This window comes from Marmota flaviventris, chromosome 11 (genome assembly GCF_047511675.1).
Source record: "Marmota flaviventris isolate mMarFla1 chromosome 11, mMarFla1.hap1, whole genome shotgun sequence".
Classification (NCBI taxonomy): domain Eukaryota; kingdom Metazoa; phylum Chordata; class Mammalia; order Rodentia; family Sciuridae; genus Marmota; species Marmota flaviventris.
Genome location: NC_092508.1, coordinates 2180319 through 2250709, shown reverse-complemented (window position 1 = coordinate 2250709; position 70391 = coordinate 2180319). Strand labels below are relative to the sequence as shown.

At 55.7% G+C, this 70391-nt stretch overlaps 1 protein-coding gene across 1 annotated transcript; it reads left to right on the top strand.

The window, feature by feature from the left end:
- Positions 1-19039: 19039 nt before the first annotated feature.
- Twist2 (twist family bHLH transcription factor 2) lies at positions 19040-61214 on the top strand. Its single transcript, XM_027951764.3, has 2 exons — positions 19040-19639; positions 60692-61214. The coding sequence occupies exon 1, from the start codon at positions 19122-19124 to the stop codon at positions 19602-19604; it is 483 nt and encodes a 160-aa protein (XP_027807565.1). The 5' UTR covers positions 19040-19121; the 3' UTR covers positions 19605-19639; positions 60692-61214.
- Positions 61215-70391: the final 9177 nt, after the last annotated feature.

The following is a 70391-nucleotide window of genomic DNA, read 5'->3' as shown; positions in this document are numbered from 1 at the left end:
GCCCCGAGCCTCGTGCTCTGTCCCCGACGAGGCCAAGGCCACTGACATGGCGACAGAATTGAGCTCCTGCTCAGCCCCTGCCTGGACCAGCACGGTCTCCAGCAAGATGCTGACTTCCCCCCCAAAAAAGGTGGAGCAGAGCGAGCACGTGCCTCTGGCACCAGCCCCACCAGGAATCCGATGATGCGAGCCGCGAGGAAGTCAGGAGCACGCGCACAGGGTGGGGCGAGCAAGACCGCGCTCCAGCACTGGATCTTTCTTGGCATCGAAGCAAGAAGACTCAGACTCCAGCCAGAGCTCGTTGGCAGATGAAGCCAAACAGCGGAGAAGGACGATCTGACCACGGTGGGGGTTCCACTGACAAAATATGTCCGTTATCTGCCAGGAACAGGGGACAAGGCCTGAGGCAGGACCAGGGCCGCCCAGAGCAGGTGCTTGTTCAGAGGGACCTAGTCCAGGACCCTGAGGATGGATTTTTATAGCTTTTTTTTTTTTTTGCTTATTTATTTGTTCCCTTTATTATTCTGTTTTCTTAAAAATTTGGAAATTTTTTTTTCTCTTCCAAATGTTCTGAAAATTTTGATTCCAGCATCGTGTGTGATCACTTTATTCTCTAAGGGCCACTTTCTCTGTTCCTTTTCTGTATCCTCTTGTTCTTGTTGCAAAGATGAGGCTATCAGGTCACTCTGAAGGGACAGGTAATTTGCTGGAATAGTCTTGTTTCTTAAATCCTCTCCATTCCTCCTCAAGAGCAGCTCAAGAGTCGCTGCTGAACGTGGGGCTGTGCCTTCCTCCTTCTCCACCATGCCTGATCTTCCAGACAGCACGTCCACATTTAAGATCTGGGGCTTCATCATTTTGTATTCCTTATGTAGCTGGACCTAGTTTCAAAAACGGTCTATACCTTAGTTAATTGACAGATTTCCAGGGGAGAGCCCCCTTTGTCTACAGGGGACTCATCCTAAGACGTTTCTCAAGTGCCCGGAAACCCAGAAAGGACCAGGTCTGTGTGCATGATGAGTGGTGAGGTCCATGAACCAGGCTGTAAGAGGTGACAACAATAAAATGATCAATTACTGGAATACTCTATAACTAACGTGTTTTATTATAGAACATATGAAGCTAGATCAGAATGGCGGGGGAAGGAAGTGTGGAATTCCATGGAACAAAGAGAGATCAGTGGGCTGAGGAAGGGGAGAGGGGGCAGGAGGGACCGGGAAAGGGAGGCCGGTGGAAGGAGACTGAGCCACCAACCTCCGGAGAAGCAGTGCGGGGTCGCCCCGGCTCACCTGATTCCACCCGCCTGCCACCCTGCTCTCTCGCTGACTTTGAAGAGAATGTTTTTTTGAACATCTTTATTTGCCCAAAATGGAAAGAGTGACCTCACTGGGGCAGAGCCGTGATTTCACCCTCCCTTCAGTGGGAAGGATAAACTGGCTCCTTGGTAACAAAGCCCGTTAAACACACGTTCGCTCATGGTGATGGACGTTGGCAGCGCCTCTGTCATTCAACTCCACATAAACACGTCCGGGGAGCGCCTGGCAGCTTCCCACCAAGGACCTGCGTCTGACCCCTCCAGGGCCGGGGTCTAATGAGCCTCTCCACGAGGTGTGTGCCTCAGCCCCCATCACAGTCCAAAGGTGTCCATGTAGAACACACGACATGTGAGGAGTGGGCGACGCCCCTGCAGGGAGAGTCCAGTCTGGTGGAGAGGACGCCTCGTGTCCGGTCATCAACAGCAGTGATGGTCTTTGTCAGGACAGCAGCTGCACTCACCAGGGCTTCCTGCCTCAGGTTCTGGTGCAGGCACACTCCAAGGACACCCCAAGGACCCCTCCGTGAAGGTCAGTTATCACGCATCAGACTTCCCTGCTGGTCAGTGTCTATGCAAGGGGCCTGTCCTGATTTGGCCAGTGACAAAAAAGACACCACAAATCATCTGAGCCTGGAGAAGGGGCAGCAGCTTCCACGTGGGTGGACTCCCCACGCCCCCCAGACTCACCTTATCACCTGGACACTTTAGCTCCCAGGGAGGGCAGCCCAGCAACACAGCTAACCTCTGCGGCCGAGTCTGCTTCCCTGAGTGTCCCTCCAGGCCCATCTGCCAGGTGCCCGGGGCCTCAGAGCAACAGGGACAGCTCAACCCCATGCATTCAGTTTCCTGAAACGGCAGCTCGCGGCTGGTGGTGGGTGGGGACACCAGGTTGTGGGGACTCCAAGACCACCTCTCTGGAACCCGACTGCGGTTCTCTCCTTTGCTGTCCTCAGCTCTGCAGGAGCTGGCTCGTCCCTCCTGTGCCTTGCTTTCATATCAGACAGAAACTCTGGCTGTCAAACCAGAACAATTCAAAGTGACTTTAGATGAACGTAAACCAGTTAGCTGAAGTGTCATGATTTTAGGAAAATGGTGGAATGAGGACATCATTACTCTAGGTACATATATGACTGCACAGATGGTGTGACGACATCGTGTACAACCAGAGAAACAAAAAATGTGCTCCATTTGTGTACAATGAATCAAAATGCACTCTGCTGTCATGCATAACTAATTAGAACAAATAAAAATGAATAAATCAAAAAACCCAATAAACTAGTTGGATTTCTCTGCCAGGAGAAATGTCACAGCTTCCTTTACCCCAGGTCCTAAAAGCCACTAATGTTCTCCTACATTGTTGTACCCGTGGCCCTGGGGGCTGGGAAGTTGGGAACTGGGCCACAAGGAATGTGTTAACAACGTTGAAAGAATCCCGAGTGGGACAGCGCAGCCCAGGGCACCACGCACAGGCCCCCTGCCTCCTGCTGGGGTGGGTTTTGTGGGTGGAAGGACAATTCTTGACCCCAGAGGCTCCCACACATCCATCAGGCCTGTTGTCACATCTGGTCAGAAACCTCACGCGGGCCCAGGCTGGGTGAGGCTCACAAGGAAAACTAAGCAAGTCCGACAATTAAGCAGAATAAGCAATTAAGCAAATCCAGCTGCTGCAGACGCAGGATCGCAGACCAGACCCCAACAGGCCCAGGGAAGAGGAGCGTCTTGCCCTCAGCCTCATGCCCGGCCAGAAGGAGCTGGGTCAGCTTCCTGTTGGTGCTGTGACCTCGCTGCAGGCTGGGCTGTGTAGGACAGCACGGAGGTCAGCAGTCCCAGGTGGGTCTAGGAGCCAAAGCTGGAGTGTCCACAGGGCAGTGTCTTCTGAGCTGGTCTCAGGAGCTGGGGTCCGAGCATCCACAGGTCTGGTACCTTGTGGAGCACCCATTTCCTTGCCTTCTCCAGTGTCCCCAGGTCTTCTGTGTCCCCCAGATCAGAGCCATGTCACATCACCCAGGCTCCATCTCTCCGTCCCTGAGCCTCCGGCTTCTCACTTGTAGAGAATCTGTAGTGACTTTGGGCCCAGCCAGGATGACACCCCTGCAATCTCAAGACCTTTAATTTGCTCACATCTGCAAAGTCACCTGGGCCACATAGAGCCACCCATGTTCTGGGACCAGGACGTGGAAATCTCGAGAGCCATGTTCTGCCTCCACAGGAGCACTGTCCTAGACCCTGTGTTTCTCACTGCACAGGCCGAGACAGGCACTACTCTGCCCCCAGTGTCCTCTAGGGTGGATGATGCATGATGGGGAGCCCCTGAGGGGACTAGATTGTACATGGGAAGGGTCACACATGGAAAACCCTAGCAGTCTCACCTTTAAGAAAGTGCACAGCCTCTGCCCGACTTGGAAGATGGGCATTATGACTGACGGAGACTCATGAGCTGCAAGTGCAAGTCCTAATTCCTAGTTGCTTTATTTGGCAAAATGGTCTCTGCAGAGACAATTAAACTGAAGATCTCGAAATGAGGTGCGTGAGAGGACACGGCCCTGCATCTGGTAGAAAGTCCCCCTGAGAGAGACAGAGACACACACACGCAAGAAGGGTGGCCTAAGGTGGCTGAGGTCAGAGGGAGGGGCCGCTCACCCAGGAGGCCCGCACCCTCCAGGAGCCAGGAGAGCCAGGAGAGGACCCGCCCGGATGCTCTGTGGTGTGTGGCCTCCTGAGGCCTTGCTGCCAACCCCTGCCCCACAGAGCGAGAGCAGCAGCCTAGTAACTGCACACACAGGGGCTGCGTGGGAAGCAGAATCCTGGTGATTCTAGACGCAAGGGCTGTCGCACTCACCCACCAACCGCTTTCCCGGGGCTTCTACCAAGCTCGCGCAAGAAAGATCGGAAACAGAAAAAGACCCAAGGGACGCTGGAGGGCACAGACACGAACCCCACAGCTTCTAGACCCTTCTCCCCGGTGCAGCAAACAGAATGCTGGGAGGGCCAGGCCCAGGGCCCAGGGGAAAGGCTCTCCTCTTGGGGCTGTCCTCCCACAGAAGGGGCTGGAACCCAGCGTAGCGCCCTGCACTGAGGCAAAGCAGACGCCCACTGCCCACCACTGGGGGATGGTCAAGAAACTCCACCACCTCGACTTCACCTGCCCACGGAGCAGAATGTGGCTTCAAGGAAGAAATGCTGAGAAGCCCCATCCTGAAGGCGCAGAGGCCCCCAAAACTGAGGCTGAAGTGAGAACTGAGAGACCTTCCTGGCCTTACCCCAGGGCATGCATCAAATAGCAGCCAATGTTAGGCCCCCTGGTGAGGGTCCAGGATATGGAGAAGCCCCTCACTCTGGTGGAGGTGCCAGGAACTCGAGGGCCGAGTGTGGCAGAGCAAGGAGAGACCTCTGTGCATTCCAGCCCAAAGCAAACCCAGGGAGCGACACTCACCCAGGGAGGAGACGGGAGTCCACGGGTACCAAGGTGATTCTAGCAGCAAAACTTCCCACCCACCCACAGCCCATCAGAAGACACAGGCCCATTTCCTCCACAACCACTGTTTATAATCAGTCCCCCTGGTCATCTTCTGTACAAAGGCCCACACTCAATAAATGTACCACGAGACACACAGGCTGTATCAACAGATGACCACCGTCAAGAGAGAGGGCAATCAGCCAAGCCAGGCCCAGAGATGATCTGGGTCTCGGAACTCTCAGCCAGGGATTTAACCTAACTATGATCAACCGAAGATAGAGGACAAAACGAACAAGACATGTAAAACAGAGAAATTGTAGCAGAGAAATAAACAGTATGCAAAAAGAATAAAATAGAAATGCTAGAAGTATTTTTAAAAAATCCGAGATGAAGAATTCCTTCAACAAACTTATCAGACATTTTGATACAGCAGAGGAAAAAATGTCACTGAACTTGAAGTTAGGTCGATTAAAACAACCCAAGAAAAGACAAAAAGGAAAAGAGACTAGGGGAAAAAAGAAAAACAGAACAGTTTCCAAGAGCATGTCAAACACTGTACTGCGTGTGACTGTGGTCCCAAGAGAAGAGAGAGGGTGAGGCCCTGGGCAGAGGGTCACCCACAACACAGCAGCTGAGAGCAGACCCAGACCACCAGCAAGCAGCCCACCCCGGGGACCACAGGCTGAGACCAAACGAAAGACACTGAACACACCCTACCTGGCCAAATATTAGAAACCAAAGAGAACAACGAGACTCCGAAGGAAACAGAAGAAACGTGTTCATTGCACACACAAAAACAAGAGTCAGAACCAACGTCTTACAGGAAACTCTGTGGGCCAGCGGGCAGTGCAGGGCATCCATGCTGTCCACCCAGAATCCCACAGCCTGCGCAAGTGCCTTTCAAAGCAGAGCAAAGGAAAGACTTTTAAAGATGAATAAAAGCTGATTGTTTTATCCTAGGTATTAGGATGAAATACCACTACTGCAAAACATATTTAAGAAAAGTGAGTATCATTTCAGGCAGAAACAGTATGATACTCATGATAACAGAAGCATCTTTGAATCCACACACATAAATGAGGAATGAAGAAAATCACAGAGAATTTTCATACAATCTCCTAGAACAAGTGAGGTCATGTGATCAGAGGGTGCAAGGTTAGTATGCAGACTCAGTTTAATGTTGTACACCTTCAACAGAGTCAGAAATAAAGAAAACTAAAAAGTACTATCTGAAATAGCATAAGCTAAAAACAGACAAAAGTGAATGCCTATATCTAAATCTATCAAGACATATTCAGGATCCATATGCTTAAAACTGTAAAATACTGATGAAAAAAACCAATGAAACCTTGTAACTGCAGATACACTAAGTGCATAGATTCAAAGACTCTCTATTTCTTAGATCTCGGCTTTCACCAAACTGATCTATAGAAGCGATGCAATCCACAGCAAAACATCACAGACTATTTTTTTTTTGTAGAAATTCAGATTCTAAAATGTAAAGAAATGAAAATGCAAAGAACCTAGAGGATCAAAACGAGACCTGTAGAAGAAGATGCAGGAGATCTTTTTGAGAGTGAGACAGTCTTCTTAGATATGATATCAAAGCACAAGTCATAAAAGAATCAGTGTTAAATTTGACTTTATCAAAATCTGTCAAGAGCCAGATTGGAACACTCCTACTCTCTTATTCAGATTGGGACCTACGAGAGAGCTACAGAAATCTCGACTGCGGGCTATTGCTGTAACGGAGGTGAATACCTTAACAGAACAGAGGGGGCAGTTCAGAAATAGCCCTAACATGGATGGTCAACTGACTTCGGGCAAATTGGCAAAGAAATCCAATTGGTAAAGAATATTCTAATCCACAGAACAAAATTCTGAAGAAAGATGAACCCCAGCTATGACTCACATTGCATGTAAACATTAGCTGGAAATTGAATTTTCAACTGAATTCAGACCTGCAGAAGAATAGGCAGGAGATCTCTCCGCAGGTGAGACAGTCTTCTTAGGTATGATATAAAAGCATAGGTCATAAAATAATAAGTGATAAATTTGACTTTATCAAAATCAAAAATTTAGTTCTTTTAAAGACACTGCTAAAATAACAAAGTGACAAGCTGCAGCTGAAAGAAAATATTTGCAAGATTTGTACTGAATAAAGAACTTGTATAAAGAATTAATAAAGAATGTTAATAATTCAATAATAAGAAGACAAAGTATCCAGTTTAAAATAGACAACTATTTGAACAGACATTTCATCAAGGAGGACATAAAATAGCTGCGTTAAAAGATGTTTCACAAGTCTATGCTTGTTTAATGCCCAAGGGAAGGCAATGTTCCAAACACGGCGGGGGCATATCGAAGGACATGGGTGTCCACGTGGGGTTGGTCCCAGTGATCGAGCAGAGGCAGTAACAGCAGTAAATAATGATAGTTTTGGAATGCAACCCATCATATAAAGTAATACTGTGTGAATAGACAGTCAAATAAAAAACTGAAGACAAAAAAACACTCTTCCTTAGAGTAGGATTCCCACTGAATGAATGTAGAAGAAACAATGGAAAGAGAAAGATCAGCGCTGGGCAAGTGCCCCAGTAATAGCTGCTCGAGGAAACCTGACTAGATAGGAAATGACGAAGAGGAACAGGCTGGAACGAGGCTGTGCCTGGTCTGCAGGTACCCACAGGTTCTTATCAATGCAGGCATGGATGATTTCCTCCGTAAAGAACCCTCAACCAAGGCATCAGAGAGGCCTCCCAGGTGACAGGACAGGTCAGCACCTGGCACCTGAGGGGACAGATTGCCTCAGAAGCATTCTCATGCAAAATGCACAACCTAAGTCTATTTATATAGCACAGTAAGTTCTTAAAACTGACTGACTGCTGTCATCAAAGGCATCAGACTAAGACCTGTTACAGACTTGAGGGAATCAAGGACATTTGCCACTTAGAATTAGATCCTGGTCCAGAAAAAAAGAAGTTAGTGGGAAACTGAGTGAAATTTCCTCGAGTCTGTAAGTCAGGTCATTGCACTGGATCGGTGTGACTTTCCATTGTACCTTGGCTTTGTAGGATTCGAGGACACTGAACGGGGTGCATGCAGGAGCTCTCTGCACGAGTTTTGCAACACATATGAATCTAAAATTATTTCAGAATAAAAATGACACTTGGGAGAAAAATGCTAGTGTGATTAGTCATTGGGGAAATGCAAATTTAAACTGCAGCAGGATGCTACGCACCTACCTACGGGAGTGGCTCGCATTGGTGACACTGTGATAGCGGAGCTGACAAAGGTGGGAATAAGCTGAAGTTTCAAAGTTTCTGTATTGTGCTCAAGGCACAGAACACACGTTCACTCTTGGAGACATTCTGCACATCCGCAGGGCTGCAGCCACAACCAGCAACTGCCCAGCTCCAGGCCACCTATCAGCCCAACGGAAGTCCCACACCCATCCAGCAGCCGCTCCCGGATCCCCACTTTATAACATGTGGGATTGTCCTAACCAGGCATAGCACGACACTAGGCACAGAAATGACAGTCACGAGTCCCTGGATCCACCAGGCATGGATGCCAGGCAGGACCACATGGGGAAGCCCCAGGAAGAACCGGGAGGCAGAGGAAAGTGTGTCGGAGTCTCGACTGTGGTTTTCCTGGGAAAGAGCAGGGAAAGCACGGCATGCAAATGAGCAGCTAGGGTTGTGACAGTCTGGATGATTCCAGCAGGCTGGGGGGAGGGTGGCCCTGCTGCAGTGTTCTGGGCTGCAGGAGCCTGATAAGCGGAGTGGGTGGGAGTCTCGGTTGGCGCATATGAGACATGCTCTCAGGCAAGCTGTGTGCTGTCTGGAGGAATTAGCTAACTCTGGGAGTGGCAGTCCCTCCCTGGGTCTGCAACAAGCCAAGATGTCAAAGCATCATATGATACAGAATAGAAAAGCCATGATTAACACACTCCCTTCTCCAGCTCCTGCAACCGCTAACCTGCTTTCTGTCACTTTGGATTGGCCTATTCTGGACATTTTTGTAAATGGAACCATACAGTCTGTGGTCTTCTGTGTCTGGCTTCTTGCATTAACCCAGGGTTTTCAGATCCCAGCCTCCTTGTAGCGGCATCTCTCCTGCCTTTCCATGGCAGCATAATACTCCGCTGGGCAGCTGTTCCACACGTGGCTTATCCGTCCAGCCCCTGGTGGGCATCTAGGGGTTCCCACATTCCTCTGTAAGGAATAATGCTGCTGTGAACATCTCTGTGCACCGTGTTACCTGGACACCTGTTTTTGATTTGGGTGTGTGCTCCACGTTTACCTTTGAGGCACTGCCCACGGGCCACCTCGTGGCTGTTCCAGTCTGCAGTCTCGCCAGCAGGTATGAGGACCCAGGTTTTCCACGTCCTTCCAGACTGGTTATGTTCTGATTTCATTTGTTTATTATTTATAGCCATCTGTGGCCAGACTTTGTACATTGCTGGGAGGAAGGACAAATGGTCCCGCCATGTTGGAAAATAGCTGGGTGGTTTCTTCTCAAGTTCAGCATATGCACACCCAGGACTGAGTAATGGCCCTCCTAAAGAGATGAGATGAAACACATCTGAGAGGAGCCCAGCAGAGATGAAATACATGTCTACCCAAAGACCCAAGTGCAATTCTACTTAAAACCACCCCAACCTGGAAACAACCCAAACACGTCCATCAACCAATGAAGGGATAACAGAGCCTGTGCATCCAGATGGCACGCTCAGCCACGGAAGCCAATCAGCCACTGCAGCCTTGGGAGCCGATCTCCAGCATGGTTCTAAGTGTGCGAAGGAGGACGGATGACTTAATTCTTTGGACCTTCTGGAAAAATCAAAACAGAAACAGAAATCCTATCATTGAGGGCCAGTGGCTGGGGAGGAGCAGGACTGGACTGCCCAGGGGCTGGCTCAGGAGGACGTGCTGGAGTGATGGAGATTTTCTTGATCGTGGATGTGATGGTCACTTTGAATGGTCAACTCGAAGCCAACAGGCTTCTGGGTGTGTCAATGAGGGTGTGCCTAGGCATGATGGCAGGTGGGGCAGGGAACTGCCGTGGAGACCCCTGGGCTGTGCCCAGTGCTGTGGAGTGTGCACTGAGGAAGGCTACGGGAATGGAGCAGAGACAAGCCAAGAGAGAGGCGAGGGCTGGAGCTACCAAGCCAGAGATGCCCGACGTGGAGCTACAGGACGTGCTTGCCCACCTGGGGGTCGGGCATGTTTCGCCGCAGCCCTTCTTTCCGGGCCCCTGTTTTTGTGGATGGAAATGTTCACTCAGTGCCTTCACCTACTGGACCGTGTCAGGCACTTGTGATCTTTACCGGAGCTCCCTGTGCGAGCTTGCCCCGAGTCTCAGAGACGACTTTGGACTTGGACTTTTAGGCGATCTTGGAACTGTTGAGACCACGGGGGCTCTGAAAGGCACAACATGCATTTTGCACTGTGAGATGGTTGTGAGCTTTTGGGGGCCAGGGCAGAATGTTATGGTTTGGATGTGAGGCGTCCCCCAAAGCACACATGTGGGACAATGCAAGAAGGTTCAGAGGAGAAACAGTTTGGTCATGAGAACCTTAACCCAATCCGTGAATTCAGCCCCTCATGGGATTAACTGACTGAAGGCAGGTGGGTGTGGCTGGAGGTGGTGGGCACTGGGGTGTGACTTTGGGGTACCTATTTGTATCTGGCCAGTGGGTCTTTCTCTGCCTTCTGATCTCCGTGTGAGCTGTTTCCCTCTGCCACACTCTCCGCCATGATGTCCTGCCTCACCTTGACCCTGAGGAATGGAGCCTGCCTTCCATGGACTGAGGAAACTGAGCCCCTAAGGAAACGTCCCCCTCTACAGTTGTACTGGTCAGGTCTTTTAGTCACAGCAGCGAAAAAGTTGACGTAAACAGTGGAGATAGTTCTGTGTTTATCAAAATGTACCGAATCTTAAAATGGGTGAATTTTATTGCAGGTAAACTCCCCCACAAAGGTGCAGGAGACCCAGTTCTCTATCCCACACTCTGGAAGGATCTGTGCCCTGTTGCTTCTCCCAGAGGATGGGCAGCTGCTCGCTGGCTGAGGCTCTCACAGTGTCTGGAGATGTCCAGGGAGTGCAGGGACCATGTTCTCAGGGGAAACTGAGTCAGCGCCCACAGAGGCAGCACACACACACAAGGCTGCTTTTTAAACTTGGTGTTATGGGTCACCTTCTCCCTCTCCTCTCTTCTTCCACCTCCCTCCTCATCAAATTGACTTTTTCCCCTCTAAATCTGAGCCCAAAGAAAAATAATCTAGTTGTCTGAAGGTCTGAAGGTAGTTGTATGGTTATTGATTATAGAGCAAAATATTATTCACGGAAACTTCCTAGAAGAAAATACAGTATTCCAGGCTCGTTACACAAACATTTTTAAAGAAGAAAGATTAGTGCAGACATTTTTCCCCTTAGGCATTCCAAGCCTCTGGACCTCCACGTATCTCCCCTGGCCAGGGTGTGTGTGGCTGTGCCCAGCTGCTCAGATTAAGTACAGATGGATTGGGAGGGAAAGGGAGAGAGAAGGGAAATTGCATGGAAATGGAAGGAGACCCTCAGAGTTATACAAAAGTACATACAAGAGGAAGTGAGGGGAAAGGGAAAAATAATACAAGGGGGACAAACGAATGTCAGTAGAGGGGGCAGAGAGAGAAGAGGGGAGGGGAGGGGAGGGGAGGGGGGATAGTAGAGGATAGGAAAGGCAGCAGAACACAACAGACACTAGTATGGCAATATGTAAATCAATGGATGTGTAACTGATGTGATTCTGCAATCTGTATATGGGGTAAAAATGGGAGCTCATAACCCACTTGAATCAAAGTGTGAAATATGATATATCAAGAACTATGTAATGTTTTGAACAGCCAACAATAAAAAATTAAAAAAAAAATAAAAATTAAAAAAAAAATAAAGTACAGATGGATTAAGCAAGTGGGAGTCAGACCCGCCTGCGGCCTTAGAGTTGGATCACAGTTTACAAGTGAAATGGCCCTGCGTGGCCCAGGGCTAGAAGCTGACTCTTACCCTCTGAAGCTGGGGTCCGTGAATGTTCCTAGGGGCCTGGGGTGGGGTGGGCTGGAGCAAGTATCTGTCAAAATAAAAAATAAATAAAGCTAGTTTCACTTTGTTCTCAGAGTTCAGACAACATCTCCCGGGGATTAGGTGTGAGGGACTTTGGAAGAGGAGGGAAGAAGAATCCTCAGTGTAGATGAGGACAGAGAACTTGGGAAGAAGCCTCGTGTGGCCCCGTGAGGCCCTGTGCACTTGTGGCCAGATGAAATCCCGTACCCTCGGCGGCCAGTAGAGGCGGGAGCTAGGTACCCCTGAGCTGCTATTAATTCTCCCCTGGGAGACACTAAGAGGGAAAGTGGAGTAATTAAAAGTTTTTAAAAATGTAAAACCTGGGGCTGGGTGTGGCTAGGCAGTAGGGGGCAGGCTCCGCCCCGTGAGAGGCCCTAGGCTCAGGCCGGGCACTGGGGGAGAATGAAGAGATGAAATGAAAAGCACAGCCCCCACGTCCCTGCACAAGCGCGCGCGCGCGCGCACACACACACACACACACACACACACACGAGTGGGCAAGCCACACACGCCTCCTCCAACCAGGACATCCAGTTGAGCCCTCTCCTGGTCCCTTGGGAGGGGCCTGCAGCCCGCGCCTGCCTGCCCTGGTGACCTCCATAAAAGAGAAATTTGCCATGTGTCCAGAAGGGCTCCCCGAGCAGATGTCTTTGATGTGTTTTTATATTCGAGATACAATCAGAGTTTTGACACACAAGTTTAATTCCAAGTTTATTGCTTTAAACATGTTAGGTCAGATCTGTGTGTTTATTTAGATACATGTGGAGGAATTTTCAAACCAAATTCTCAACTCATGGATTTAAAGTTTTCTGAAGAACATTTTGAAACATGTATAAAGTTTTTAATTTAAGATTTGCTAAAGCTCAAAAATTTCATGGGGAACAGAGACCACAACTTGTAATTATAAAATATAGGGAACAATAAATTCACATGACCTTTTCAGAAAGTTTTGGACGAGGTCACCAAGGAGCAGGTCCCTTATGAAGGTTGGGCATTTGTGGCCACCGAAGACCCCTGCACATGCTCAGAGCTCAGAGGATCACTCTGCGTGTCCTTCAGGGTCCCTGCCTTTTAAAATGCCACCAGCATGGGAGTGTGACAGGCGCTATGTCCCTACGTCCCTGCCAGGGGCCTGGGGTGCTGAGACATCTTCCTGTTGGGGAAGGCTGAGGGTCCTCACCCAACCTAACTTCACAGTGAGAAACTGAGTGTCCCTCTGGACAGGGCCCTGCCCAGGGCCACCCTGGTAATGGCAGACACAGGACCCAGCTCCTGCTGCTCATTTGTATCCCCTTTCTGCCCTATTTGCAGACCTGCTGTGACTGGTCGTGTAAATATTTTTTTCTTGGGTGGTAAAACAGCATTTAAGTGGCTTGCCTTTCTGTGCTTGCCAGAGCCACGCTAGAGGATCTGGTCTACCACCCCCACAGCAGGGCTGGCCCCTGGTATGCTCTGTGCCCTGAGTTAGTGGGACCTGTAGCACCCACGTCCATTCCTAACCAGTTAGTTAGTCTCCACTCTCCATCTGGAATGTTCCACAGAGGGAGCATTTTCCGCATAGCTACTCCTCTACTTGAGGCATGTTCAGTAAGAAAGGTTGGTGCTTAACTCTTTTCCTTCATTCGCCAGTTCTCAAAACCATGAGTCAATTTCCTAGCAACAGCAAAAAGTTACCATTAAGATTTTTATCTGATTACCATGAGAACCTGCAGATTTTACTGTTGGACGCGTTCCATCCGGGCAGTTACTCTTCGCGTAGATGCTCAGCACCCCCCCATCTCTTTGTGTCTCTCCTGGTCCTTCCGACGTGACCCCGTAGGCACTGACCTCCGCCCTGCCCTCCCCGAGGAGACAGCCGGGGTTTGTCTGGTTCAGACCTGGCCCCAGACCTTAAGCCAACCATTTCCTCCAGGCGAGAGTGGGAGCCCCACCAGCAGCGAGGTCAATGTTCAAGGTCTGCTCAGGGATCAAGACCAGGAAATCACTGTTTAATAGAAAGTGCATCCTGAGTCTAGATGGATGATCCAACACATTTAGAATTACATTTTTACTTATTTTATGTTTGTATCCATTTTCCTTGAGCCGAAAAATCTTAATTCCCAAAGACATGGACAAAATTACTTAGCTTACGACATAGTCTCAGAACAACTAAAACTATTTCACCTCTTTTGCAGCCACTTCTGCCTTGGGAGGGCACCCACGAGGGTCTAGATTAAGTGACAGTGCTTTAAAGCTATCTTGCAGTATTCCTATAAGTACATTTGAATTTGATTTTGACTTTTTAGGGATTCCTACTTTTTTCTTTAAATTTTGAACTAGTTTGTTCTAATTATGTAAAATATTCCTATGGTTCCAAAGCCAAATCCACAAAACAAAGGAGCCAGCTTCTGTTCCAAACCCCTACACCCTATTCTTTCTCCCACTGCTTAATGTCTGCTTTAATCTTTCCATTGTTAATTTTAACTGAAATCTGATAAACATTGCAAATTTAAAAATCAAATGAGTTTGTTGCAAGAGCAACTTTGATCGGATTAAAGACGTGAATGTGTGTGCCCAAGGCTATTGCTTGTCCCACATTGCAAGTGGCTGTCAGTGAGGTCAAGAAATCCATGTGGTGTGGGGGACCCTGGTATTGGCCCTGCTGACCAGGCTGTCCCCATCAGGTTCCATTACAGCATAGCACCCATGCTGGCTAGTTCAGCAGGAGGTGACTTGTTGGAGGACAGGAGGGAACCTTCTATGGAGTCGCACTGATCTCAGTCCTGCTGTGGAATGGGAGATACTGCCTTGTGCATCAGGAAAATGGTGATTCTGGACCCACTCGGGGTGGAGGAGCTTCCCTCTGCAGGAAACGGGCACCCATGCCATCTGGCCAGTAGACACACAGTGCAGGATGCCGGCCCCCAGAAGACCAAACAGCTCCGCCCTGGGGCTTGCCAAGGGCAGCTCCCCTCCCCCTTTCCACATGCCCAGGAGTGCCTCTCCCAGATCAGGGCTGCCAGGGCCCAGGGAAATCATCCTGAGCTTCCATCCACTGCAATTCAGGAAGAAAGGGGGAAAGAAGGATGGACAGGAGGCTGGGGCCTGGGCACGGGGGCGGGGTTTGCTGTTAAATACTTGTGATGGCAACATGAGTGGTATGATGACAGGACCCCAAGGTGAAGTCATGTCGTGTGTCCCGAGTGAACTCTGGGGGACATTTCAAGATGATTTATTTCAGGTGAGTCTTGCCTGCATGTGATGTGGGCCCTGGACACTAGGTTCTCGCCCTGGGTGAGTGCAGCTCCATCCTGCCGCTGCTCCTGCTGGGATTTAGGCAGGGGATTGGCTCTGGGTTTTGACTTCCAGAAAGTGTTCTGAGGCTTGTCACCAGGAATAAGTTGTGTTGTACACCAGACTTGAGGAGCATCTTCATTCTTAAGCCCTGAGTTTTAGGATTGAAGACGGTTGCCTTTTCAGCCATGGTCCCCCCACTGGTGGCTTTATGGCCCAGGGAGCACAAAGCATTGCAGAAATCGAGGTGGGAGTATAAGGCCAGGAGCTGTTTGTCCACGCAGAAACGTGTCTCCCACATTCAGCAAAGCAACACAGGGACCCCTGCTATTAATACAGACATGCTACAACTTCCGCACGATTCTCGAGATTCTCCACTCCTGGAACTTGGAGCTCCTGAAAATAGTGGGCCACATTCACTGTCACTGGATCTAAATAGAACAACTTCAGATGAAGGTGCTCCAATGCCTGTTGTGCACGTGTAGCGGGTGCTGGGTCTGTGGGGGACTACTGCTAACAGGGAAGCAGAAGAAGGTGCCTCGCTGAGGACGTGCTGCTTGGGGTCCATCATTAGCAGCCTCTAGACACATTTATCTAGAGGACTGATTCTGTCACAGGAGTGCAGGATTCTGTCATCAGCTCGAGCTTTGCAAAGTTCTAAGCTCAAGAGGAGATAACAGCCCACCAGATCATTGGGGAATGCACACTGGAGCCTTGTAAAATACCTGACTTACGTCTCTTGGCTCCATCGAGAGCCTCATGCAGCTAAACCAGACAGCGTCTGCTGGAGAGCACGGGAGCACTCACCTGGGCAGGTGTTTTGACCAAAGGTAGCAGCAGTGGTATTTGAATGGATAAACATGTGGTTTTACATAGCTCCTGAGGTTTGTAATTATTTTTCTGATTTGATAACTACATATTTTATTATCCTCATTAAACCCAAGGGCCATGTAATCCTGTCCTAGTATTGAAGACTGTCCCTCAGTGACAACTCAAACATTGTCACATTTTAGCACAGCAAAATCAATGCCAAGTGAATAGCTGTCAAGTTCACATGAAAACATGCCAGCTCCTCTCCCTGCTGCTCTAAGGACGACAGGCAACAGGGGGATCTTTCAGAATAACAGATCATTTTTTTAGAAAGTCCCATGAAATAAAGTACTTATTTGAATACATGATTTTCCACACACAATAAAGAATAAATATACCAAGAAGTACATTTCCTCCTGAGTCCTCACTGAATGGCATTCCACACAGGTCAGAGTGAGCCTGGGTGTCCTGCTATAGATATTCTCGTACAAGCACAGTTTTGGGCTCAGGTTATTAATACATCAGTTTTATTAGCCCCATCTTGATTTTTAAAAGAAAAAAATCCAAACTACATCAATAACATGAGTATCGTTTCCTGCATTCATTACTTTTTCCTTTGCATTCCAACTCTGCCAACCCAGGAACAGGACTGAGCACGACCTCCCCCCTTCCCCACTGCTGGTGGCCTCCGAGGTACTCCTGAATGTCACCGCCTCATTTACTTAGGGAAGTGGTCCTTGGTGTCCAGGTAAGGACCTTGAGGAGCTGACCAGCAGCAGACAAAAGGCATTCTAAAATCCCCCAAGGAAGGCTTTCCCCACCTGCTCACCAGCATCCCAAACGCATGTTGTAATTTGCTGAAGTATTTAAATCTAGAAAAGATGGGACACTGAAGGTGACCAAGAGTTGAGCTGAGCTTCTGGCTGTGAAAGTTGCAAGGGTCCACTGACATCTCAGAGGGAATCCTCCACATCCATGTCCCCAGGCAAAAGAGAGCCCCAACCTGTTCTGAGCTCTCTCTCTAAGGCACCCTGGCCTCTGTCCTGCGGGCAGGGAGACCCCTCAGCTGCTCAGGATTCTGGGCTGGGCTGCTTTCCGTTCCTCTAAACTCTGCCTGGTGGAGCTGGAGGAGAAAGAGAGACAGAGAGCAGCACACAGAGGCGGAAGGTGGGGGTGGGGCGGGGGCGTGCCCAGCAGACCACAAGCGCAGCTCTTCTTGAAAATGCCTTCAGTCTGGAGCGGGGAAGGTGCACCCAGCTGACTTCGCCCAGGCAGACCCTGTGGCTCCTGGGATTCCCCAGCCTGAGCCGCAAGGTGGTTGTTAAGGAGTAGCAAGTCCCTGCCCTGGGGCTCTGAGCCAGCGGGGAGAGAGGCCAGCTGTGGAAGGGGCAGGCCCTTTCCATCCTCAGGGAGGCTGTCCCCAGCATGGGACGCGGGGGACTTGGCTGCAGCTCTTTTGTTCCTCAATTTTTTATTTGAAAAAATTGTAAAGAAAGGGAGGAGGAAAGCTACTTTGCTGGTCTGGATGAGCTGTGGAGTGGAGGAAAGAGTGCCATCAGGCCGGGTGGGGCTGGGTGGGCTACTGTAGAAGGACCCTTTAGTCAGGGGATGGTGAAACCCTGGGTCTCCAAGAATCTGCAAATAGCGCTGTATGAGGGCCTGCTCTCCACAGAGCGCCGCCTTCCTTGAGGACTGTGGAGGAAGACGTCCTTACCGCTGCCCGAACCCTGGCCCTTGGAGAGGGGTGCAAAGGGCCTGCCAGAGCCCTCCACAGGTTCCCTTCTGCTGGTCTCAGCCCGCGGGCCCCACCTCGCGGCCCGCTGCCTGTCCCCAGGACCGGCCTAGGCCGAGCACTCATCAGCCCGGGTTCAACTTCAATAAAAAGGCCCCGTCTGCCCCGGATCACGCGGCTCGCCTGACAGCCCCTCTTAGGCCCGGGCCTAATTGAGCCCGGGTCACCTGGGAATAGGTTCAAAGGCCTCGACGCTGTAAACCACCTCCAGGCCCCGAGCCAGAGGGCCGGCGAACAAAGAGACCCCGAACCACTTCAAAAGCGCTGGCGCTCGGCATCCAGATGGCGCGGGGCCGGGGTCCACGGTGTCGCCCTCCGAGGCAGAGCCCCCAAGCTCCGCAGCTCTGCGCTCTCCTACTCAGAGCTGCCCCATGGCGCCGGCGTAGGGGACGCTGGGCCCTGGCGGCCCGCGCAGCTCCCAGAGCGTCCTCTGGCCGACAGGCGAAGTGAAGGGAGAGAGCGGAGGCAGGGCGGGTCAGGCAGGCCGGGCGGGCGCCCCAAGCAGCGCCCAGCACCGTGCCAAGACCCGGTGGGCCGCGGCGGCGGCACCGCGCACACAGGAGACATTCGCTGTGGCGCTCAAATGCTAAAACATTTAAGGGGAAAGCTCGGGAAGACGTCGGGGACCGGGCTCCTCAGCAATCGGGGTAAGAAACGGTCCCCAACACGTGGACTGGCCCTAGCGGATGGCGTCTCCAGGGATCCTGAAGTTCGGTCCGTGGGGGTGGGCTTCTCTGCGGACACCCGAGTGTCCGCACCGCCCCGGTGAGCTCCGCTCTTTCCAGGCCCCAGTGTGTGGACCGCGGCGAGGACTCGCTGCGCGCCTGGGGGCAGCTAAGACAACTGGAATCTGGGCTCCCCACAGGCTCCGGGTGCGTCCTCACGTCCCTGGAGCGCATCTGGGGTGGGACTTGCCCCCTGAGCCTCTCACGGAACTCTGCGACCCAGCAGGGCGGATCTCCACGGTAAGGGGCAGACAAAGCCAGGCCTGGCTGGGCCTTAGGCTCAGGGAGGCTGACGGGCGGTCGAAGGGGATGCCGGCAGCTTTCAGGGAGGAAAAACGGCAAAACTGAAAGTGCCGCGCCGGGGGGCGGGGGCGGCCGGCGAAGGCCCCAGTACTCGTCCTGCCCCCGGCCATGGTGGCCAATCAGCGCGCCGCTCTTGCTCCTGACAGCTATTTAGCAACCCAGCCGGGCTAGAGTTTCCAAAAAAGTTAGAATAACTTCCTCTCCCGGAGACCTCGGTTTTGCACAAACCGGCCCGAAATCAGAGCCTTTCCAGCAACCCCCGAGAGCGTGTGCTCAGCGGCCGCGGGCTTGGCCAGCGGCGCCCGGCGCCTCCAGCCCCACGCGCGCCGGGCGGGCGTCATGGAGGAGGGCTCCAGCTCGCCCGTGTCCCCCGTGGACAGCTTGGGCACCAGCGAGGAGGAGCTCGAGCGGCAGCCAAAGCGCTTCGGCCGGAAGCGGCGCTACAGCAAGAAGTCAAGCGAAGATGGCAGCCCGACCCCGGGCAAGCGCGGCAAGAAGGGCAGCCCGAGCGCGCAGTCCTTCGAGGAGCTCCAGAGCCAGCGCATCCTGGCCAACGTGCGCGAGCGCCAGCGCACCCAGTCGCTCAATGAGGCCTTCGCTGCACTACGCAAGATCATCCCCACGCTGCCCTCGGACAAGCTCAGCAAGATCCAGACGCTCAAGCTGGCCGCCAGGTACATAGACTTCCTCTACCAGGTCCTGCAGAGCGACGAGATGGACAATAAGATGACCAGCTGCAGCTACGTGGCCCACGAGCGCCTCAGCTACGCCTTCTCCGTGTGGCGCATGGAAGGCGCGTGGTCCATGTCCGCCTCCCACTAGCGCCGCGCCACCCACCTCCGGACCGGCGCACCAGGGTAGGTGCTGTGCGCGCGATTGGGCGCCCTCCGTTGCAGGGGCGGGCGGGTCGACCCCAGGGTGTCTGGGGCCTGAGCATCCCTCCTAGTGGAGGCCCGGCGGGCCGCGGCAGGGTGAATGGGGTGCGCTTTCTCTCCTAAAGATGGATGAGGGGCAGCCCGGCAGTTTCTAAGACCCAGAGGCACCCTGGAGGCCTTTTGCAAAGCGTGTCAGTTGGGGACCCACAGACTGGTGACTTCCAGCAAGGTCCAGGAGTACCTAGAGGAACTCTTGCATTTCCCATTCTTGGTGGTGTGTGTGGATGTCTGTGGATGACTGTAGGGGAGACTCTCCTAGGACCCGTCAGGGCAGGGAGATGGTGATCCTTTTCACCCCTCCGAGCCAGGGTGGCCAGGGGAGCTGCTGAGAGAGTCGTGTCGGACTTGTTGCTCTGCCCTTGTCGGATGGAGCGGCAGAGTGCGCTCTTCGTGCGGACACTCAGAACTCGCTGGCTGCTCCTACAGGGAGTCCTGGCCTGCGCTTTGGGTGGCCGGTCCAGTGGGTGCAGAGATGCGGGCCTGAGGCACTGGGGTTTACCCTCGGTGGACAGGAGGACGCTGTCCTGCGCTTGCGCCTCGGGTGTCAGAGGGGCGCAGAGCGGAAGACAGGCTCTATCCTGGAGCACAGGAGACCCGGCCTAGCGCGCAGAGCCGAGGGTGGAGCAGACCTGGCGGCTGAGAACGCACGCCCGGCCGCGGATATGCAGGTGGAGGGGAGCTAAGAGCTGGGAGCCTCGGGGTCCGACCTTGAAATTTGGAAAGGAGGGCAGGGGATCCGTCTGTGTGGGTCCAGCGTACTGACCCGCAGGCAGGCGCTGGGGCTCCAGGCTGGGAGATGATGGGTCTGGGGGAAAAGAGGCAGTGTGCGCCTGGCCCTGCGGGGGAGAAGACCACCGAGATTCGGGGCAAAGACTCAGGTCTGGTTTCCTATGGAAGAGCGCTCAGGGCCCCCGCATCCGCTCCTTCTCACCAGACACCTACCCAGTCCCGTCGACAGATTCCAGCCGCGGAGGCGCCGTCCTCTCGCCGAGGCTGTGAGGCAGTGGGCACCTCTTCCCAGGGCCTTCGGCGGGCGGTGGAGAGGATCAGGATCTCTTCTTGCCGGGGGCGAGGTGGGGACGGAGAACGCGTTGAAAACCTTCTCACCTAATATGTTTTAATTTTCCGTCTTTGTGATACTTTTTATAAAAGTCTCTGCTTCACCCAGAAAGAATTAAGACAGATCTAGAGCGGGTCATCCATTCTCCCAAAAGTATCCATTTCTTTTTCATGTGGTTTTGTAATATCAGCGGGGGTCCTGCTGTGGCAACAGAAGGGTCCAACTGCTGCAGGTTGGTTTTCTTTCTTTTTCCTTTTTCTATTTCTGCATCACTGAAAATTTTCTTGACAAAATAGCCCCCTAAGACAATGACAGTTTTATCGTTTTAAAGAAGAATTTTTAACAGAGAATAACTGTGGGAATCTTCTGTCTTTGTCAAAAACAGATGGAAACTGTCTCAATCGCCTATTTCTCTAGGAATGAAAGTTTGGATTGGCCAAGTACTAAATGCTACAGAAGGATAATACATTAATTCTGGTTTTTGTTGCCTAAATTATGCGCTTTCATTAGTGACTTCCATTTACCCTTTATACCATCCGCAGTTTACACCACATCTGAAATAAGAAGAGACAGATGAGGAATGTCATCCTTTAAACACACACACACACACACACACACACACACAGCTTTGTTTAAGGAGAATGTCAACAGCTTTATCCTTAAGACTACCCTCCAAAAATTACTGAAAAAAAAATGCCAGGAGATACTGTCCCAATGAAAAATTCTGCAGGAACATTTAAAATTTATTTAAAAAAATAATCTCACTCTGTAAAACGTAAGAGAGTCAATCACAGACCACAATTAAATATTAGATAAATACAAAGCACAATACCTGTGATAAATAAATGAAAACTGTTAAAGGCTTGTTTGGACAAAAAGCCCTTCATGTGTTAGATAACACACTTAGTTGGAGAGCAACCGATCTTTATGTGGGCATGTTTATTTTTTATATAATTGAATGTAATGGCTAAGGCAGATAAACCCCGCTCTTTGCATAGTTGATACTGCGTACAAGAGGAGAGAAGGGTGCAAGGAACCGTCTGAATCCTGCCTGCTTATCACCAGCAGGAGAGGCAACAGCTTCGTCCTCTCTCTTACCTTTTTTTTTTTTTTTTTTTTTAACTCATTTTCTCTTTCAGCATACTCAGTACTAATTTGTTTGACTTCTGGAAATGTTGTTCAGTGGCGTGTGATTTATTTGTAATATTTCCAAGAAGCATTTATTACATGTATCAGCAAAACGTGTCTGGATATTTCCATACTTGGTAGGTGATCTTATGTCTAGTGAGAGATTTTCACGCACAGGAAGGCTGTGTGACCAACAGCAGGAGCAACAAAAGCCAAGGATGGGGGGCTCTGCAGGTGCTCCCCTTCACCTCTCTCCTGCTGGTGTTGCCCAGTCAGCTGGACTCAGGTAATTGAAAAGTCCCCAAAGGAGTGCTGAGCGTTCTGGTGAAATGCCTGAGCCTCTGAGAGGGTCAGAGCGCCTGGCTTGGAGGCGCGTGGAGGCCACCACTACCTACCAGGCGGAATGCGCTTGTTCTCGGCTTCCTCATTACAGAAATCGTCTTCTCTTACCTTCTGCTGAGTTAGACTTGGCAGGCTTTCAGTATGGGACGCACTCAACAAACTCATTGCTTTTCCCTTCTGACAACTCTTCTCCTTTGGAGAAAGCACCCGATCCTCTTACCACCCAATACACGAGAGCCTCCCTTGCCCCTCAAACTTGGTGTTTTGGAGATGCTTGTTAACTCCTGTATTGGGGATGCCAGCTGGTCTCAAAAGAAATTTAATTCCCTGTGGAGAAGAATGGAAATGCAGATCCCAGTGGAGCTTTTGACTGGGAAGAAGTGGCGGGCACGGCCGGCCGAGCTGCTTGGGACATGAGCAGTGAGGTTGGAGGAAGGATCGGCCTCCACTGGGTGCTTCCTGGCCCCTTAAATATCAGTAGTTGTTTTTCCAGTCTGGTGTCAAGGAAGTCTTGCTACTTACACCTCTGGCCGAGTGGGAGCTGTGGGGACGGGACCTGTGGGTGGCCGTTTGAGGCCATTTGAAATAGAAACCTTTATTGAGGTTTTTCTGAAAACACCTATTTTCCTGACACATCATGAGCCTGAAAGAACTGCTCTTGTCGGCCTTGCTCGCCTGTGTCCCGAGTTGCCGGCATGGATGCCGGATTCCTTTTGCCTGGCAGAAAGATCATAAAGTAAACTCCTTCGGTGCGGAGTACTGTAACGCATAACTTGAGTTTAAATCAGGGCTTTAAAAAAAAAAACACAAATATTTTAATAAGTCAATTTTAAAGGCTGAGCTTTTATGACAGTTTTTGAGCTGAGTATTTATATCAATCTATTCTCACTGGTGTCTTTAAGAACCCTGGGCATGGAGGCTGGAATGTCTGTTTATGTTTGTGTCTTTCCTGGGAAAGGATAAATGTGCTGCAAAAAAGCAAACCAAAAGCAAAGCTCTCTGCTAGCAAAGAGTTCACAAAAGAGGCCATAAAATTCAAAGAAGAGATGGATAAGTCACTGTAGCCAAGAAATGGACAGAGCAATAAAGAAGAAACAGGATCTGAGAGACACACACATGGGTGTTTTTAAAGTAAAGCCAAGACGAAACACTGAAATCAGAAACTGCTGGAAAAGATGTTCCACGTGGTCACCTGAGTCTGCACGTGTGCTGAGAACGCATAGAACTAAGCACGCATGCACACGCACGTGCACACGCGGGACCGTGGCACCTGAGCAAGTTCTGGGGAGTGTATCAGTGGGTGGGACCTTGTGCTCTCGTGTGGCAAGATGTTGTGAAGAGGGAAGGGGTGTCTACATTAATTTATCAGTAGCCTCATGAGAATCCACAACTATCTCAAAATTAACATTTTTAGAAAAAATATTCCATAAAATTTTAAAACTGTATTTAAATGAGCAAATTTCACAAAGAACTGTTACCGTGCTTTATTTAAGAGTAATTAACTAAAAATCTACTTTAAGCAAAATTTCATGCTTTTTTCCCTGATAGCATTTGCATACATAACTATACATCTCTTCAAAATGTGGGAACTCTTGATGTATTTTCAATAAATAATCCATTAGAAGTGATTTCTTCCATTCTTAAGCAAGGAGTGGCATCCCAGAAACATGGAAGAAGAGGCGCTGATTCCAACAGGAATACGTTTGTTCCTATTCCAATAGAGAAAGTATTCCGCAAACACAGTGGGGAAATACTCACCTGGAACTGATATACATTTTATTTTAGGGTATTAAACCTGTGTTCACTTTTGTCAAGTACACACAAAATTCTAAAGCAAATGGTGTGTAAAAAAATAATTCTCCAAGTAGCGTAGAGATTGAAGTTTTTGTACTTGGAGTCGCACAAGGTGAGAGGGAGAGGGCGGGGTGTGTGGCAGGGAGAAAGAGAACAGGCCCCGACCTCAGTCCCAGGAACCTGTTCTGCATCTCTGCCCAGTAGTGAGCCTTTGAATGTGTCTTAATGGAACGTTTGCTTTGGAACGGGAACAGTGACAGTGACAATGTGAGTTTCATGCTGATGTAAACTGAGGCACAATGGATTTCTTTCCTTCAGCGATTACTGACGGTTGTCACATCAGAGGGAGACTTGGATCTGAAGCTGGAAAAGCCAGCACATAACTTTATTCCAACAGGAGGGAAATCTTTAGTGGTTAGTTGAAGAGTCCTTTGAACCCAAGCCGTGTTGACATGCTTAGGACGTCTGTGTCACTTCAGCTGCGGCTCCGCTGTTTGGAGTAGGTGAGGTTCCTGTGATTCCCAGTGGGACGGACATGGTTTTGAGAGGGCTGCGGCTGCTGCTTAGGGACCCTCCCTCTGCCGTTGACGGGACGAGCCTCTGGATACCCAGGTGCTCCTGTGGAGCTGCGGCTTCCTTCTCACACCCCAAGAGCACTGACTTTAAAAGTGGAGAGACTCCTCCTTTGGTGCAGGGTCTTCGCATCTGTTACTTAAGCTCAGGACAGGGTTGAGCCCAGGGCTTCCAGCTATCAGAGTCGCTGTTGTGAGAAGGGCTTCTGTCTGTCTGCTCACAGCTGGCCTTCAACGTGGCTGCCAGGGTCTATCTTTGGGGGAGAAATAGTCCGGTTGGTTGCATTGCCTGCATTAGATTCCTGTTTATCACAGTTTAATTGGACAGCAAGTTTGTGTTTGTGGATGTGTAGGTCTGGGGTGTCACCGACAGGAGGATTTGGACAGATCCCCTGGTTTTTATTAACCCTTTGACTGTGACCACGTGTTAAGACCCGCCCCAGCCCGGGGCTGAAGTTGGTGTGTGGTCACAGCCTGAGCCTTCCTGCAGCACCAAGCAGGGTGGCTCAGAGAGGGGAACAGGCAGGGTTTCGCCTTTTGCTGTGAGAGGGCAGAAAGGGCAGGGAGAGGGCAGGGCCCGGGGTCCTTGTGCTGCCTGCAGTGGAGAAGGCAGTGCCCAGAGTGCCCGTGGCTATGCTGTTCTCTGTCGCTACACAGACAAAAGCCCCCAGCCTTCCGTTACCTCCCTGTGACGGGTCCTGTTCTGCAGGCTCCAGAGAGCGCCTGCTTCTGAGGCAGGTGTGGGCTCCTTGCGGGGTGGCTCATAAAACAAGCAGACTCCCTGGAAGGCAACTCTACTGAGGGTTTCCAGGCCTGGCTCTGCTGTGTGCAGGGTGTTTCTTTGTGTCTCACTCTGATTTAACATGCTGTAGCGGACATGTGGGGCAGGCAGCATTTCCTTGCTGTCTCAGATCTAGCAACAAATTTTCCCTTAGTTCCTGTCCAGATGATCTGGTTTGAGGGGCATGCAGAGGAGTCAGAAGCCCAAGGCTGGTTTCATCTTTGACTCTCTGACCTGGGGGTGGAAGAGCCTGCCCCTGTCATTTACTCCCTGACTCCAAGGTGGGGCGTGAGCCAGGCCAGCTACTGCAGGTGGCAAAATCACACTTCTGAGTCCCTTCTGGTAAGCACACGTGAATTTTTTTTTTTAAATTTAATATTCAGTTTTAGTTTTTGGCAGACACAACATCTTTATTTGTATGTGGTGCTAAGGATCGAACCCAGTGCCGCACGCATGCCAGGTGCGCTACCGCTTGAGCCACATCCCCAGCCCTAGGCACATGAATTTTAAATCTCATTCCTAATGATTTTGTCTTAGTAAGTAAACAGTAAGGTCATCCTCGTTTCTTTGGGAGATGCCTGGGTGGCTGGGATGAGAGGGGGTAAGGCTGCTGTTTCTGTCTCAGGTTGGGCATCCGCGTGGCTCTGTGTCCAGCAGCGGAACCTCCTGACGTCAAGTCCTCGTGAATCGCAGGCTGCGCGTGCACTGGTTCCCTGCTGGCCCAGACCCTCAGTGTGGGCCCAGCCTCGAGCGTCCTGTCTCCTGGGTGTGATCCTCTGTGTTGTTCCAGGGCTGGTGACTGTCTTCTTCAGCCGCGCTGTCCCCCCGTCCCCAGCCCAGCCCAGTCTGTCTCATGGGTTTGCTGCTTCTTCTCTGGGACAGCATCTGTTCGAACATTAATCTCAGAGGACCACATGAGGTTTCCCACCCCCAAAGCCCACAGTCAGGTCCCCAGAGCAGCACGAGGGACAGACACCTCCCAAGGGTCCTCAGTGCTCTGCCAGCTCTCTGAGGCACAGAGGGGTGCACCCCATGCCCCCACCTGTGTCCCTGGCCACTGCTCTCCTTAGATGTCTTCACCACTGTTTTCTAGAAAATTTGTCATTTATCCTAGAGCAAAAATACAGTGAACCAACATCTGTGTCCCGAGAAGCCTGACGTGCCCTGTGTGTAGATTTGTCCCTTGTGAAATGACTGGCTTAGACTATGCCAAATCTGCAGGGACTTGGGTGACCTGCCAGAGCTGCCCAGGGCTGGAGTCTGTGGTGCTCTCGGGTGGGGCTGGGGTTGCCGCGTGGCCTCTCTGTGTGTCCACCGGGAGCCGCGAGCAGGCCGCGATGTGGGGCGAGTTGCGGCCGGGCGTCCCAGCAGTGCAGGTCCTCGGACTCTGACAGCAGAGATGGTGCTGTAGTCGGGAGGCAAGCGGAAGATGAGCGGGCACGGTTCCTCTGCCCCTCCCCATGTCCCAGAGCCCTCCTCACGTGTTTTGTGGCTTTTCAAGGTGGAAACTTTGTGCTGTTCCGGGGTTGGATGGTTTCGCCTCCTCGAGAGTCCCAGCAACCCCGCACACGTTGGCCCGCTCTTCACGAAAAGAAGAGCTTTTTCAGGAATGGCAAAGCAAAAGAGAATATTGGGACACGAACAGGAAAAGTGATACAGGAAGAATTTCACAAGAATCTGGGGCACGGGGGGGGGGGGGATTTGGGCCTCTTCCTAAGAAGCCAGGAGAGTGCAGGCTCATGTGGGGCTGGGGGCCCCTCGGCTGCTGGCTGCGGAATCCCGTCCTCTCTGCCCTCAGAGCTCCTCAGAGACCTAGAAGAGAAGAGTTTATCAGAACAAGCCTTCCCAGAAAAACCAGGCTTTGTAAAACTCCAACAGGGCCACCTCCATGCCGCGGCAGTGCTACGCGGGCAGAGGCCAGGCGCAGGCAGAGGCCAGGCGCAGGCAGAGGCCAGGCACGGGCGCTTCAGCAAGGCCCTGCCACATCCGTCTCCCATCTGCTCCCAGACTTCAATGCTGCCTGTGACGGGGCATCCAAGAGACCACTGCAGTGCCTGCCTCTGAGGACCCTGCCAGGATCGTAGGGGCCTCAGGTGCCAGAGAAGGCAAAAAGTCCCTGGAGCTGGGTGGGCAGGGAGGGCATCCAGGAGGAGGGTGCCGAGTGGCCCGGGCTGCTCAAGGGAGCTGCAGATCCCCTCCTGATGGTGGAGGAAGAGGAGGGGACCCCGTGAGCTGCCCTGGGGCTGCTGGGCACAGTCCCCTCTGGTGGCTCAGTGTCTGAGTGTGAGCCCAGCCTGACTGGGCCCTACTCAGGCTCAGTGTCCACCAAGGCCAACGAGAGGTCAGAGGTCGCTTTAAAAGCCTCCTGGATCTGAGGTGGCTTCCAGAAGATGGTGCCCAGCCATGGCTGAGGTTTGTGGAGGAAACGGAACCAGCTCTGCTCCGAGAGCAAAGCCAGCGCCGGGGTCGGGCGGCACGGCCCGCAGAACGCAGGACTCCTGAGGGGGCCAGACGTGCCCTCGGCAGCGGGCAGCACACAGTGCGGGTTCAGGGACGCCTGGGCGGGCGGCTGGGGCCTGCGGTTTTCTGAAACTTGCGAGTATTGTTCAGTGGTCATTACATAACCCCAGTGTTTCTGACCAAGGAGGAAAGGGAAAGCGCGGGGCGGAAGGGCGCTCCCTGGCCGCCCCCCTCACTCCAGCCTCTCAGTAAGGTTCTGAGAACATGTAAATGCTGCGGCTGCGTCCAATCAGCCCGACTCTTCACGATGGCTTTGGCCATTAATTTAAGTCACTGTTTCCAAATCAATCATGTGTGACCCTTCCCCAGAGTGAACATCTCTGACTTGGTATTTTTCTAATTTGAGAAATTTTAATTAGACAGAGACCAAAGGCCATCGTCTCTGTAGGGGGCCCTTGGGAACCAGGCTGTGCTGGGCCAAACCCGCAGTCTGCGTCTGGGGTCAGGCCCGGGTAAGACCGCACTGCAGCCAGACGCGCCGAGAGCCCCCCCCTGCTCTCGGCCCTGCATTCTCTGTGGGCCCAGGGAATGGCCTCTCTGGCTCTCAGCTTCCCGTCTGTTCAATGGTGGATTTCTAAGCACCGGGTGACCCCCGACACTGCTGTCCACGGACACCCAGAGCCTGAGGAGTGTGCAAACAACCACCTGTGCACGCTCACGGTAGCACTGCTCACCGCAGCCAGCGTGCAGACACGGCAGGGTCCCCGCTGAGGACCGACAGATCAGGGGTGCTCCATGCCCGAGAGAACAAGACTGGGCCACGAAGGGCAGCGCCCGTCCTGCTTCCTCATAGACAAGCCTCCAAACACTGTGCTAAGCTCGAAGCTAGTGGGAGACCAAGTCTTGTACGAGTCCACTCCTAGCAAGTGTCTGGAGTGTGACCTGCAAGGCCGGCAGCTGACTGGCGGCTGCCAGAGGTTGGGGGCGAGAAGGGCAACAGGTGCGGCATCTCTGGAGTGACCACGAGCACTCAGGAACTCGATAGCAATAATGTTTTCACAAGAATGTAAAAGCACTTACTGAATCATATTCTACCAAATGGTTCAAATGATAAATTCTATATTATGAATATTTCTGCCACCACCACCAAAGATCTTTCTAAAAAATCCACTGACCCAGGCTGCAGGCGCCTCTGGTAACCCACAGGTCCTGAGGGTGAGGCAGGCCTTCAGCTTGGCCGCCTTCCCAGAGGCATGGCCCAGGTTACCCCGGGAGTCAGTGCTCTTCAGCGACTCTCACCTCCCCTTTCTAACTCCGCCTCCCGACAGGTTCCTTAACGCACACACGCGCACACCAGCACCTCAAAGCTTGCCAACAGCACGCTGCTTCTTTGCGTGCCCGCTGGTTCCAGTGCCTGGCCGATGCCTCGGAGCCCCTTGGTGGCTGGCTGAGTTCTCGTACTCCAGGGGGCGGGAGCTGAAGGACAGTGGCCCAAGGCTCCGTGCTGCTTGTGACCTACCTGCTGGACAAGAGCAGGGAGCATTTCCACGTCAGTGGTGGGGTGGCTAGGACCTGTCCTGCCTGCCTCAGTGACCGGGAGGACCCCTGGGGTGGCAGGGAGCGTCATCCACCCGTCACACCCAGCAGTGAGCTCTCCAGAGCCCAGCCTGTCCTTCTGGGGCTGAGATGGTCTTGGGCTGGTCCACGGGCTCAGAGACCATCCAGGGCTGGGGGCCATCACCACAGATGTGAGATTCCTGCTGTTCTTGTGTGTAGGTGCTGGTCCCAGAAGAGAGGGACAACAGAGGGTGGCACTAAGTCATTCTGGGTGAGTGGTTGGTTTTCTCTCTTTTCGTCTTTTTCTTTTCTTCCCTCCCTGGTCTGTTAACCCTTCATATGCTCTTGATCCACCTGTGTCCCCACGACATTGTCACAACCACCCTCAAGAGGGGGGGGCGAGGGGTTTGCTCTCAGCTTTCTTGGCCTAGATTCTACCCCATTTCTCTTCATCATCACCGCCTTGGTGGCACCATGCGATCAGGTGCCAAGGTGCCACAGAGGCCCAGTGGTAGCGTGGGCTGCAGGAGTGTTTGGATGTGCAAATCCAGACTGAGGCTCAGGAGCTCTCAGAGCAAGTCTCAGCGAATCGCGACGGGGTGAGCCAGCAGAGGAGAGCCTTCGGTTTGGGGTTGCCGTTCCCCATTCCTGGCCCTCTGCCCCCAGCTCAAAGAGAAGCCACCAGGGAGGGAAAGACAGAGAGGAAGCTGGTGGGAGGGCTGGAGAGGGGGGTGGCCTGGCTCCTGGCCTCTCCCCTGGCAAGCTGAGCAGACTGCTGGACCAGGCCTGGGCCTGGTCTCTCGGCCTCTACCCTTCCCGTGGCCTGGCTCCTCCCCTGCTGTGCGGCACAGAGCCTCCGGCAGAGCACGCAGCCCAGATCCGTTAGCTACTCACACGTCAGCACAGCACCCCGACTTTCCCTGGGGACCCTGCTCTGCTTTCTGACCACCTTTGCTCTCTCGTAACTGAACCCGAGGCTCTGCCATGTCCTCCCACTGGCAGAGAGGACAGAAGGGGATTTCTATCCTGTGACGTTCCCACTGTTTTTCAGAAACACCCTCCAGGGAGCGTGAGCTAAGTTGGTGCCTTGGGCTCAGAGTGCCCCTGCTCCCCTCTGTTCCCTGTTCCCAGTCCTTCTCCCTGTCCCCAAAGCCGGGACATTTGCCTCCACGGAACAAATAGCGAAGTCCTGCTTCCGGGCAGATCCCCGAGGCATGCATTAATTATGGCCCTTTGAGGTCCCATGGCTCTGTCCAGCACAGATGGTCACCGACAACTGTGGCCACACTGTGGACAGAATGCAGAAGCAGAACATGGACCACTGTCCTACAGGTCCTGACAGTGACCTCCGTGAATTGAGTGATGTGGGCTGATGTGGACTCTACTTCCGGTTTCCCCAGTATGGCGAGGACAAATCACCAAGGAAACAGTAACTCCAACCCAATTAAAATCTGAGCTTCTGTATGCTAAAATCCCATACTCTGAGACTTTTAATGAACTGGGAAGAAAGTGTTTGCAACCTATTTTACAGCAATAATTTTCATAGATAAAAGAGACCTGAAATTTTTTTCAGAAGACGGTCACATAGTAGCCTACACAGGCAGAGAGTGTGAATTCACAAAAGAAGAGAATCGTTTGGCTATGAAACGTGAGAAGTGTTGAACTTAACAACAAAAACAAAACCGAAACAGGAGGACACTCTGTTACCCAGTGTTGAGGGCGGGGAGCCATCGTATCCCTGCCAGTAGGAAGATAAACTAAGACTTTCCTAAAAACACTTCCATAATAGATCAGAGAAGGTCTTAAATTGGAAGTGCCCCGTGAGTGGGCAGCTGCCTCCAGGAGGCCCCTGAAGTGAGTCTGGCAGGTCCAGCAACAGGGAAGCTCATTTCCACTCCCTGAGGTCAAGGGGGATTTGCAGTGTCCAGGAAGCGCTGTGTCCCCGCACTGGGGCCAGGCAGCAACTGCTGGAGGAGCAGGCCTCACCGCGGGGCAGTGGCCACAGACCCGCCTCACCTGCTTCAGGTGGAAAGGGAAGGGCGGGTGCTTGCGGGGGGTGGGGGGGTGGGGGGGTGGGGGGTGGGGTGGGGGCGGGTCCAGGAGGAACCGAACTGCCAGGGAGGGCTTCCTGTCTTCTCTGGGTGTCACTGCAGCTGCCTCCCTCATCTGTAGGGGACACGCCCAAGACCCCAGCCGATTCCTAGAACTGCGAGCTCCTAACCCCCCCCCACACCATCTGTATTCCTGTGCCCAGGACAAGGGTATTTTATAAACCAGACACCGGAGGGCGTTACAACAATACACTTAGCAAAAACAACGATGCATTGACATGAAGGTCGCCTGAATGTGGTCTCTCTCCCTTTCTCAGAACACAGGTAGCTCACCTCTTGGCCCACGGCACAGAGGGGTACCAAGGCGCAGAGTAGTATCATTGTCTAACCGCGATTGACTGCAGGTAACTGAACCGTGGAGACTGAAGTCCGGGATAAAGGACAACTACCATCTTTTCTAGATTTTTTACAAATGCCTTGCAAACGTTTGCAACTTGACAAGACAAACGCAGAGGTGGCCCGTGCGTTTTAGAGGTGGAGGGGCACAGGCTCACGCTAGTGCCCATCTCCAGGCCCACCTCCACCTGCACAAGTGCGCCCGAGAGCCCTGGAAGTGCCCCTGGAACTTTCACTCAGTGTGACACTCTGGATTCGCCTGAAGCAGCACAGGAGGGTGGCTCGGTGGCAGGACACCTGTCAGCATGCGGAGGCCCTGGGTTGAAGCCCAGCACTGTAAAGAGAAGAAAGGTCCTCACAGAGCATGCCCGGGCACCGTCTGCAGTCCTCTGCCGCATGCCCGGGCCCGGGCCTCCTGTGGGGCCTTTCCTGCCAAGGTAGGGGAATGTGTCGTCCAGAGGGTCCCAGCAGGGCCCGCTCAGCTCCCTGGTGGAACCTGTAGGCCCCCTTTGGCCACGAGGGCCGTGCATGTTCCAGGTGCCCTTGCGATGGGAAACTGCTCAGGTGCAGGACTGAGCTGACCATCGCTCCTGGCACGCGCGTCCCGGCAGAACTCAGCGCCTTCCTTTGTCTGACTCTGACCCTCTGTGTGTCTGGGGACAGGTGTCCTTGATCATAAGCCAGTCCAGACCTGTGGAAGCCAGGGGTGAGAATGCAGTGAACTCACCAACTCCCGTCTTGACTGGAACCTGGAAGAGGTGCCTTCATGCCGACTCCCTGGCGGGAGCAGGAGAGGAGTCTCTCACCTTCTGCAGGGACCCTGTTGACTCTGCACTGGGGTAAAATGAAAGGCTTGCTCGGCGCCCCGGTCCCTGCCCCTGTGATGCTCAGAGAATGCTCAGGCCTGAGGAGAGGCTGGCCAGGCGCGGACCAGGCATCCTATGCGTGCCCTTCTCCAGGACCTGGTCGGGTCGGCTGTTTGCAGCCTCCTTCTCATGGAGTGAGTCACCAGCTGCGCCTCTCTAGGGGCTGGGGACCAACCCGGCTCTGCGTTCCCCACTTCCTTCAGATTCTTAGCCATAATCTAATTTCCGTTAGGCCTTGACTTCTTTCACACTCTGGGCAACATCTGACACATATTCTGGCAAGTTCTGGGACCATACTTGCCAAATGACCAAGTCCTTTTGAGAGTGATGCCTGACACATTTCTGGTGGGAGTGGCCAGAGGTGAGGGAGTCCCGCACACTCCAGGCCCCTCTTCTCGGCAGCCACCACAAACACACCGGCTCCGCTGATCTGCACGTCAGCCCCAGCTCCAGAGCACACAGGCCTTCTGCTGTGGAGACATCAAGAGACCAAGAGGTTAACAGCCCAGGGTCAGTCCCCACATCGGGCCTCCATGAATCAGAGCCGGCTGGGAGCAGGGGTGACTCAGAGCAGGGCTTTTTGTCTTTTGGCTGTGTGGATAAACAAAGCAGGAAAGTTTGAATGGGACGCCCTGCACACAGGAGGGAGGCGGGCTCCCAGCTCCAAGGGCGCCCACCGCACCCAGGGCAGGGCCCCTCTGGGGAGGGGAGAGGGAACAAAAGCTGGCCTCACTGGGTCCAAGCCGGCAGGACAGGGCAGAGAGGCTGGTGCCCAACGGGTGCTGCAGGCTGAGAAGATGGGGTGGGTAGTGTGCGGCCTCAGGTGCTCAGGGGAAGCCGACCACGGGGTCCCCCTGCGCTGTGGCCTGCCCAGGTCAGACTGCATGGATGGGGCAGGAACCACCCTGGGAAAGGCCCCTCCAGGATGCCCCCTTCCTTGAGCCTTGGGACCACTGAGGAGCAGAGGGCTCCTAAAGACAGGCACAGAGGTGTGAGGCTCCGGGGGCCTGGCTTCCCCCAGCTGGCCACAAGGTCCGGTGCACCCTGGTGGGGAGTGTTGGGGGAACCCGGTGAAGCGGCCCTTTTCTGCTGAGGGAAGTGTGCTGAGCAGCTGGACGTGAGGCTTGAGCATGGCAGGGCAGTGATTCACAGGAGGCCCCATGTCCCCAGCTACGTGCACAAAGCGGGCAATGGGAAGGGCAGGAAGGGACCCAGGCAGTCTCTGCCTTAGCCCATTGTCTAAAGGTGACACTCCCTTGATGTGGAGCACGGCCAGCCTCGATTGAGGCACGTTGCTGTCTCAAACATCAGATAGCCATCCCCAACGGGGCAGGGGGCTCCCCGAGGGATGCAGATAGGACAGGTCCCAGCCACCTGGCAGCATTTCCTGTACTTTTACCAATTACTTCCAGGTGGCCAGGCTTGCACACCGCCGGGTGGAGGCTGGTCCCGCATCCTGGCCTCTGCTGGGACCCACCTGGGCAGGACAAGCAGGCGTCAGCCCAGGCATGGGAGGTTCCCGGTCTAGAAATGGGCAGAGAACCCTCACCTCCCCTCTTGGCCTGGCGTCCCCTGATGCCTGCACACCGAGCCCTAGAGAAGCCTGGCGTGTCACAGGTGGTCTGCTGTTACCTGCTGTGGCAGTATGCCCTCCTAAAGCCCTCACTTCCCTCGATGGCAGGCCGTGGAAACGTGTGGTGTCAATAAAGGGGCAGATTTCCATCCCTCAGTTGGTAGAGGACACTTCCCACGGCGTATGTCACATCCGCGTTTGTGATCAAGATGTCCATCTCAGGCAGGGGACATCCCGTTTCCGCAGCATCCTGCAGAGCCCAGCAGGGCACAGACAGGCCTGGTCCCTGGGCCCCACTCTTGCTGTTCTCGGAATAGTCAGCCAGGGTCCCTGTCCACACGCCACTCTATCACTTAAGCCGTCAGTGCAGTACCATGAGTCACATGCCCTGGGTGTCGGGCGTTACCTGGGCCTGCCAAGTGCCTGCTCCCTTACCCCCTCTACCCTGCGTGGCCCTCGGCCCTCCTGCTCTGCCGCTCAGTGGCAGCTGAGGCCTGGCTTCCAGCTCTGTGGTGTGCTCCTGGGCCAGGAGCGTGTCTGCCCCCTGCACAGCTGCTCTCTGGAGCAGGAGCTGGCATGGGCAGGTGCCAGGGACGGAGGTGGGTGGGCAGACCCAAGGGCTTGCCACTCCAACATGACCGTCTGACGTTCCGTGTGTTTGAACTGCTGTGCCTCGGCAACACGGCCCCCCACCCCTCCTTCTGCACCCGCCTTTGGGGCTGCCTCCCGGGGCAGCCAGGTGCCATTCCTCCTGGTGACATTTGTGGTGGCCGTCCCCTGTTCCCTGGTCCCTAGAAATCCCCTAGTCACAGGTTGTCAGCCATGATGTCTGGTGGCCTCTCTGAGCACCATCAGGACCATGTCTTGGCCACACCCAGCATATCCTCTGTATGTGGGAGAATTCGTTGGGATGTGAAAATTCAGGGGTGGAGATCCCAGGGCCCTCTGTTCCCTACCAGTACACAAGGAGACCGCGCAGCATTCAGGATGAGAAAGCATGTCCTGCCTGATTTATAACTCCCTGGCTGCTTCCAAGGAGAGCACAAGAGAGGGCCTCCTCTTCCAAGGGGCCTTGCCCATTCTACACACCAGTGACCATGGGAGGGTGGAGCCTGCAGAGGTGGAGGACCGCAGTCCCTAAGTTTCTCTCTACGGGGCGGGGGGGCACAGTTGACCCAGCAGGGGGCAGTGTGTGGGGAGGTGAGACGTTTGGACCTGGGACAGCAGAGAGTGAGGCACTGTGGGAGGTGTGACATTATCTCCCCTGCCCCCTTTCTCACACAAGGTCCTCAGCCAAACACGGCTTCTCAGCCGGCTTTGTGCATTGGTGGCTTCCGGGCTGTGGGCCCCACTCTGGGCAGTGTGGGCTGAGGGAGAGGCTATGGAGGGAGCGGCCATGGCTGGGCACTCTTCCAGGCAGCAGAGTGCCCACCCGAGCCCTGCTTAGGCCTGGCACCAAAGGAGCCACCAGCTGATGTGCCTCTGAAGGTCAGCTGCGTGTGCCGAGGGTAGCCGAGTGTCCCACACAGGCCGGCCACCAGGCATAGGCTGCATGTGACCTCCCACAACCAGGAGCCAGAACGCAGTGCCCCATTCCTAAGGGTGAGCTGGGAGGGCAGGACAGAGGCTGTTAGCCTCCCCAAGGCCTGGCCGTCCTGAGAGGAAGACGCAGGGAAACCGGAAGGCAGGGCAGGGCCAGGTGGTGCCGGCACCAGAGGAGGCTCAGCAGAGGCTGCTGGGACACGGGGCCAGAGATGCTGGTCAGCATCAGAGGGCCGACCAGAGGAGACTGCGCAGGTGTGTGGAATGAGTGGGTGGTGGGAGAAACGGCCCGTGTGCAATGGAGTGCCCAGCCTGGGGAGATGGCCGGCATTCCTGAGTCACCAACGAAGACTGAGCCCCACGGACACCAGGCCCCAGGCCCCCTAGGGTCATCCGCCCAGTGCTGGGCTTCTTGCACACGTCTCTGCAGGCCCCCGTACCTTCTTGGGGTGGGGCTGGAGCTGGTGGCCTCTGGCCTCCAACCTTCCCACACCCAGAGTCACCCCATGGGCTCCGGTTCCCACTGGGCTTCCACCCATAGTCCGCAGTCGGGCAGGATTTGGAACCTAGAAGACACAAGCTGTCCTCTTTGCCATCTCCGTCACCACACCTAGGAGCACACTCCACCAGACCTGGATCTCCTCGACTGCACCCTGGGAAGCAGAGCCAAAGGGTGCCATCTGCCGGGTGGCCTTCAGGGAACACTGGCTGTGACTGTCTGTGGGGTGAGCCACGTTCTGAGGCTGGGGACCCTCCGGGATCACCCCCATGTACCCAGTCATCGCTGGAGGGCACTGCTGGTGGGGGAGGGAGGCCCACGCAGCACGGAGGGCACGTTCCCATGCTCAGCCAGGTGCAGCGCAAGGCTGGCAGCCATGACCCCACGTTCCAGCCAGGGGGCAGGTGATTGACGGCACTTTCTAGAGGCAGGACATGACCCAGAGGGGTCAACAGGCACCAGGCAGTGGACTGCGAGCCCGTCTGCACACAAGGACCCCAGGTGGTGCCTCTTTCCAGCCTGGAGTCTCCCGTGCTCAGGGAGGAGAAGGCTCACTGTCCTGCGTCCCAACCAGCTGTCTGATGTCCTATGACCCCAGTGGTTTGGGGGTGTCAGGGATAAAGAGGGAACAATCTCGGCAGCTCTACCTGGCCTTGGCTGAGTGATCAGGTGGGAGCGGCGCCCCTGGGGCTGGCCCTGAGGACTGAGTGGCCGAGTGGTAAGGAGGACCCTGTCACCTGCGGCAGTGGCTGCTATAGATGGGCACAGGGAAGATGGGCTTTGTTGTTTCCTTGCAGAGGACCCCACAGAGGGGGACACCAACCTGGGCCCGTCCAGAAGTGAGCCAGAGGGCACAGAGGAGTCCGTTCTGAGCGTGCGGGCATCTTAAGGAAGGGGCTTCACAAGGTGGCTGCCACGGGGACGGAGCTTCATACTTCCAAAAAGAACCATCGGGATCTCTTGATGAGACTTTCAGGGGACCGTAGGAGACGCCAAGCCTGGGAACTTCTGTGCCCCGAAGGCCGCACCAGCCTGAAGGGGCAGCCACGGAGCAGAGAAAGTGCGGCAGTCGCCGGTCTGGTCAGGGGTCCACACCCAGAATGTGGAAGGCCTCCAAGAATTCAACAACAAAACGGTCACCTGGATTGTAAAAATGGGCCAGACGCGTAAGACGATTCTGCACAGAAGGCAGCAGGCCCACGGCAAGAGGCTGGCTCGATCTCACTCCTCCCTAGAGAAATGCAAGCCGGAGCCCCTCTCCCCCTCAGGATGGCCACCATCAAAACCAGCAGAACTTGCCAGGCGTGGTGCACACCTGTGATCCCAGGGGCTCAGGAGGCTGAGGCAGGAGGATCGCGAGTTCAAAGCCAGCCTCAGCAAAAGCGAGGTGCTCAGCAACTCAGTGAGACCCTGTCTCTAAATAAAATACAAAATAGGGCTGGGGACGTGGCTCAGTGGTCAGGTGCCTCTGAGTTCAATTCCAGGTACACCCCCCCCCCAAAAAAAAAAAACCCCAGCAGAACAAACAGCTAGCGTCAGGGAGGAGGACCTGGCCCGGGAGCCCAGGAGTTCCCAGGACAGTGGCAGACACCCAGGTGCCGACTTCAGGAAAGCCCTGGCTGGCTGTTGGAGTGACAGGGAGGCGTCTGGCAGGGAGAAAAGGTCCCACAGACGCCAGTCCCTTTGGAAGACGCCAGGGTCACAGGCCTCCTCCACCTGCCTCTTCTTTTGCAAAGGAAGAACATTCAGTAACCAAATTGGACTCTCTGCGACCCAGAGAGGTGGGACCAGGGAGGAGTCGGTGCGAGACCAGGAGACCCACGGCAAGGGGTGGAGGGTGGCCCTTCAGATCGCCAGGCTCCGAACTCGATGGCACAGGACAGCATGAAGGGGTCCGCTTTGTACCCGAGCTGTGCTGCCTTGCACAGGGCGGTGTGGCTCCCTGAGTCCCTGCCCTCGCCCATCATTCGGGAGGATCGTGGCCTGAGTGAGTTCTGCGGGCTCAGAGTCCTGCCTTCCCACCAGCTGTTGCCCTCAGGATGCCGCGGCCAGGGGCAGATCTGCAGCAAACTGTGCTCTTCCTTGATGACATGGGGCCAGGCGTTCAGAAGGGCCGGCCCCTGGTTTTGAGCAGAAGCCCCGCAGTGTCCGCATTCCCAGGCTGGGCGGGGTGGGCTGGATGGCAGGCCAGGAAGCGCTCCCAGTCTCCAGAGCCAGACAGGGCCACCTCCTCACTGCTTGCTTTCTGGCACCGAGACGTCTCAGAACGTCCCGACAGGCCCACTTCCCAGACCTTCCAAAGACGAGTGGCCCGGGGCCCCGGTCTGCCCATCTGGGTGGCACCCCCAGGCTCAGGCCTAGGCCTTCTGCCCATGTGCACCTGGCTGGCCCTGTCCTCAGTGGGACACTGTGCATGTCCCCGGCTCCCTCCTGGGCCCCAGCGATCGCAGTGCCTCCCTCCTCCGCGCACCTGCACCCCCAGGCTTGCAACCCCTGTACCTGGGACTGTGTGCCCACCACTCCTAGCCCCATCTCACCAATCCTGAGTGATCTGCCTTCCAGTTCATGGGGACTGGACAGCTCCTGGATGTTTTTTTTAAATTATAAAATACACATAACATTAAATTTTGCCGCAGTCCGGCTGGGCAAAATAACCGGGAGGTGACAAGCAACTTGAAGGGTGAAGCGGGAACTGCTTTGTTGCGGGACAGCAGAGGTATATATACCTAACTGATGACACCCAGCTGGACTCAATCAGCATCATCCAGACACAGCAGTCAGCCAATAAGGAACCCCTCCATCTTAATGGCTTGGTGGCGTGGCCTCACAAATCACTCCTCCTGGCAAACCGCCAGGCGCCATCTTGACTTGATTCGCGGCCCCCAACACAATTTGCCATCCTGGCCACTCTGGTGCCCACGCCCACGGCACTGGGTACACCACACTGGTGCAGCCGTCACCACCATGGTTGCCAGAACTTCCGCAGTGGGCTCCCCCCGGGGGCACCCGTCCTCATCCAGGTCTGTGGATGACTAAACGTAGGATGCATGATGAGGAGAACCAGATGCAGCCGGTCGAGGAGGCACTGGTCGGAGGCCTTGGGAGAACAAGGGCACGTGTTCAGCTTGAATCCGTTTTTTCTCTTGCCACCAGAAGACTCGGAACCACACAGAAAGCGTGGAATACGTTCACTGACATTCCTGGCTCTTGCGTGGCTTGATCCAACAGGGCAGCACTTCTGGTCAGTCACCTTCTGGGGCCACAGAGGGCACAGCTCTGCTGTTCTGCTGGGCATGAGACGTGATGGACACTTGGCCTCTCAAGGAGCCCAGACAGCAGAAGAGAGGGAAGGTCCAGCAGAGGAGAAGACAGCTTCCGAGACTCCTGTGCAGTGCTGCCCGCTGGGATAGACGCATTACTGTGCTTCCAGCAGCTCCCTCTCTGGGGGCATGGATTTGGCCAAAACATCAAAGAAGAGGAAATTTGAAAGTATATGTGACTCTGGCCAAGCCTCCTATACAGGGGTCCCTGTTACTCTGTTTCCCACGTGGCTGCAACAGGCTGTTTGTGTGGAAGTGTGCACAGCTCCGGCACCTTGTACCAGGGCCACCCTCCAGGGGGCTGGAAGTTCACCAAGACAGAGGAGCTGAGAAAATGCTATGAGCTGTGGATCCCTGATGAGGTCACAGGCGTGCCACCATCAGACCAGAAAAATGCCACGAGGCCCATCCATCACTTGGCTGAGTTTCTGGGACTCACAGGTCTCTGCGTCTTTCTCCCCCATACTGGAGTCCCCCAAATAAGTGAATAGATGAAAAGGTTACCTCACAAATCCTTGGCAGAGAGCCCTGGGATAGCACCACCCTGTCCTGAGCCATAGTTTACTTCAGAAGATTCCGATGCAAGAGGAAAAATAAATAAAGTCAGTGGGGGGGCAGCTGCTCATGGGCTCAGTTGCAGGGAGCCCTGGGATACGGGAGCCAGGCCGGGTTCAAGTCCTCAGCCACACACCAGCTGCAGGCAGAAGGAACATCTGTGGAGTGGATAGCTGTGCTGGCTCGAGACCCTCTGAGCCCTTGGGGAGGTGTGTGCAGAAGGCCAGGGGCCATGGGGATTTGGTGACAGGGAGCCCCCAGAGTGGAATCAAGTCAGCAGAAGGCAGGTCTGTGGTGGCCCTGGGGACCTCAGCCACTCGTCACTCTCCTTACTTACTCCTAGGCGGTTCAGGACCGGGATGCACAAAGCCTGGGAGAGCTGATGGCCAAAAGGCTTCAAGAAGGGCATCCAACGGACGTCCAGCTCAGGCCTGCATCTGACGGAAGCCCCTCTCCTCTCCAGGGCTCATTCACCTGACCACTGGCTGTCAGCTGAGGGTGCAGCAGTGGGAGAGACCAGGACCTTCTGAACCGACCGAAACCAGATCGGGAAGACTGCAAACCTGGGCAAGGATCTGTCCCCGCAAGCTGCTAACGCCCGCCCAGGATAGAACAATCATCTCACTGGGAGTGTAGACAAATCCTAGATATAAGAAAAATAAATCCAGCAATATTTGAATAGAATAAGTAACCACGAACAAGAAGGGTGTATTTATGGAAATAAGGAGAGTCTAACATTCAGATACCTTCACTGGTTTTGGACACTCTTCGGCAATGTTTATTAATAGCATTCGAGTTGTTCATGTTCCTAAGTGATGGCAATTTTTAAAAGACTCTCACATACACAAGCAATAACTTACTAGTCTATGTAATGAAATAAACATAAAGATATGTGCCACCTTATATACATTAATGAGAAATTGGAGACATCTCTGACCCTCTCTCAGCCGGGGAATCAATCCACAGGATGCATTTTGAATGAGTACCTGTACTCGCAGTGAGGCTGTTGGGGACACATATCTTTGTGTCATTTCCTAGGCCCCAAATCACATATTTAATGAAAATGTCCAATTCAACAAGGTTATGCTCCGGTGTGTGTGGAGGCCTGTCCTGGGCAGCAGACCTCTCAGGGCGTTCACAAGGGACGGAGGTTGGGGGGGGGGCTGCAGAGACCGCCCTCCAGAGCACCAGAGTAAGCTCCTGGGGGTCGAGCTGGGAGCAGACGGGAGATGGGACGAGATGAGCTCGGAGCTCAGGGGGACCTCTTGTTTGTCATCGCAGGGACTAGGTAAAGGGGACAGTACGCCGGGGTGGGGAGGGGGCAGATTATGCATATTATAATTTTGAAAAGGCTGGTGCTCAGCAGACCCAGGCAAAGTCAGGTTGTTAACGAGCTGGGGTTCTCCGTTGGCTGGTAGACCACCGTGGCCAGCCCTCAGGTCGCCCACCCCTGCTGCCCCCATCCCTGGTCCACCATCCAGGATGGGTGAGTCAGGTCTTGGCCTCCGTGTGGGCCTGGTCCCTCTGTCGGAGCTGTTGCTAGCCTGCACCTTCCCTGCAGGCCTCCAGTCCAGAGCTAAATAGCCACAGAGCAGAAGCCTCAGACAATCACAGGGACGAGCCTGCAGCTCCTCAGCCAGCCCAGCAGGGCCTCTGAGCTCATTCAGGCCATGGGAATCCGCAGACCCGCTCAGTGTCCTGGGTCCTGGTGATGGTCAGAGACCAGCCGGCGGGGCTGGGGTCACTCCTGGCCCTCCCTGTTGAGCTCTGACCCAGCACAGGAGCAGGATGGGCTTACCTTTTTCCCACTGTGATGCGGGGTCTACTCCTTCAGTGGATGATGCAGAATGAGCACATTTCAGGATAGCCACTGCACGCATTTCCTTCTGAGACACAGATGCTGGAGAATGGGGAAGAGGTTCGCATATTGAACTCACCAAACCAGGGCACAGGAGCGTATAGCCAAGGCCAGAAGGCCCAATAACAAAAAATGAGACCACAGTTAGAAACAGGAGATCTGAGTCTGTAATGTCAGGTTGCAGCGTGTGCTTCGTGCAGAGGAGGACTGCAGACATGGAGGGCAAGAGGAGTCTCGTCCCACGGGGTGGAGGTGGTCTCCTGGCTGTGTCCCCACTGAGACTGCCCCTCTATAGTGGACTGACCTTGCCTTACCCTGCCGCAGGCACCCTGGAGAGGCTCAGGGTCAGAACCCTCTTGTGAGGTCAGTGACCTGGCCCTGTTGGATGGAGTGCCAGTGGAGGGGTGGAACTAGCCGCACTGTCAGTGAGGGTGGCCCCTGCCCTTCTCCCCAGGCCTGTCCCTCGTATTCTCCAAGGTGCCGATTATGGGTGCCCTTACCCCCTGGACTTGCTTTACGTGATGAGCAGATGGCCATTCTGTCCGGCACACGTGTGCACACGTGCCCTCCCTTCCCAGCACTTCTGAGCACTCTGTGGGGCTGCTGCTCCTTGGAAGGCTGTGCGTTCGGAAGGCTGTGGGGTTTTCTAAAATGCCCCTTCCTCCCTGCCCTGCTCCAGCAGCCTCAACCCAACGTGCCCATCAGGAAGGCGGGTGCAACAGCCACACGGCCTGCAGTGCCTGGTGCAGATGGGGATCAGGAAGGGCTTGCTAGAGAGGCAGCTCTCATAGTTGGAAGGGCGGAAATAGCTACCGGAGGGTCAGTGAGTGCCGGTAGACAGCCCTGGCTGACCGCTGCTTGTCCAGTGGAGGCAGGGCTGGCTCTCTTCCTCCTGGACCCCCAACACTTCTGCACTCTGGCTCATTTACACCCATGTCCTCAGTCTGCCTGGTGCAGGCAGCCGCTCCACAGTGAGGGTTCCAGGCAGGGCTTCTCCAGTGGGGTTTGGAGGACGCTGCTCATCTGGAGAGGAGCAGGCAGGGCTGGGGGCTGGGGTCTCTGCCCAGCTCAGCTCAGCAACCCTAGGTCCTTAGGCCTGAGCAGGCCCGTGGTGCTGTCCCACACATCCCGTGTAGGGAAGTGTCTCTGGGAGGAGCCACCTGGCGTTGAGCTGGCAACACTGGGCATGGTGGGCTGCAGGGAGCAGGTGCCATCCTCCGGTGCCACGCTCCCCGGCCAGTGAGCCCTGGGCCTCACAGCGGCTCCACGGCGAGCTGCTGACTCTCCACTCTCTGTCTCCCACACTCCCCCACCTCCTCTCATGGAGGGTGCTCGCAGTGAGTCAGGATTTAAGTCAGGGCCTCTGGCTCCTGGGCCCTGTCCCTGCTCCAAGCCCCACTCTGTCCCCTTCTTGGGGGCTCTTTTCCTTCCTTTCTCAGCAGCAGCAGCATGGGTCCTTGTCCTGGGGACACCGTCCTGTGGACATGGCTGTGTACATTTCCCGCTGGTGCGGGCCCTTCTCTGGCCCTGGGGCAGGGGCGGCCTGCGCTGACCGGCCTTCTCAGCACCTCGCAGGCTGCTAACACGGAGGTGGCTGGAAAACACATCAGTAGGTTTTCCACTTTGATGCTTCGGGGCCGACAGAATGCCAGCACCTGGTGTCCTTGCCCGTGCCAGGTCCCCTCCCTACAGAGCAGCCCTCGGAAGCGAGTGTGAACCTCATCTGGGGGTTGACGCTCATGCCCTTGAAGCACCCTCTTGCCTGGATGCCAGCGACACTCAATGTCCCCTCCGTGCCCTGGCCTCCCAACCAGGAGTGACGACCTGTAGAAACACTTCCCCAAGGGAAGACACATCGTTGCAGCTTAGAGATCAGTTTTGTTCCGTGATGAGGGATTCACTAGGAGCCAAACTATCTGGAGCACCAGTGCTGAGAACTCTAAATTAGAAAGTTCTCCAAGAACAAACTTGTCTCTTTTCTTTTCTTTTTTTTTTAATAAAATGGAATGATCCTTTGGAGTTGATCTTCCTGGGAGCCGGGGCACTGAGGCTGAGGAGCAGGCCAGGTTTCCTGGCCCAGCGCACCCAGGACAGGGGAGATGGGGTGCCAGGGTCCAGGGCGCCGACTCCAAGTCCTAGGGGTTCACAGGCTCCTGACAGCAATCCTTCTGCTTTGGATGGGATGGGCAGGCACGTTCCTTTCAGGACCCTTTCCCCAGGTTCTCTCTCTCTCTCTCTCTCTCTCTCTCTCTCTCTCTCTCTCTATATATATATATATATATATATATATATATATTTTTTTTTTTTTTTTTTTTTTTTTGCTAATTTTTGTAGAAATCTGAGAAAGGCCTTAGTGTTCTGAGTCTTCATTTCCTTTTTCTTTATGGCGCTGAGCACAAAACCTGAAGTTTCCTGCCTGCCAGGCGAGTGCTCTGCCACTGAGCTACACCCACCTCCTCTTGCCACTGTGGTATTCCCTAGGGGACTTTGAAGCACTTGGAGGAGGCCAGAGTATGAGCACGGTCCTTGTTTTTCTGCTTGGACGGGGCTGGTGGTGACTCTCCCTCCACTGGAGGCCACCCTCGTGGCCTGACATCTCTCTGGGAGTGCAGGACCCCTGTACAGTGGAGCCGCAGAGCCCCAGCCTCGCACACGGGGGTGTGCACATGACTCATTTTTAAAATTCTCTGCTGATTTAAAATCCACTTGCACTCACTTCTGCAGCTGCACGTCCCTGAGGAGCTGAGCTGGTTTACTTGACATTAAACAGGAAAAATAGGGAGAGAGAGAAAACAGAGAGGGAGAGGGACAGGAGATGGCCCGAGACCAGGCTTTATCACTCCCCGTCCTTCAGTTCCAACAGAAAGAGAAGGACTGGGATTTTGAAGGAGATCAGGGAAAGCACTTAGCATTCAAGCAAAAGAATTTTCTAGAATCCTGGCCAGGGAGGAGCTCTGAGCACACAGAGGGAGTTGGATAAAATGCATTCCCAGCTCCAAGGGCGTTGAGAGGACCCTGGGGAGAGGCCGTTGATTCTGTGCCTTGCCGGGGAGGGAGCTGCAGGCTCTGCTCTGGTCCCAGCTGGAGGATGGGCATGACTGTGATGTCTGCTCCTGCCTCCGCAGACTTCAGTGACTGATGGCGATAAGGCTGCTCGGGTGGGCGGGCAAAGCACAGGGCTCTGGTTTCAGCCCACCAGCCTCCTCTGGTGTTTATCTCAACCCCCAGCACCCCCCCCACCCCCAGGAATCTCTCCATCCCCTCCCCCAGGCTCTGAGTGCTCCCGCTGCCCTGCACTTTGGGGGAAGACAAGGGCTCACTCCACTCCGGCTGTTCTTGGGAACACATTTGTGCGGTGACTGTGTCTGGACTCCCCACGAGTGCGTGCCTGCCTCTCCCTTGGGTTCCAGAATGCAGGGCCCTGAGCACGAGACCCACAGGCAGGCCTCCCTGCCTCCACCTGGAGACATGAGGCCCCCCAGCAGCAGGTGACAGAGGGGAGCTGGGAGGGCTGAGTGCTCCTCCGGGATGTCCAGCTAAGCGCGGGAAGATTCTAGGTCTGGACTGATCTGTGAGCAGACTCAGATGTGGTCCCTGGCGCAGGCCTCCAGGCAGGACCTGCTGCAAAGGTCAGGGCTGTAGGAGGGCCTCTTACTGCTGGTGAGGGTTGAGTTGAAGGGTCCAGTTCTGCCCGTCCCACTGCCCAGCACACCTTTCTCTAGCCAGCTGCTCATGGCTCCCAAGGGAAGATTCCAGTGCTGACCGGCATGTGCCATTCACTCTTCCCAAGCCACTGGCCACCAAGCGAGTCCAGCTGTCCTGGGTGGCAAGCCTAACAGGGAGGCTGGGCCTTGCCAGGGAAGCTGCCTCCCCACGGAAGAAACCAGCTCTCTCCTGAACCCGCAGAACCGCTCTGTGTTTCAGGGCCTGTGGAGACCTTCTGACATCCGAGTCCCAGGCTGCTAGTGACATTATTGCCCAAGTGCTGTGGACACGGGAGGCCCGGCTCTGCTCAGCACCAAGTCTGCCTTCGACGCAGCAGTGAAAACACTGAGACTCAAAGTGGACGATTTTGGGGAAAAGCTATTTTTTCCCACATCATTTTGGTTCATTAAAAAGTTTCATCTATGAAACTTGAATGGAACCACCATTTGACCCAGCTATCCCACTCCTCAGTTTCTACCCAAAGGGCTTAAAGACAGAATACTACAGGAACACAGCCATATGGATGTTTATAGCAGCACAACTCACAATAGCTAAACTGTGGAGCCAACCTAGACGCCCTTCAGTAGGTGAATGGATCGGGAAACTGTGGTGTATATACACAATGGAATGTTACTCAGCAATAAAAGAGAATAAAATCATGGCATTTGCAGGTAAATGGATGGAGTTGGAGAATCTCATGCTAAGTGAAGCAAGCCAATCCCCAAAACCAAAGGCTGAATGTTTTCTTTGATATGAGGATGCTGACTCATAATGGTGATTGGGGGGCGCATGGGAGGAATGGAGGAACTTTAGATAGGACAAAGGGGAGGGAGGGGAAAGGGGGGGCAGGGGGATAGGAATGATGGTGGAATGAGTTAGACATCATTACCCTAAGTACATGTATGAAGACACGAATGGTGTGAAAATACTTTGTGTACAAACAGTGACTTGAAAAATTGTGCTCTATTTGTGTAATATGAAATGGATTGCATTCTGCCATCATGTATAACAAATTAGAATAAATACATAGTTTAATTTTAAAAAGTGGGAAAAAAAGATAACTGGGTGGGTGCACTACCTGGTTTCCATAGTAACGTCCTTGGGTGTTCGAGGCTCTGTGTTTACATGAACCTGGACCTTATCTCAGTTAGCTAGCACCCAGGGTGAAAGGAACACTGGTTAGAGTGTAGTCACTGGTGGTGGGTAATATGTGATCTTTTTTGGGTTAATAAAGATGACGACAGAGAGGGGTAGGCATCCTTTGGTCTTCCATCCTTCTTTCTGTCTGCACCTTCAAAAACAAAAAGTTTCATTTATGGGTTTCTAATCCATGGTACAAAGCTTGAGGGAGAATTCAAATTCATCTCGAAGATGTTAGTGGTTGCAATGTTTTAAAGATGAGCGCACACCTAAGTGATAGTCCCTATCCTGATTATGAGCTCACCTTACCCAAAATCTGAGCGGGTACTTCTGGGCAGCCTTCTGGAAACTCAGGGATGGTGGGTGCCTGGGAGACTCCAAGCCACCATCTTGGTGTGGCAGAAATTCACTTCAAGGAGAGCGGAGATGAGAGTGCGGCCTCTGTCCAGTGGGGCGGCCCAGGGAGGCCAGCATTATAGTAAGAACATGCTTGAACGCCTTGTGATAACTCAGGCAGAGAGGCCCTGAGGACGGCAGTGACGGCCTCCCCGTTGGTGTGTCTTGGAGTTGTGTTGTGGGTGCAGAAGGGGCATCTGCACCAGAGCCTGAGCCCATCACCTGGACCCTGCGGCTCCCTCCAGCCCCGTGAGCCCCCCAAGCCTTGGTGCCCAGGAACCCTCCAAGTGAATGACACTAGCACCAGCTGTTCTGAGCACGAGGTGGCCCATCCCTCTCCCCAGGCAGAGCCCACACTCCCTCTTCCACACCACTATCTCATCTCAATAAAGCACAGTCGTGATTTAATGAGTCCCACACCATTGTTATCTATTTAAGATGTCTAAATGTCACCTTGTTGTCTGTTTTGCCCTTATTGTGATTTTAACAAATATTTTTGGTAAGTTCAGTTCTTTCACAGGCTCACTCATATCCTGATATCCACACCTCTCTCCCTAATGCTCGGACTTCCCCAGCCATGATTCTGCTACATTAATTTTCTGGAATGGAATCTTGGCATTTGGCAGAGATCATTGTAATTAAATCACCAGACAGTTTCTCAAATTCCATCTATAAATTACTTTTTTTGTTTGTTTTAGACAATCCTTTGTTTAAAACTCTTGCTTTGGCACTTGGGCAGACTCCATGGCACACCCCTAAGTTGAGTCTCTTCTTCTAACTCCTGGGAATCACTGTGGTTAGGCAGGACCTGGTGGCTAGTTGCAGCCAACGGACTTTGAGAGGAAGTGACCTCAGTCCTTCCCAGTTACGTATGGAAGAACCACTGTGCACCATTGTGGTCTCTCTTCTGTCATCCTTGGTGCCTGGAAAGACAAGGAGTTCTGAATAGTGCCACCATAAGACCACGGAGGTTGGGAGCCTGAGTCCCTTTATGACATGAGGACCAGAGCCCCTGACAACCTGAAGGAGCCAGTGGTAGATGACGGTGGCATCAAGCCGCTGAGACTCAGCTTGTTGTTGCAGTGGAGCCTGCCCTGCCCTGACTAAAGGCTTCTGTACTGTGTCTTGTGGGGTCCTGGAAAGCTTGTGCAGGTGGACTTTGCTTTGTGAAATGAGTATTTTCTGGGGAAAGTTGTTTGAAACAAGTCACTTAATATTGACATTAAAGGAGCTCAGTTTCCAAAGGCACTTTTCACTAAAGCTTTTACAAATTCTAAGACTTTTTCAAGGTGTAGTCATGACTTCCCTTGTTTGTTTGTCAAACGTAAGTCTCTGAATATCAGATTTCCTTAAAGTGACTTGCACTAGAAAGTTGAAAGGTTCAGATCATTTTGCACTTTCCCTAACTGTGATTTGGATCTTTACCTTCGGTTCAGGCTCCATTTGCTTATTTTCGGAGTCCTCGTCCACTAGGGTTTTGTTGGGTTCTCTTCTCTCTACTGACTTTCATCCTTTTTATTTGATTGCAGGGTAGAGTTTTGTTTTAAAGTGAATCCAACCTGGATTCTTTAAAGCTACACCAAACATCTGCATTGCATCTATTTATTGACCAAGCTTGATTAAAGAGGACCGAGAGGGGAAGGTGGTTTCTGGATCAGGGGTCTAAAGTAGATGCCTGCATTCACTTACAGACGCGGACGATGAAGCCGTTTTGCATATCCATGGGTCTGTCTTGACAAACTGAGTCACCGTCGGGTGTTAAGGCAGAGGACGACTCTCAACTAAGTGCATTAAAAATGGGCAGCTAAGGGAGGAACGATTCCCACGGAAGGAGTAACAGCCTTGGATCTGTGGAAATGTTACAGATATCTGCAGCGTTAGCTTGCTAGTTCAAGGCTTGTTTTACATCCTAGATCCTCACTCTGCCGTCCTTCATATGAACCTAGTCACTTCTGACCCCCCAACCCCGGGATACTGTCACAGTCCATGGAAGATGCTCTCACACGTCCCACCCGGGCTTCCTGGGCTGCTCTCCAGAGGGGAGAAACTGGAGGGTCTTCAGGTGGTCCAGATGCTCTTGTGGGCGTCCAGTGTTCTCCCCGGGCACCTCTCACCTCCCGCCTCCCGGGGCTGCCGCCAGCTCTGTCGTGCAAAGTCTCCGTCTCCTGGCTCTCAGGCTGGTGGCCCTCCCTGGAGTCCTGGATCCAGCAGAGACACTGTGGTGGCCCGTGGAGATGAGCAGCCCGGTCTGCCTGGACTGACTCAGGTTCCTGCACTCACACCGGCTTCCGGACGGTGGGCTTCACACACAGCACGAGTGTGAAGTCCCCACCCCAACCTCGAGTTCAGGAGGTCAGGATTCAGTAACAGACAAAGGAGGAGAGATGCTGTGTGTATGGGCACACGCACACACGCTCTGCCTACATATGGCCTGCGAACGCGGTGCGTTTGTGCATACAGGGCCCACACACATGCATACACATACACATGTGTGTACAGTGTGTGTTCCGCAGCTGTGAATTCTACCAACCTAGGATTGAAAACATTTGAAAAAACACTTTTATCTGTCCTGAACGTATACAGACCTTTCCTTTATAATTATTCCTGAAACAAAACAAAACAAAAAATATGACGACTGTTCGTGCAGTGTGTGCACACACCCTGTGGTCACCCAGGGGCAGCTGGGGGTTTTGAATATACAGATGCCCAATGCACAGGGACACCAGACACACCTGAGCCCCTGCCTATCTGCTCTTGGAGAGACCAACTCTCTGTCCCTGTTTCCTGGTCCCAGAGCAGCGACGTGCACACTCTGTGTGTAACATGTTCACTGTAGGGTGGCTGCGTCTCTAGGGACACTCCAGGTGGATGTCTGCCTTTAGGTTGCTTAAGTTGTTTGACTGCAGTGAAGGGTCACAGAAAATTCCAGTGAAGGTAGCATGTGGGACATGGAGTGGCCGTCAGTCCCTGGGGCCCGTGGCCTCACCTGTTGTTGATGGCTCTGAGGCTCACGGGCACTTGGAAGTCTTCTCAACAGGAAGTGAGCACTGCCATGTGTCAGGTGACCCTGCTGCAGGGCAGGTGGTACTGGCCACATTGCAGACGAGGATAGGTTGCAGAGGAGACATGGCCAGTGTGAAACCTGCCTGCTCTGGAGGGCACAGGCATGCAAGAGTGGACAGCAGCCTCCTGGGAGGCTGGCCCAGCCAGCCTGGCCTTCACAGAGGGAGTGCCGCCCTCCTGGGCTCACTGTGGCGGCAGCCTTGTGGCAGCATAGAGCTGCCCCTGCCCAGCCCAGAGCCGCTCTCCTGCGCAGGAAGTGAGTGTATGCACAGTTTCCAGGGTGGCTACTTGTACCTGGTTCATTTGGAAGAAAAAAAACAAAAAAAGACTGCTGGGTGAAATCGACGTGGGTGAAGTCACTTCTGTCAAAGTCTGGCATTTGGTAGGTTGCCTGTTTTATTGAGAATCAATCTGGGGAAGCAAAAGCTGGCACTAGTGATGGCCAGTTCACTGTCAGTTGCATCGTTCCTCACAGAGGGCAGGTGGCCTCAGACCCTCTTTCTCACTCAGTGTCCCATGGCGGTGTGCGGAGCGCCTGGACACCTGGTTCCACCTCCTGGCTGGTTGTCCCTCCACTCTGTGCCAGGGCAGCTCACTGCCTCGCAGAGCCTGGGTGCCCTGTTCCATGAGCCTGTGGAGCGCCTTCAGCCAGACCCCACGGACGCTGGGCCCAGCACGCCATCTGCCAGCCACCGGAGTGCCAACAGGGGGCGCTGCCCACCAGCCCTCCCTCCTGACTCCCACCTGCCTCCCCGCACCCACGGCCCTCAGTAGCCACATCCTCTGGTTCTTTCACGGCAGGAAGCGCAGGGCTGGGGATGAGCCTGCCGTTGCAGTCCCGGGCCTCGAAGCAGATCATGGGGAGCAGTTACCCACTCCTGGGAGGTCACAGGGCCCTCACCAGCCTGTCTCGGGCCCTCGGCTGAACGAATGCCAAGCTCCACGTGGCCCCCCCGGGGTCTTGTCATTGCCCCAGAGGGCTGCTCCGTGTCAGACCACCCAGCTGGCCAAGCCCCACCTCTCACCACGCGGCATCTAGCTGACCAGCTCTCCACCTCCTGGGCCACTGAGGGACCCACCCCTGGGTCTTTCCCTCCTGACCCAGGTTTTCCCTGGGCTGCAGACCTGGTCACACTTCACACGGCCTCCCTTCACACGGCGTGCCCATCTCTGGCCCCTTTCCAGACTGACCTCTCCCTAACCCTGCATCCTCCGATCCCTGTGGCCTGCCCAGCCTCCCCTCTCTGCCTGTGCGCCCCCTGGGTGTCCACAGTCTTGATGCTTGATCCTTGATTTGTTGAAGAGCTCCTCAAACCCCAGAAACCAACTGCCACCTTCCCTGGACTCTTGTCATGGGCCTTTCCATACCTGTCCCAGACCTCGCCACCCCTGCTGCCATCACTTATGTCGTGACATGCACGTGTGTGTCGCGGCGAGAGCCTGGGGCGCTGCGGCACTCTTACTAGACCACCACTGGACACTGACTACGGTTTCCCTTGGTCTGTGGCGCTGTCTGTCCCCATGTGAGCGGGGCTGGTTGAGGACAGGGCCCGGCTGCAGTTGTGTCTGCATGTCACTGTCCCCGGGGCGCCTGTCTCCAGCCTCCCGCAGGCTCTCTCGAGCACCTGGCTCTCCAGGTCTGCACTTTCCTTTTGAAGACAGGGACCAGGTGAGCCCTGGTTTGGGCTCCTGTGTCGAGTGCTGTGGATACCCATAGGGCTTCCACCCAGGGTTGATTCTGCACCTGCCCCGTGGCCGGGGGCCCTGGTCTCTCCAACTCTGAAGTAACGTCACTTGACTGGATGGTCTCTGGAGGAGTGTTTGCACCACCGACCTTAAATCACCTGCAGGGGGCCCCCCAACTTGTGGGTCTGCTTGGGAACTGCCTTGGGAACCCTGGGGAAGTCCTCCTGGTGTGGGGGCCCTAGGAACAGGGAGAGGTCAGGACCCTCTCAGCCTGTCCCTGGCTCACCAGCCCTGCCATTTCTGAAGCTCGGGAGGGCCCCTTGCAGCCTTCCCATGGTCACGAGGGGAAATGCAAAGTCCTCCTAAGCAGGAGGCTGGACCGGTCAGCGTGTGTGGTGTTATGGTTTGGAGGTAAGGTGTCCCCAAAGCTCACATGTGAGACCATGCCAGAAGGTTCAGAGGATCAACGACTGGGTTACGAGAACCTTAACCCAGTCAGTGAGCTAACTGATCAGTTAACTGATGGGATTAACTGGTGGCTGAGGGCAGGTGGGGTGTGGATGGAGGTGGGCACTAGGGACCCAGACCGCTGAAACCCTGAGCCCCCAAATAAATTTTTCCTCCTCCACAATTGTTCTGGCTGGGTCTTTTAGTCACAGCAGCAAAAAAGCTGAGTGATATACCTGGCCACTCTGTGTGGCTCTCACTGGAAAGGACGGGCCAGCCTTGGGAGCCTTGGGGCTTCGGGGCTGGGGGCTGGCGGGCATCTCTCCAAGGCCAAGACAAAGGCCCAGAGCAGAGGCAAGCTGCCCTCTGCCCTGGCGGCCTGCAGGCTGGCTTCTCCTCACCAGATAGGCCATTCCAAACATCGGCCTGCGTCCCCAGAGCCAAGCCCCGGGAGAGGGACAGCTGCTTCCAGTTGGCCCGGAGGTCTGTCTTCCCTGAAGAAGCTCTGCCGATGGTCCGGCTCTGGGCCACTCGGGGTGGTCGGCACCAGCCAGTGCCACAGATGCAGCCCTTCCCAGCAGGACTCCTTTCTCACACATGGCCAGCAAGCCAGGGTGGACGCATGCGTCACGGAGCCAGAGAGAGGGACAGGGATGGGGAAGACGGCTACAACTGCCTGCCCAGCTTCACCCTGAGCCCAGCTGAGAAGTCCCCCCAGTGGTGTCCAGAAGCACTGGGATGTCGTGGGTGTAGAGGGCTCAGGGGGCCCAGGCAACGTCAGCCTCAGGGAGCACAAATGGGACACTGTCCCCAGGAACACACGGGGCTGCACCAGTGTCAGAGCTGCAGGTCCCCAGCCACTGGTACTGGAGAGCCCCGAGGTCAGCGAGTGCTGCAGAGAGCAGGCGGTGTCTGGCGCATCTCTCCGCATGGCTGAGAGGTGCTGGGAGTCTGCTGGTGCCCTGGGAGCTTTATGGGTGCAGGGGGAGGTGAACTCTCACCCACCCAGTTATTCCTGGTCCGGCCTGACTCTCCAAGGGGAAGGGGGCCCACACCTCCCCATAGGCACAGAGGGCAGCTCCCGGGTCTTCAGTCTGGCCCTGTGTGCAGGGCGCCGTGGCCAGCGTGTGGACTCCTCACACTCGCTGGCCTAACAAGAAGCACATGGCTGTGGCTCCCATTTGGCTCTTTGAAAAAAGGGCCCAAGAGCCTGCAAAGGGACCCCAGAGGGTCCTGCAGAGCAGCAGGTTGATAGAGTGCTTCAACAGCCCTTTAAAGGGTAGGGACCCCCAGGCGAGGGGTCAGGGGCCCAGGCACAGCCTTCCAAAGAAATGATATAAAAACAAATTAATCTGAGAAGTCCCGTTGCGCCTGGATCTGTTTGCCTGGGAGAGAACAGTCTGCCTTTGTCCCTTCCTCCTGGCCTTGCCATCATCCCCTGGTAATGGTCACATCTCACCCTCCTCCTGGGGAAGGTAAGGGGTCCACAGCAGAGGCCCACCTGCAGTGGGGTGCCCCATACATCCCTGCTCCCCAAGTCCCCAGCTTCAGAAGCCGATTACTGCACAGTGTGTAGTCCTCCTCATGGGGTCGGGGTCCCTAGCTCTGCTTGCCATGTGACTGCCTGTCCTACTGTCCCCGGGCAGGTTGGTGGGACTGGAGGGAACCTCAGCTTTATCCAGGAGTGGACCCATCCCAGCACCCCACGGGGGGCTGGACCTCTGGCTCCTCACTTGCCAGGGCCCCCGCACCCACTGAGGCCTCCCAGGCTGCTGAGTGAGCGACCCTGCCCACCCAGCCCCGGTGCTCCCTGCAGCCTGCGCTGGGCAGAGCTGGCCACGAGGCTCCATGGTCTCCTCTGACAGTGAGAACCTCGTTTCCTCCTTTCTGCACAAGGCGTTTGTCCAAAGGCTGCGTGGGGTGCGGCTCTGGGCTGGGGAGGGCCGGCTCTAGCTGGCAGCAGGCGTGGCTGCCCACAGCTGGCCCACACTCGCCCAGGGGAGTCTTTGAAGCCCTCAGCCAAGTGGGAATGACGCTCCCCAGGCCTCTCTGCACCAGTGGCTGGGGACCAGCGAGGGTTAGGGGACCTGCTGCTCTGACACTGGCGCAGTCGCTGGCCCCTGACACCTGCCTGTTCAGGTGGGTGGTCAGTGGGGTGTGGCCAGCAAGGTCCATTATGTGTGGGCCTGCCCCCAGGCCCTCCTGCCCCCTGAGGCTGTCCCAAAGGGTCCCAGGGCTCCTTGCCTGGACTGTCAAGGCCTCAGCATCAGGGCCCACGGTGAGGCCAGGGTCACCCAGGGAGCAGCACCAGGCCCACATTCTTGCTCCTGCCTTGGCTGTAAGCAGCGTGTGACATGGGACCTCCCAGCCTGTTTCCTTCTCTGAGCAGGGCTGAGGCTGCAGGGTGTGGCTGGTAACTGGCATCTCCGCCAGCGCCTTCTGCCTAGGAGGCCTCGAGCTCCCCTGGATGCGTGCAGGTGCTGGCCCAGGTCAGGCAAGGGCAGGGAAGGGCCCTGCTGATGGGCTCCCTGGTCCTGCTGCTGCTGCTGGTCACACCTTCCCCACGGCAGGACCTGGCAGAGCATGTGACTCAGTCTGTTCTGAAGGATGCAGATAGCCCAGGCCTGGGTGTGCTGAGACACAGCTCTCTGCAGGTGGTGGCTGGGGAGGGCTCCTGGGTTCCTGGGGGGTCCCCGCTGGTGCTCTTCCTCCTTCCTCTCTGCACAGGTGGGGGCCAGTGCTCTGTCCACCAGCTGAGAGTAGGCGTCCTACTGGCCCAGCCTTACAGGCTACTCTTGCAGCCTGTGTCCCCCTTTGGGGTGGCTAGGGGGAGGGGCTGGACTGACAGAGCCCGGGAGGTCCCTGCAGCCCTCCACTGCCCAGGCTTGGTCAGCCGCACCTCATTACTTGGGAGCCCATGGTCAGGTGGTCCAGCAGCCCCTCCCTCCCAGTGGCCTCCCCCATGGTGACTGCTGGGTTCTTTGACAGACCTTTTGCTTGCCCCTCTTCAAGCACAAGCACCGGGGTCAGAAGGCAGGGGGTGCCCTGCCTGTGCCCTCCAGTGTCCTGTGGGCACCAGCACAGCCGGCCCCCTCCCTGCTGTGGGTCATCCTCTCTGACCCCCGGTCCCCTGCTGGGTCTGCGAGGTCTCGGGAGCCAGGGTGCTGCACTCCAGGTGGACGGGCCTCTCCTCTGTGGTTCGTCTCCCAGCACTTGCTGAGCACCTGCGTGTGCCAGGCGCTGACTGAGGCCACAGGAAGCAGCTGGGGAAGAAGCACCCTGCCCTCCAGCTCCCTGGTGGTGCCAGCCAGGACCCAAGGTTTCCACGGGACACAGCGACTGGCCCTCACTGCACCCCGCAGAAGGTGCTGTCGTTACCCCCAGTCGCGTTTCAGACGAGGAGGCTGAGACCCGGAGAAGCCAGGCACTTTCCCTCGGCCCTGGCCAGCCTGCAGGCCTGTGCACCAGCTCCTGTCTTACCAAGACTGGGGGCTGCTCTTGGGGTCCAACAGGTGTGCCTGGCCCTCCTGGCAGCAGATCCCAGGGTGCTCACCTCTGCCTTCCTGTAGCTCAGATTTCTTGGTCACCTGGAATCGATTCTTTAAAACGGTGGCTTGATTTGCTGATGTCTCTTAGGACGCTGGTGTTTAGACCCTCTGGCGATGCCTGTCCTTTGTCCTGGGGCCACCTGGCAGCAGTTGGTGCTGGTGTTTCATGGGGGAGTCTGTATGGTAGGGAAGGGGACAGGGGGTTGTTCCCAGCAGGTGCTGTCTGATGCCCTGTCGCCACCCGGGGCCGTGATCTTTGTGGGACGTGCGCCCTCCGCCACCTGGCTGGCCAGTTTATCTGGCGGTTGATGCTCCTGGTTTCTGCCTCTCCCTGGGTTTGGGTGACTGGACACCACAGGAATTGAGAGAACCGCGCACAGGTGGGACTGGCTGGCTCAGGTCTTGCTGGTTTTCCTTCCCCATGGTGTGACCTGGGCCAACTTGGGGGATGGGGATCCATGATGTGCCCGGCGGGGCCTGGGCCCAGGGCTTTTTGCTTCCCCACTTCCTGCTCTCACGTGGTCTGTGGTTTCCCTGCTGGACACGTGCCCGTCTTGCTGTGGAGGTAGTTGGGTGTCTGTGGCCCTGGCAGTGGCTCAGCTGCGTCCTGTTTTGACGGGCATCTTCCACCAGCGTTTCCTCAGGGTGCCCGGTGCCCCTCCACATGGTGAGTTCCCCCATGTGCCTGCTCTTGGCACAGGAGGACGCCAGGGTGGCCCCGCATTTCCATCAGCACCAGGGACATCCTGGGGTCATTGTTTGGTGGATGGGGGCACCTGTGGAAGCCATCACAAGTCAGGATGCTCTCGCTTCTTTCTCTGAAGTCCTGTAGGAGGTTTGCCTCATTCCAAGAATCCAGAAATTTCCTTGTGATGTGGCTCAGTTTTCCTTCCAGAAAACTTCCCCTTTAATAGGAAGACGCACTCTTTCTGGAACCTGGGACGCCCCGTGCTCTCTGCCCTGGTGGCCTCTGCCCGCTCTGAGTGCTGGGAGACCCCGTGAGGGTCTGACCACGAGGCTTGCTCCCAGGCTGGTCTGTGGGGGGTGCTTCTGTGCTCAGGAGACCTTCCATTTTCTGTGCCTGTCTCTTCCGAGAGTCGGCCCTTGGCTTCCACTTGGTCCTCCTCCGTGGGAGCAGCCTCGGCACCTCGTCCTCACGTCCCCCGAGGAGACTGCAGTGTGAGGGCTGGTCCTCCTTCCCCGGGGAAGGGCAGGGCACCGAAGGCCTCCTGGAGGACAGTGCTCATGGGATGCCTTAGAGGGAAGAAGACAGGCCAGGCGAGACGGGGAAGGCCACCAAGACCCTGCAGGCCACGTGGCTTCAGCTTCTCCATCGGTCTGCACAGAGTCCCTCCAGCCTGGCACTGCCCAGCCCCAGAGGACTGCGATCCCAGGAGTGGAGGGGACGTCTGCTGCAGGTAGTGGGGCCACAGAGGGCCAGGCAGAGCGGCAGGGCAGCACTGTTGGAGGAAACCGGGCAACTCCAGGCCCCGAGACGGCCAGGCCTCTCCTCCTCCCGCCAGGAGTTGAGAAGCAGGTAGAGGTGGAGTGGCATCCAGGGTGTCTGTGGGGCGGGCACTGAGGTGACAGTCACACCCCACAGTCTGTGGTCAGCTCCCGCCTCCTGCCCTTCCTCAGGCTGCAGCTTGTGTGTGTGTGTTTCTGTGTGTGTGTGTGCACGCGCGTGCACGCTTTGCCCTTCTCTCCCTTTGCAGAGTCCTGCTGGTGCCTCCTTTAGTCAAGCATCTGCTCTGCACTCTAGCTGTTGACACTTTCCCTACCTGCTCGACTTCTCTGATTCATTTTGACTTTTTTTCACATTCAGTGCAAAATAGATGGACAATGTATGTTGGAGAGATGGATGGATGGATGTTTACATGGAGGTGTGTTTGGATGGATGGATGATAGATGGGTGCATGGATGAGTTTGCATGTGTGGAAGGATGGATGGAGGATGGAGGATGGGAGGGAGGGAAAGATGGAGGGAGGGAAAGATGGAGTGAGGGATATTTGGTTGCATGTGTCAAAGGATGGATGGATGCACAGATGGATGGAGGGGGATGGATGGAGGGATGGAGGGAGGGAAGGAGGGATGGATGGAGGATGGAGGGAGGGATAGAGGGAGGGATGGAGGGAGGGAGGGAGGGAGGGATGGAGGGAAGGAGGAAGGGAGGGAGGAATGGAGGGAGGGATGGAGGGATGGAGGATGGAGGGAGGGATGGAGGGAGGGAGGGATGGCTGCATGGACCTGTGGCAGCATGTGTGGAAGGATGGATGGGTGGTGGGTGAGCAGATGGGAAGGACAGGCAGGGTAAAGCCTCAGCGGGGGGTGGATGGAGGGCTTCATGACAAAGCTCCTCCTCCTAAAGCCCTGTCCCACTTTCTGGAGACTCTTCATTGGCGTCTCATCTTTGGTTGTTCCCTGGGATATAGAGTTGAGCAAGACCCTTGCAGCTTCTTTGTGCCCGTGCTCTGGTGGGGGACAGGGGATTGAAGGTGCCCTCTCGGTCCAGCTGCTGCTCTGTGCTCCTTCCACCACCCCTCCCGGGCCAGGCAGGCAGAGGCGGAGCGAGCTGTGTGCAGGATGCTGCCCTCGGCTCAGGTGGCGTTTCGGTGCAGGAGGCAGACTTGAGCCCAGATGTTTCACATTTGTTGCAGAGAATGCCGTCCATGTCAGGAGACGTGGCCAGGGTCAGGGTGACATCGAGGGGGCCAGGCTCTCGGTCAGGAAGACTAATGAACCTGCCTGAGCCTGGGCCCCGCGGGCACATGAAGCAAACCCACCACTGGTTGGAGACAGCCCCTGTCATTTCTGGCTTTTCATGGATGATACTGTATTTCCCCTTGGAGAGCTGGCTCGGCTCATATATCAAAAGCTGATGTAATTATTTCCTCCCACTGAGGAAGGCTTCCATTTAGCTCTCTCCAACCCCCCCCCCCCTTATTAATTATCTAATTACAACCACATTCTCCAAAAGAGAGCAGCCTTTGACTCTCTGCCCAGGACCACTTAAAAAGGCTCAAATATTTGGAGTGCTCTGAACTTGAAAAAAAGAAGTGTGTGTGTGTGTGCACATGCACACGTGTGTGCACACATGTGTGCACTAAGTGTGCGTATGTGCATGTGTGTTTGCATGTGCATGTGTGTGCAAGTGTGTGTGCGAGTGTGTGTCTATGCACATGAGTTTTAGGGAAAACCTCTCAGCCTTGTCAGACCTCTGTCTTGATTCAGTAGGGAAACGGCACCTGGGAGCCTGTGAAAGTCCCCAGCAGAGCTCAGGTACCCTGGAGGACAAGGCCATAACTCTGGATCAGGGTACAGTGACCTGGAAGGGTGTGTGCTGACACTCAGCAACACGTGGCAGTCAGACATGACCTTGGCCACAGCCACAGCCTGGGGCGGGTGCTGGGTGGGCTGGGCTCGTGCGCCGTGGCTTCAGCCTTCACCTGGAGCACATTCCCAGCACGCTCAAGGGTCCCCGCACAGCTGTGTCGGGGCGCCCCTCCTGCCCCCTGTGCTCCTCACACTGTGGCTCGACTGTGGGCCTACAGCAGCTCACCCGCTGAAGTCTGTGCAGTCCGTCATCTTGCCAGCACATCTTCAGTGAGCAGGGGGCGGGTGCAGGTAAAGGCCTCAGGGTCCTGGATTCCGGGTCGTCCCTCTGCCTGGGTCCCCTCTCCTTGGGGCCCACCATTCCGTCACAAGCACACTCAAAGCAGACCTTCGCTGTGGAGCACAGGTGTTGTGTCTGTGTGTGCACATGTGTGAAGGGTGGGTGTGGAGCATGTGACATGGCCTTGTCCCTGGCTGGTTTCCCACCTGCTGCCCATGCAGCTGGGGAGAGAAGCTCCTGCAGCTCCCCAGAGGGGTCCTCACCAGGACGCTCAGGGACCCGCGGGCATGAAGCAAGTCAGGCCCTGCTCACTGCGACTGGCCCTGTGCATGTTTAAAGACCAGTTGTGGCACGAGGGGACTTTGTGGTGATGGAAGAGTCGGGTGTGCTGGTGACAGTCGGGGTACAAGAATCCGCACATGTGATGAAACTGCCTAGAGCCCCCCCCGCCTCTCACACACACACCAGGCACATGATGAGCTCTTGTGCAGCGCCGACGTGACCTCCTGGTTGTGTCTGTGGCAGGTGTACGTGATGGTGCCGTCAGGGCAGTTGTGAGACGCATCCGCCTCTCCTGTCCTGTCCCCACCCCTTCTCCTGCATGTGGGATCATTTCGACAGTACAGCTAGCGCTGTCCCGTTTCTCTGTGTCCTCATCCCCTGACCCCAGCCCTGGACGCCCATCACTACAGGAAGTGCCAGCCGCTGCCTCCAGGCTGCCCAGTGGGTCCACGCAGAGTAGCCCTTTCCCACATGCAGCCAGCTGAGGGAGGCTTGTGGAGCCAGAGGGCTGCGGAGCCCCAGGAGTCGGGTGGGGGTCAGTCTTGAGGGGGTCTGGGAGCTCTGGCATGGCCTGGACCGTGGGGGCAGCAGGGTGTTGGCAGGGGCCACCTGTTAAGTTTCATCCAGAGGAGGCCTGAGGCAGGACAGCCAGGCCTCCGTGGGCTCCCTGATGTGAGGCTGTGCTGCTCCCCAGGACGCTGAGCAGGGCCCCAGCAGCTCATCCCCTCTCTGTCTTCCAGACCCCCTGCGTGTCTGAGGCCCAGTGGAACTGGAGGGTCCACACCCGCGGCTTCTGAAACCTGGACAGCACCACGACGGCCCCCGCGCTCCAGCGGTGTGCAGAGGGGGACAGCAGCAGGGGCAAGGCCGGAGCCCCTCCTCCCAGAGACCCCCGCCTGGGAGGCCACCCCGCCCTCCTGCCGTGACCTCTGACTTGTCATCTCGTCACCATCTGGAACTTTCTTCTGGGTTGTGTTTTGGGGGGGTGGACTTATTTTTTCTGGAAATCTCTAGATTCAGGAATGAGCTTATGAGTACCTGGATTTTGATTTGTATGTCTCTCTAAGTGCCTTTTTTAATGTATATTTTTTTAATAAAACAGAAATGCATTCTCGTACCATCTGTTTAAACTGGACCAAGGCTCTCAGAAAAGGAACCTCAAGTTGCCTCCGACCCCCGCCTCTGCGCCAACTCCAGGAAGCCCGGAGCCCTTCTCACAGCTCTGCCCTGCTCCGTGACTTGCTCAGCTAGCCATTTTTTATATTCCCCGTTTCAGTGTATATGTTGCTTATTTGTTTATTTATTGAGATATTTTTACAGCCTAAGTGACTGCACTGTGCTGTGTATACTGCTCCCCGCCAGGAACAATAAAGATGCGGCACAGCCCTGGTCTCCGCCTCTCTTCCTGCAGCTCAAGGGACGGCCTGAGAAAGCCGGTCACAGAAACGACCGCTGCTTCACCCTAAAGGGAATGAGAGAGGATGGGAGAAGTCTATGCTGTAGGAGCCATAGAAATTTCTAGAAGCTGCCAACTCTAGTGTGGTTGTGAGTGTTAACAGACCCCGGCCTGGGCAGCAGTGGTTAACCACTTTCCACCTCTGTGACAAAGTACCTGAAATCAACTGATAAGAAGGAAACTCATTTTGGCTCACGGTCCCAGAGTTTCAGGCCACGGTCGGCCAGCTCCATTGCTTTGGGCCTGTGATAAGGCAGGACACCAGGGCGGGAGCCGGGTGATGCAGCCCAGATGCACCTCATGGTGACCGGGAAACAGAGAAGGAGAGGGCAGGGAGGGGCCGTCCCTGTCCCCCCTTGCAGCCTGAGCCCCTGTGTCCCCTGCACTGTGACCAACAGCATAGACCTTCTGGGTGCACACCCATGCATTCACAAACGTGCGCACACACCTCACATACCCATGTACATATGTGTGTACACGCCTCACACACCCATGCATGCACACATGTATGCACATACCCATGTACACACAGGCCTCTCATACCCATGCACACACATGTGTTTTACATGCCTCACACACCTGTGTGTGCACACACCTCATACATACGTGTGCACAGTGTGCACATGCACATGCAGCAGGGGGCTTGTGCACATATGCCCATATGTCCACTCACTCCACAGCACAAGCATGCACACACCTGTGCATGCACACACCTCATACATACGTGTGCACAGTGTGCACATGCACATGCAGCAGGAGGCTTGTGCACATATGCTCATATCATGTCCACTCACTCCACAGCACAAGCATGAACACACGTGAGCATGCAACCAGCTCACATACAGACACATGCACACCCGGTGCACACACCTAAATCCTTGGAGGGGCTCTAGGGAGACCAAGAGGGAATCTAGCCCTGCGGTCTTACGGAGCCTCAGGAGGATCCCAGTGTTGGGTGGCCATGAAGCCTGAGAGGCCTCTCCCCTAGTGACCCCAGACAGGCCTCTGGTCACGTAGGACAGAACGTAGAGATGGGAGGGTGGGACTCCCAGTGTGGCTTCCCCACTCCAGAGCTCACACTGCCCCAGCCTGAGCCCTGCCTGGCCTGCCTGCTGAGTGACCACGTCTCACATGAGGCCTGGCCCTGGGAGCCACCTACACCAGGGCTGGTCAGGGGACACCCATGGGGGTGAGTGGACACCCTGGGCCACCTGGGAGGGTCAGGAGTGAAGTCCACTGGTCCTCAGAGTCCAAGAAGAGACCTGAGAGGGCATCCCCAGTCTGGGGCACCCTCCACCTCCCCGGCCCCCATTCCCAGCCAGACAGGAGTCCACTCCTGGGCAGCCCCTCAGACTGTCCCTGTTCACAGCCTCCCAGAGGTGGCCTCTCTGAGCCTGCAGGCTGCACCCTGCCCGCTGCTGCACACCCAGCTAGCACAGGAGGGCCTCGCTGTCCCCAGGCCTCCCAGGGTCTCTCCCAAGGCCCTAGCTCAAACTCTGGGAGTCCCTGGAGCTGTGCAGGGTCACATGGAGAGGCGCAGCCGTGATCACTGGATTCCTGTCCTCTTCCCACCCATCCACATCCTAGATGAGGACCCTGAAGGACAGGCGCTCTGTTGGGGGTGTGTGCACGCTCCCAGGGCTCCGTGTATGTCCGAGTGTGCTGTGCCCCGCTGTCGGCTCCCGGGGTGCAGCTCCCCTCCCGTGTGTGCTGGTGGCTCGGGCCCCAGCAGATGTGTGTCCCGGAGGTCACTGCTCCATGATGACCCTTGCTTTGAAGCCCTGCGGCTGCTCTCCAGGGCAGTTAGCAGCCTGTCAGCCATGGCTTGAGGACAGACCTGGAACAGGCCACAGGGCAAACATGCCCAGGACATGGCTCCGCTGTGGCCTGAGTCCCTGGAACGGGAAAGCCTGCCCCAAACACCCCACCTCATACCTGGCTTCAGGGAGAGTCCAGAGGAAGCCCTCAGAGCAAAGAGCTGGTGGGGCACCAGGCAGAACCAGGCCAGCATGCCGAGCGGGGACCTGTGGGGACAGTGGGCACTGGCAGACCCCCACCCTGGGCCCAGTCACACTAGCATTGCAAACAGCCTAGCAAAGGGGCCCTGGCCCAGAGCAGGAGGAACTTGGGCTTGGATTCCATTCAGGGGCAGGACCACACTGGGGGACGTCCCCTGTAGGATCAAGGCCCAGACACTGCCTCAGGCAGGAGCGCTGGCCAAAGCCAACAAGACCAAATGCAGAAGTTCAGCTCTTTGCTTTTAAAGGCCACTGCACAGGCAGGGAGACATCCAGGGCCTCGCTGCCTGCATGCCCACTCCGTGGGGGACAGGAGCTGACGAGCCCAGGGAGGCCCAGCGTGTTCACAGGGCGTGGCCAGAGAAAGATCAGTGTGTGCCTGGAGCTGCCAGGCCCTCTGCAGGACGTGCTTGACCCTGAGAGGCAGGTTGCGATTTGGTTGAGCAGCCTTGAGCACCCAGAGTGGGTAGGTAGCCTCCCGGAGGACGGGGCCATCTCTAAATGAATGGGCAGAGCCACGATGTTGGCTCTGGAAAGGGAGGCCTAGGAAGAGCCCCCACTATCCCACACTGCCCACGCCACATGCAGTCTGCATTTAGTCCCCCCCCTCCTCTGTGGTCTCAAGAGAGGATATGTCCGTGGTAGAGATGGCGCCGGTGGACACTCCACTCGTCACCACAGCGTGAACGTGCCCACAGCAGCTATGCGTGGAGGCCGAGCTTGGACCTGGGGGCTCTGGATGCTCAGCTGTCTCCAAGCCACAGACCCAAATGAGGGCATTGCATTCTCTGCAGTCAGGGCCATTGGCAAGGGGCGGGGGGGGGCGGGGCTGAACAGCCTCTGGTCAGAAAGAAAGAGCAGGACATGGTCCTGCCCAGGCCCCATGCACCCTGGACCCTGCTGAGTTTCACCCTCACTTCTGGCTGCCACACAGGCCCTGAGCGGGGGGTAAGATGAGTCTGGCTATGTACAGAGCCCAGGGCCCTCTGTGCATGAGGCACCATTTCACTGCCCACACACCCTGGCCATCTGCGGTGCAGGAGCCACAGCTGGGCAAGTGAAGGCATGGCGCACACACCGCCGTGGACAATCCCGTGGAACTGCGGGCTAGCCCCTGGTGCACCAACGCACAGATCTCAGGACCCAGGAGGCAGACAGACCCCTGACCACAGCCAGCAGGAAGACTGCCCGTGTCCTTGACCAGAATGAAGCCTAGCCACAGGGGAGGTCCCCTGCCCCAGATTTCCATGCTGCCCGCTCCTGGTGCCCTGCACCCTGTGGCCCTGGCCTCCCTGGGACGAGGACCCAGCTCCTGTCTCTGCACACACTGCTGCTGACTGACAGGTGGCTCCACGCTCACTGGGGGACTCCTCTTCCTGGCCTGGCTGGACTTGGGGGTGGCCTCTGCCTGCTCCCTCCGAGGCTGCGCAGATGGGTCCGAGGCAGGTGTCCTCGACTGGCCGATTCAGGACACAGGACCCAAGAAAGGGAGCAATGAGGAGACCCCAGAAGAAAAGGGGGGCTGGGAGGGGCTGCTGGGGGACATTGGCCAGGAACCATGACAGGTCGGGTCGGCCCCCAGGGCCTCCAGGAATCAGGAGTGGAGGGGGCAGGGCGGGGCACTCTGTTCATTAAACTACTTTGCAGGACACCGCGGCCCCATGGGCATGCCTGTGTGTCAGTGTCCCTAACCCTTAGTGGCTTCGTGCTGGAACTTGGCCCTGCACAGGGACCTTATCTGCAGAGTCTCTGCAGATGTCACTCAGTCAAGAAGCTCAGGAAGAGCGCACCTCACTCTAAAGCCCAGTGACAGCCACACTTCTGAGAGAAAGGCAGAAGGGGACTGGAGAGGAGGCCCTGTGGGGACACCGGCAGAGGAGCCACACCAGAGCTGGGGAGGCAGGATCGGATCCTCCCGCGCAGTCCTTAGGTCAGCCGCCCTGCGGGCCCCGGACCTTGGCATTTCTGCTATTTTGGGCACCTGTGGCTGGTGGACGGTGGCAGGAAGCCAGGGCAGCCTCCTGCACTGACGGTGGCCATGAGGTGTGAGGAGACTGGAAAGATCCCAGACAGGACGTGAGAGGCGAGCACAGGGCCACTACTCAGGGCACCTGGGGGGCAGTCAAGTGGCCCCTGCAGGAGTGGAGCAGCGAGGCAGGCTGCCCCAGAGGGGCTGGGACTGCAGGTGACAGAATCTCGATGCTGATGTGCAGGGCTGGCGGTTGGTCTGGTCTGCGGGAGGCGCCAGGGGACCGCGGCCACAGAGCAGGCCCCTGCCCTCCCTGGTGACTCCAGCACCCAGCCTGGCCTCACCGGGAAGGCTGGAGAGGCCCTCGCTGCTCCCCCATGAATGGACAGCCCCGAGGAAGGCCGGGCCAGGACGAGCAGAAAAGGAACACAGAGGAGGGCAGAAGGCCTTCTCAAGCTCTCCCGTGTCCCCAGAGAGGGGAGACCCCGCGCCTGAGGACACGCTGAGAACTCCAAGGGAGGCAGAGTCAGCCCGGGGTCCCCAGGGCTCTTCAGGTGAAGATGGAGCTGCCGTGTGGGGGACGAAGCGCGGGGTCCCACGCAGCAAAGCCAAGACAGAGGAGACCAGCAGCAGGAGACTCAAGCCGCAGACCAGGAGTCCCAGCAAGAGAGACGGCGGAGTGGAGGGTCTTAGGGGAAAGACCCAGGGTGGGGCCAGCAGAAGACCCGCCCTGGCCAGCCTCCCCGCACTCCTCTCCTCATCAGGTGCCGGGCACTTGCAGGAGGTGGCCGCCAGCATGAGTCGGGTGATGTGTGACCTACGTGCTGAAGGGTTCTGCCACCTGGAGGTGTCCAGCCAGAGAGCGGTAGGTGAGGTCACGGAGAGCTGGTGGCCTCCCTCCCTGCTGCTCAGTGCTGTCCCATAAACCACAGGTGGACTGGTAGAAGCCACTCTAGTCTGTCAGGGATGGAACTGTCCCCCATGCGGAATCCTGATCTCCAGCACCTCGGAAGTTCAGTCCCCGGTGGCCCCCTCCAAGAAAAAGTCTCCAGTTAGAATGGGGAGAATTAGGTCCATCTCCTCGGCTATAAAGAAATCAGGAGGCTTTTAGAAGAATAAAGTTTGACATCACAATCAGCAGAGGACAGCAGCAGGACTCCGGAGGCTGGCTCGCGTCCTGTGGCTTGCCTGTGGACCTCAGTCCCTGTGACAGGGCGTTGAAGGCCCAGGGCATCTGACTCTTGTCCAGCAGCCCCAGGACCCTGACCCAACCCTGTCCCTAACCCAGGAACATCATCAGGATCGTGGGATTTCTCTGGACTAGACATTGGATGTGTCCTGCCTCCCAGTGTGTGGTCAGTTCTGGCCACATGTTTTATGCTGAGAGTTTTCTGGACATAGGTCTGTGGGAAGGAGGCTCGGAGTGGTGGCTGGGAGCTGGGGCTCAGAAGCCCACTCAGAGAGGGTTCAGGCTGCAGAACCCACCAGTCTGTAAAGGATGGAGGGGGGAAAGGAGTGGCATTACGGAGGGAGGGGCTGGGACCTGCCACCCGGCCCCGCCTCCACCATTTCAGCCCCTCCCAGGACAGCGCCCAGTCGCACCCTAACACCCTAACCCTAAACCGAACACCCTAACCCTGTCACCAGGAGAAAACAGGGAGACTGACCGTGACCATGATGGTGGTCAGAGCAAGATAAAGGGCAAACCAGGCAAAGACCCAGGGCCTTCCAAGGTCAGGTCACTGATCAGAGCCCACAAAGAGGGCAGAGGCCCAGGGGCCCAGAGACAGGGACCCTGGGACCCGGGGTCAGGAAAGCCTCAGCCCCTGCAGCCTGCACTCCTGTGGCTCCAAACACACTTCCAGGCACAGGGAGGAGAGGCTCAGCCCCGGAGAGGGTTGGCACAGAGTGCAGCCCCTCCCCACCCCTGGACGGCACCTCCACGAGGATGATGAGGACCAGCACCACAGCGCCCACTGGCCAGCCTACGCCCTCTGCCTTTCACTGGCTTCCTGCTGCCCTGGCATCAGCTCGATGCTCATGCCCGTCCAGGTGTCTGAGTCCCTCCCTGGCCGCCCACTAACCTGCTGGGGAGGCTGCGGTTCGAGCAGGGAAAGCGAGGGGCGGCCGCTGGGTCTGGGGATGGGGTCTCTGTGCCGAGCCTGCTCCTGGGCTCCTGGATGCAGAGGCCCTGGGCTCCCTGCTCTCGGGGCAGGTGGACCCGAAACCCACCAAAGAGTCTCTGTCTGTCCTGCATTGGGGCTGCAGCAGGCCAGGGCTTGGGGGACAGCCATGCCTGGCCCTGGGAGAGGGACTTTGGCCCTCAGGGCTCAGTCTCCAGGCCACATGGCAAGGAATCCAGCAGCCGAGATGCTGACCCGGCCATGCTGGTCCGAAGGAGAGTGTGGGCAGGTGGGAGCAGGCTGAGGGCCCCCAGAGGGGCACACGGCAAGGTCCCCGAGCAGCCTGAGGACGGTGCCTCTTCCTGAGGCCCCACCCCACCCTGTTCAGATCTCTGCATCCAGGGCCCCTGCAGCAGGCGGCTTCCTGACCGTGCTCGGAGATGGCCACTGCAGTCTCCCCATGGCCCCTTTGGCCTGGTGAGGAGCCTGGAGGATTACCCTGGGGGAGGGAAGGGCCAGAAGGGGCTTGGAGTGGACCCCGGGAGATGGGCTTGCATCTGGGTGCCCTTTGCAGACCTCCTGGGGCACTACTAGCAGCCGCCGCTGATGCAGATGGGGGAGGTGCTCTAGGGCTCTCAGGTCCCACTGCATTACTGGTCGGCTGGATGGAACTTCTCCTGAGGGCTCTGAACCTCCGGTCTCTGCAGGGAGGTGAGTATGTGGTCCTTGTTGTTTATGTGCGTTGGGCTGGAGTCCCATCTGCTCACAACACAAAACACTCAACACTTCACCAGAAACAGAAATGAGATCCCTGCTAAAAACGCCCGTGCTTGCAGAACGAGGGAGAATAAAAGACCTTTTGTGACATACCCACGCCATCCTCCTAGCCCACCAGCAAGCAGCAACCTGCAGCCAGGTGTAGCATTCTGGGAGTCCAGGTGAGTGGGGCCCTGGGGGTCCCTCTGGAAGGCCTTGGGGCATCCCTGTAAAGAACAGAGAGGTCGTTTTGTGATCTGACAAACACAGCAAAACAGCAGGAGCAAGAGCCGCTGTTTCCCCTCATCCCCTGACCTGGAAAGACGTGGTCCTGGAAACCAGCCCTCGGGGCCACTGGGGGTAGATGGCGTCTGTGACCTCGGATGAGTGACCCTGCGCTCACGGTGTTCACGGGGCGGTGTGGATGCTCCACCTTCTCAATGTGCAGAGAGCACTGAGCGCTGAGCACTGCCCCAGGGTAGGTCCTGCGGCAGGGTAGGTCCTGTAGGACTGCAGGGTGAGGAGGACTTTCTTTTCTGACTGACACACGAAAATAAGGTGCTGGAGCCTCCACCGAGCCCCGTGCCTGCAGCCCACCGTGGGGCACCCCCAGCAGCTGCGAGAGCTGCTTGGACAGGGTGCCGTGGCTGGGTCGGGTGAGATGCCAGCCCCTTGGTCCTGCCCACACGGAGAGCCATCCTGCCCGTTCTGTGTGGGTTTAGAGCGGACTCTGCACCCAGTGCCTCTGCCCAGTGCTCCCCAGCCTTGCTCCTTCAAAACTGGCTGCTTTGATTTTGTCCTGATGTTGAAACGCTTGGTTTTGATGCCAAGATGAACAAACGCGAGTCTTTATCGTGTTGGAATTGACCCAACAACTCACAGATTAAAACAAAACAAAAAACAAGCTAGTGAGCTGGAACGCTGCACGTTCTGTGGGTCAGACGGTCCTGCTGACCTCACGGGCCCAGGGCCTCCCATCGTCCATTTTGGGGAGTCGGAAACCAAACGGGAACTGCCAGCCCTCATGTCTGTGCCCGCGGTGTGGACAGTCTCTGGCCCCTGCTCAGCAGCCCTCTCCATCCCTGCCCCTCAGCTGCCTGGGTGAGGGAGACGCTAACTTAGGCGGCCAGGCAGGGTCCTCCTGGGCTTGGGAACAAGGCTGACCTCATGCTCTGAGAGCCGAGGACAAGAGGAGAGACCTATGTGGAGCTAGAGTGGGGGCGAGGAGGCAGGGCCACGGAGGCCAGAGAGCAGGGGCCAGGAGGAGGCAGGGCCCAGCTGGAGAGCAGCCAACAGGGCAGCGGAGGTGACCAGGCTGCTCCGGGAGCTCCTGGAGAGAGGTCATGTGGCCCTGGATGGCCTCTGCTCACACACGGGTCAGCCTGTAGTACATGGCTGTCTGCCCATTTTGTAATTCATAGAAAACAGCAGTTCATTTGGCTCACAGGTCAGGAGGCTGGGAAGTCCTGGCTCTGGTGTCTGGTCCACCTGGTCAGGGCGGCCTTCCTAGGGGTGACGTGGCTCTCCACATGACGGGCTGAGACAGTGAGCGTGCTAGGTCAGGCCTCTCCTCCTGTTCTTACGAAGCCACCACAGCCATCCCAGAGCCCACCCCGTGGCCTCATCCAGTCCATCCCAGAGCCTACCCCGTGGCCTCGTCCAGTCCTAGTCACCTCCAAAGAACACTCCTCCAGACACCACTGACATGAATTTGGGGGGAGCACCCAAACCATAAGCCGTGGCTATGTCCAGACGTGGGCAGGGTCTCTCACGGCCCCCTGACCCACCTCTTTGCTTCAGTTGTTGAGAGCAACGAGCAGTGTGCAGCGTGTCCTGGTTGTACCTCACGCAGTGTCCAGTAGTTCTCACCCTCTGCCAGGCACCCTGCCACCAGTTCTGGGCACACCCAAAGGCGAGAGTGCAAGGGGGTTCATGTACCCTGGAGCAACTCGTTGACGATAAATATGCCTCTTTCACGTTCCAGAGAATAAGACACTTGTGAGCCCACTCTCCATGACTGCTCAGAAGGCCCCCGGCATAACGGCCCCTCTGTCCACCATGGTGACCAGCTCAGCAATGGACCTCGGATTATCTTTCCCTCCTTCCCTCTACACTTGA

What these genes read in the sequence shown, in the direction of transcription:
- Twist2 (XM_027951764.3), top strand. Translation starts at nt 19,122, where the DNA reads ATGGAGGAGGGCTCCAGCTCGCCCGTGTCCCCCGTGGACAGCTTGGGC.